Consider the following 72,089-nt stretch of genomic DNA (forward strand, 5'->3'; position numbering starts at 1 on the left):
AAACAGCCTGCGAAGGGTCAAGGATCTGGAGTTCAGCGCTTTTGACTGCCAAGATCAGGCCTGGTCTTCTCACTCATTCAGTTTAGCATATATCATTACAGATAATTTTACTGCTCCTATTTATGAAAATGGTTGGTTTTATCAAGTAGGAATTCTTCTTTGCAAAGCCAAAGAGAGCTGCATTGCATTAAGCAGGCCGTCACATTTCATGTTATGCCAGTGTAAAACTCGCCAGTAATTAAAGCTTGATTTCTGTAATGAATCTCTGCACGTATGACGTTTCAGTTTCACACTTTATAGCTCTCCTTTTAAAAAGAAAAAAAAATAGAGGTGAGAAGGGGAAAACAAACATGGCCAGAGGAATCATAAAATTCTCTTACGCTGGAGTTTTCTGCCAAGGCTGTTTACAGAAACAGAAGCAAAGGAAGGACAAGCAAATTGATAGTGAAGTGGTGCTTCTGCAGACTCTCCCTTTCAAAAATTGGCTCTTGTCAAGAAGTCTTAGCATGATTGTTGGTTTATGGCAAGGTTTTGGCAAGATTACAGTAAGAATACTGCATGTCCCTTCAGCTCTTAGGCCTGATACTACCAATAGATCCTGTGTGAAACCTCTTACCCCAGCCCACGCACAGTCCCCGAGATGCTTGATGAATTTCACATAACAAGGATCCAGGTAAAAATCCACAGATGTTAGAAGCCAGAACTGAAACTCAAACCAATAATCATTTTCAAAACCATCTTCAGCACTGGGCTGCAGCAGAACAGATATTCAGCCTACATTTACTTGTTCATATGCTCACTTGCTTACTTAATCGTCTCTCATAATTTGTAAATAAGTATTTTTTTTACTGAAAACCTTCTCCAATTAAAAAATTGATTTTGCAACAGAAAAGGATTTTTGCCAGTTTTTGCTGGGAATATTTTTTTCCAAGTTTAGGCAAAATATATTTACAAATCAGTATTTTGGCTCAAAACTTACCCAGATCTGAGGGTTTTAGGAGGATCCTTTTTAGAGAAAACTATCTGGATACATAGGATCATGGTTTCTTTCCTTTTCATATTATTTTAAAAGGTTTTCCACAGCAATCACTTCCAGATTTGCCAGAAAGGTAGTGCCTGAGAGTCTATTAGCCACATCCCTCAATGGGCCACAAAGATATTACTATTCCCAATTTTGAGTGTTGGAACTATTCTAGAAGATCTTTAAGGTCCCTTCCAACCCAAATCATTCTGTGATTCTATGACTCTAATGCTATAATTATGGCTTTTAAGATAGACATCTTAAACTAGAAACAGCAACATTTAGCTAAAAAAGCCCTCTACATGAACTGCAAAAATCTGGTCAGGGAGCAGAGTGAAACAACTAAATTACATCAAATGTCAGAAAGTCATTGGTCAGGCTCCAAGATGATTGGCTGCTTCAGTTAGAAAACAAAATACCTGAGCACTTGAGCTGTTACAAGATATTGCCAAAATAAACCACAATTATTTATTCAGATGATATTCCTTGGCTTTCCTTTCAGGAAAACTGCCAGAAAATAAATGAAGTATTCACTGAATCAACAACCCAGAAAAGACATTTAAAGAAAGGTCTGCAGTCAGCATATGCAACACACTTCATTTAACTAAGCAATATAGTTAGATAAAGACTTGTTTTTCTTTAGCTTACTGAGATTGCTTTTTACTGTTTAAAATTTAACAGGTTTATTTAGAATGAAAACAATTAAATAGTGCAGTGAATTATGCCACCAACAAGAAAAGGGACCCAAAATAATCTTTTTATTTCCATTTATGAGAAATATTTCCCCATCCAGTTTCTCTCTTTCTTATCAGTGCTACTTGGCCAGTTTACCCTTTAGTGATTTTGCCACATGATTTATTATACACAGGGGACAATTGAGTTGGTCATTACCGTTTAATTGTCTAGGTTTTTTTCTTAAACACGTAGCTACTTGTCTGGGTTATGGGTGCAATAAATATGAACAAAGGACAGTGGCTTGGGGTTCATCAGCCATCATCAATATAGAAACACACAAGGTGGCTCGAGGTATGAGTTCTGGGTGCTAACAACCTCTGCGTTACATGGGGAATGAATGGGTGAGAATGATTTGCCTTGGGCCACAGCCACCTCCTGGGAGATGGGCACCAAGTGGAAACCCCAGGTCTCTTGTTTGCTATCAGGATCCATCAGGTTTGTGAGAATTCAGACAAGAAGAATAGGGGAGACTCTGGGAAGGGTGGAACAGCGGCAGTGACATGGGGGAGCCAAGTGGGAGGGGTCACTTAAAGAAAGGCACACAGTATCTCAGGGTATAAGACCTGAGAGCCCATGGCATGTCTGCTTTTAACTGCCAGGTGTGTGTCGCCCTATGCTTGAAGTAAAACAGGTAATATGGCCCAGTTGGTGTAAGAGTGACTGCTGCAGTGATAAAATACTTTTTAGCTAAAATCATTTAACTGGTACATCTGACAGGACAACCTGCTTCTTAATGCCTAAAGCCTGACAGATGCAAACCATATGAAGACAAGTTATTATGAATTACAATGTACCCTTGTCTACATTTTATATGTTAGTTAAGGAGATTAGCTCATACCAACAAAAACAGTGACATAACTCTCCCCTCTACCTTTTTTTCTGAGGAGGTATTTACCTTTCAGGAGGTATTACACATCTGATACAACCCTTTGCATGATTTGCAGTAACTGTTTGGTGTCAAATGAAACTCACAGAACTGTCTAATTTAACTTGACTAACATTTGTATCTAAAGCATTCCAAATGAACTGTGAGCCAATTTCTCTGTAAAAGACCTTTTAACAATGAGAGAAAACATGAATAGGGAAGTTTTGAAGAACCCTAACTTGCTTTCTGTTGCTAAGGGATACACTTCCTTGGTATATCCCCATGTTCTCAGTAAGTTTGACTCACAAAGTCTGGCTTTCAGTAAATAATGAAAGCCCTATACTGCTGAAAACAATGCAAGAAGGGTTAAAAATAAAATTAAATCAAATAACATGCAAATGAAACATTTCTTCTTATATGTAGTTCCAGACACCCAGTAGGGTGCTTTACTGCTGAAGTGCTCTCTCTAGGCTACATAATGCACCTGGAAAATGGATATTGAGACAGACTGGATGTCATTCCATTTGGAAAGTGATATTTTTACAGCTCTGCTCCCGCTTCAATTGAGCTCAAACAGCTCCTTGATATTTGTGTCCTCCTTTTTCTTATTTTCTTGTTCTCTGCAACAAATGCCACTGCCAAATATCTTTCTCCCATGATATCTCCCTGTCCCTCTCACTCTCTATAACCTCTACTTGTTACGAGGAATGGTTTCAGAGACAGAGCTTAAGGCCAGAACATATTCTATAATCTCTTTCTCTCTCCCTTCCCACTCTTGGTTTCCAATCTATAGGGTTAATCTTGGGGTTTTTTGTGTCGGACCTTGTATATGCTTACCTATTTTGTGCCCATAGTTGCAAGATCCTCTCCCTCACTGCGTTACGCTCCCACCAGTGATACCACTGCAATGACTGCCTCTGCATTTCCTGTTGTATTTTGCTGAAACTATTAGCGTGAGCAAAATATGCATGAGTTCAGAGACCAACCTTAACCAACCAATTCAAAATACCTTCAATTATGTAGGCTACAGCCTCCAAAATGCACAAAATGTCTGCATTTTAAAACCAACACTGAACATACCTATATTATTATCTATATTATTACCTATACTATTATCTATTTATCTCTATAGATTAGTAATCAAGATACACAACTTGAAAATCCAAGACAATTACACAAGTAAACCAACCTGTTGAAGTAAATGAGAAAAGAAATCAAGTAGTATTTTCACCATTTTTTCACCTGAAAAGCAAGTTAAGGAAAATTTTTCCACTATTTTCAGAAGCTCGTATGCAAATCTAATAATCCTCTGCCTCACAGGTCAGTAAAAGGTCAGTGGTCTTTTCATGTACACACACTAACAATTATAACAAAGTTAAAAGAAAATCCCCATTGGGGCAGGATAATAAAAACCGGAAAACAAATGTGAGTAATAGGGGAAGAAGAAAAAATTTAAAGGAGCTAACTTTAAAATGCAACATTGTTTTGGTTATTACAACACAAGTGTTACACGAAGAAAAAAAAGTTTTAAAATAACTGGGGTAATTTTTAATGCAAACACAGGAATTTTCTTCCAAATCCCCTATCCCAACTAATTTCCCCTTTGTTTGCCATTACTTTTAGTACAAAACTTCCCACTAAAATAAATAATGGTTATGAAATCCTGTGTACTAAAACTTGTAGGTTTTGTTCAAGCAAAAATTCCCCCTGACTTAAGTGGAAATTGCATTTGAGCATGGCTTTGATCAAACTTATTTTATATTCTAGACTGCTGTTAGTGGAGAGACAGGAAACTATATCAAGCAGGTGAAAAATTGAGTTTAAAATGGTCCTTCCATAATCTGCTCTTCCTAATGCACTTCACACTTGGAGGAGTACCTATGCTAACCAGCATTTCATTCATCTGATATAAAATATCTCTGAAGTTAGAGGTCTTCATATGTCTCCTTCTTTGTTGTTATATGCATTTCAGTAGAAAGGAATATGGATTTAGAGAAGTTTTTATATTATGTGTGGTTAAGCCATGTTTGTTATCAAAGTTTTGAAATGCTAAACACACGAGTATTTAACATAAAAAGAGTGCCAGCAACTTTAGGAAAATTATTGTGAGGTGTTTGTCTTTACTTTGAATTCTGACTGAAACTACGGCAATATATCAGTACTGTTGGACTAGATACTGCTTCAGCCTTCAGAAATTACTAATAAGCTCTCCTTTTTTTGAAGTTCCCAGGTGTAATTTTGTCTTACGTTTCCTACCTAGACAAGTCAAGTTGATACTTTCCATGCTAAAACAAGTAAAGCAGGATTATGTGAAACAGAAACTCTTAACAGTTCTACATGAAAAAAAATTACCCCTGGATTAAAAGATGTTGACTGAGGTTAACGAACATTTTGTGTTTGGCTTAAATATGTTTACCAGTTGACCTAGAAGCATTTTCTATGGTTTCAAAAAGCTGAATGTATTGGTTCCTTATCTGTACACACCAGAGGCAGTCATCAAAAATGGAAGTAATCTCTTCCCTGTTTTGAGGTAAATGATTCCCACACTCAAAAGATGTGATTAGAGTAGCACATAAAGGCAGAGAAAATTTAAGAAATTCAGATCTTCTCAGTAAGATGTACTACTAAATTTGAAACCTCTGCTTTGTGCCAGAGAGATATGCTAAACTACATGCACACATCTAGAGAAAGACTGAGACACATAAACTACATAAGACTTTGCCCTTTTTGAGTTACTTCTATACATATGAAGATCTATCTGTACATCTTATAAGTCTAATAAATCTAATTTATGATTTTATAAATTTAATTTATTTATCTAATTTATAAATCTCTAAATCTAATTTATGAGTCTGATCTCATAAATCAGAAAGAGGATGAGTAATCACTGAATCAAGAATGATCAACCTGGTGATTCTATGATTCTATGATTCTATGATCATGAACAGTTCCTTCCAAAGAAAGTTTGAGTAACTAACAAAGGTGCTTCTGTTAGTCCTCACAGTCTGAGCAATTTCTTGTTCACTTCATTATACTTTGTACACCCACGCTTCGATGCTTGCTGTTCCTCACTACCTACTGCTTCTGTCACCTACCATGAAATTACATTAGTACTGTTCTTCTGAAATCCTGAAGCATACTGTCCCACACACACCAAACTTTGGTGGCTGACATCATAGCTTGAAGGTTCTGTTTGCAGCTCAGCAGGATGAAAGGCTCTACAGAGTTGCACAATGACATCTCATTACCATGACATCCAATTGGGAAAAGATGCACACAGGGAAAACGTTCACAAGAATGCTTGATGTAACTAGCAAATAACCCAAGAGGATAGTCTGTTTCTAAATACTTAAAATTAGGAGATTTACTACCATTCAGACAGCACTGCAGCTCAGTTGTCACGATAACAAGTAGCCGAAATAGGTGCAATACAGTTGCTGAATCAAATCACATTTGCCGTCTCCCGGCATTGTATTCAACATAATGTATCTGGATGCTTTCCATGAAAGAAAGATATCAACTTAAATGAGTAGTAGTGACACAGGATTATGCTCTCATCTCTTATTTAACATGAAAGGAACAGGGTGGAAAAGTCATGAATGCACTTCTTGAAATATAATACACAGCATATGAAGTTCTGCCACGATTCGAGGCAATTCAACCTTAATCAAACTTTAGAACTCTGTTCATTCATTTGCGAGTTTAAGACTTTATTAAAAAAAAAAAAAGGAGGAGAAATCTATGACTTGATATAATTAAGATCTATTCAGCAAGTTGCTATGGGAAACTTTTTTCAGCTAACCCAATAACTTAAAAGAGATTTGAGTTACTTTATAGTTCATTGGAAGTAGAAGATAAGTCTTATATTTAAGAATATGCACAAGTGGCCTTTTTAAAGACAGGCAAAATCTTTGAACTCATTAAAAATAAAAGACAACAAAAAACAACAACAAAAACTCCACCAAACTAATATGCCTTCTATGCTGGCTTTAAAGAAAAAAATCAAAACAGTACAGTTCCTCTGACATTTATCATGTACTTGCAGGGAAAAGTAATAAGAATGCTAAAGGAGAGAGAATACCAATCTATATGGAGTGAGAGGCTGATTCATTTCTTCTCTTTGCTAGTGTCATTTCGTTTTGATTGCTTGTTAGAAACACTCATCTCAGAGGAGGGATGTTTGCTGCCTGTGACTGGTTTTCATGCTGAGTCACTGAACCATCTAATTTGGAAATCTAAAAGAAGCGTGCTCACTTTGTAGCTTGGCCTACAGGAAGCAATGGATCTCAGCTTGAAAACATGTTTTCTCTAACAGGTACCGAAAGTGGTTCAGGGATGCAGAAAATTCCCTAAAATATTTTCCATGCAGTTTCAGAAAGAGTTTGGGAAACTTGTCTTTTTAACAACCACTCCTTCTGGCATGCCCACAAAACACCTTGCAGCAGCACACAACAGTGCTCTGAACTGTGTACATGCCTGTTAAGTGCTGTTTAGATAAGACTTGCTCCAGCCAACCACACTGTTTTAATGTAAATGTGGATGAACCTCACTGATGGAGCATCACCTACTCCTGACCCCTGCTGTTCCTAGCAGCTGAAATCTTCCCAGATTCAAAGTGGAAATTATGTCCCAAGGCAACAGAAATCTCTAGAGCATCCTCAGGTAGATGTGGATTCAATGATCCAGAAAAAAAAAGCAACCAGAGCTAGTGTGGTAAGACCAGTATAGGCTAAATCCCACTTCAGTTACCTTACCTAAAGTTCCCTGTTGGCTGGAGCTAAGTTTACAGGCACTTTCTAGGCTATTCACACCTAAATCAATTCTTCTTGGTGATCAAATCTGAAAGGAGGAAACATCACATTTTTTACCCCCTATCTGAACTGGCTGCTTGTTTTCACCAACTGTACTTCAGTCAGTTCCTTTCAATGTTAATCACAATAACACAGAACATGCTACAGGGCATATCTATGATGGTTTGGGGCCATGCAGATCTGATTATTTTCATTATTACCCTGCCTAAGCACTCATCTTTCTAGGATATTTCACCTCTTTGGTTTCTTTATACTCCAGCACTGTACTTCAGCAAGATGTAAGACCATTTTCTGTCACCTTCCCCTCCCCAGTCACCTACTTGATACTAAAACCACACCATATCAGTTGGTAAGGAAGAATATGGACCACTGTACAGCTGTCTCTGCAATACTGAAACTGCATCTAGTGGTTCCATTCACAAACACTTTTGGCATAATTTGGGCAAAGAGTAGTCACCAAATCCATTTGCATGGATATAAAGGATAAAAAATTTTTGTACAGTGTGGTTTCATATTAATACGATTAGCCTGAGATTTCAATCTTACCTATAATCTCAAGATCAATTTCGGCTGATGCTTTCAAACAGGACTCCAGAAGAGGTGACTTGCAAAAAACTGTTGATTAAATATAACATTCAGTGCTTGCTAAGTAGTTCAGCCCAACTATGCAAGAGTTAAAAAACAAAGTCCTAATCATACCCACAAAAAAAAAAGTATCCAAAGTCCATTGTTAGCAGGGAGAGGCAAGCACAAACAGCTGTTACCAAATGCTAAATAGGACATGCAAAAAGACTTCCATCACATAAACAGGGATAATTATAGGGTTACAGAAAATGCCCATAGAGTAGTAGACAAATTTGAAAAGTCATATTGCTAACAAGGACAGCTACTGAGAGAAGACTAGTTCTGGTGCAAGAACAGAAAGGTGGATAAGAACAGAAAAGACATGACAACTGACTGTTAAAAGAGCACAACAAACATGCAGTAGTATTGCAAGGATGATGGGATGGAGCTGAAGAAATTCTAGCCTGTGTTTAAAAATATGAGATCATCAGAACAGGTAAAAGCAATATGTCTGGCCCTGTTTTCCAAGGCCCATCACAGCAGCCATGAGGATTGACTTTCTGACACTCCAGTAATAAACCTAACACACCTACCAGGCTTATTAGGTAGTTTTTCCTCTTGCCTCTGTCCATCCCTTTTTCTTGCTTCTTTTTTATTATAAGAGACTTTATAACTCTCTAGCATTAATTGTTAGACCTGCAACAGGAAAAAGAAGAGTTCAGTCACGTACCAGAATGCAAACAAACAGGGCAAAAGCATAACTGTGAAGACATAAGAAGATGCTATGAAGGTCATTTTAAAAGAAAGAGTAAAGAAAAGAGAAATAGGAAGAATTGTTGGAGCTTTGAAGCAATAAGTGGGAAAGGAAATGCTGTATATTGGTATGTATTTTGATAGGCTTATTCTCTATATAGCTATGTAATGTTGTAACTCTTAATGCGGCAACACAGAAAAGGGAAGTATGGGATGTAATTGCTCAGGCAGAGTTATGAGGTATGCAGGCATACGTGAGCTCTTGCACGCAGACCAGAACAAACACGAACACTTATTGTTGATTTGATAAAGAAATACAGCACATTTTGTGGTGTGTGCCAGCCAGCTGCCAACTCGCTGCTAAATTGAATGTGCTTCCAGTCTCTACTGAGTGGTCTCCATGCCTCCCACAACTCAGAACTGCTCATTATTAGCTTTCCTAGAGAATAAAGGAGATCATCATGACTAGTGAACAGTAAATGATCTTGCTAATTCTTCCTAGTTCATCCCTAATGAGAACATCTAGGTGCCCGAATATGATTAAGGGTCACTTACCAACAAGCTGTTTGAGCCTCTGTCTTCTCCCCCTTGACAATCCGAACTCTCCCTTGATTATTAGGGGTGCTTTCTAATACACACAAAGAGCTCACAATTTTGGAAAAAGGCCAGAAATACTGCTCATGACATAGATGCCTATTGCAACTCCACTCCTTCACTGCAGAATTTTCCTTGGAAAAGGCCTTTGTTAAAAAAGGATCACTAATGCAGCTTGTATAAAGTGGCAGTGTTTATTTACAGCAGATGTACACAGACTAACATCAACTGTTTCATGCCAATATTAAGAGTGGAATATTGCTAGTTGTCTGTTCTTGGAAAACATGGGCCACATGTAAGCCAGTAATGGCAAAGTCCCAGCAGCATCCAACCTTCTACCTACAGGTCTGTGTTGTTCAGGAGGCTCCTAGGCCAATTCTGGGGAGGTCTGATAGCTCCAACTGTGTTTGTACTCTGAAAACCGTGGTTTGTCCTCACAGGCAGTGCTGGACTGAAACTTGGAACTGAGCGTCTGCCCTTGTTGAGAGAAAGTAGGAGGGAGAATCCCGAAGGGAATGTTTGCAAGTAAAGCCTCTGCATTTCCCAGTGCTGTGCAAGCACGTGTCTTCTCTATCTTCTGGCATCACATCATTTCAATTTCCTGCTGCACTCAGGCAAGAACACTTCTGTCAATCATTTTTCAATGAGCAGTCTCTTTAGCATTAGGGCTTAAGGTCTTTGAAACGGCAAAGAAGAAAAGGCAGATGGGTCAATATAGAAGGCATTATGAGAGGGCAGCAAGTTCAAAGTATTCCTGTTTAAAGTCAACCTGCTTCAAGGAGAAGCTTGGACCAGATAACTAACCCAAATTTTCTGTAATTCAATGAACCATGTTTTCAAATCAGTTTCTCTTGAGTCTACTCTCAGCCATTCATGTTTGTTGGAGTTAAAAGGAAGGAAAGGTATTAAACAGCAGAGTGAACCTATTAAATACGGTTGTCTTAGTCTCTCTTACTAAGTAAGAGAACATTTTAACTCATCAGCTAAGTCTCACTCTTTCTGTCTCATCAGAATAAAAGGTTTAGGGTAAATTAAAAGCATTTCTCCATGGGCAAAGATATAGTTAATAACTTATGTTCTAAAGTAATGTACAAAATCTTCTCGTGCTATTTCTCAAAAATTGTGCCAAGCCTTTTCACAGCCAAAATACAAAAGCCGTATAAGATCTCTGGCAACTAAGAGTAAAATATATGTACATTAAGCATGTTTAACTGTATAAGAAAATACAGAAGAGGAAGAATTAAAAACCCCTATAGTGGGACAAATTCAATTAACGAAAAACAGCCTAAAGCCCCCAGAAGACTGATATCATTTGGACACCAAACCTAAATGTATCTCATTCTGCAGGAAGTCCCCAGGACAATTAGCTCCTATTGTCATCTGTAGATAACCTTTAAGTTTTTTCAGGTATTCATAATAATTTAAACCCAATTGTATCAGTTGTGAGATTTTTTTTTTTTTAATTTTTTAATTTTAGCTAGTTTCTGGACAACATCCAGACAACTTGTCTCTCTGCCTTTTAAGTATGAGTTTCATCACATAACACAGTAAAAATAAATCATGATTTGCATTTCTCAATAGCCTTCAAATAACTACATGGAGTAAAGCCAAACCCAGCCTCTTCATTGAAACAAACAGCTTGCATTTTCACATACCAAGATTGTTTCTCCTTCATGTAAGGGATAATTTCTATAGCCCAATTTTCACATGGCCCATTGTACTACTTGCTACCAGCCACATTTTCTCCCTGGTAGCTCACGTAGTAAGTACTTTGAGTCAACATGTTCAACCACAACAGTAAACTTTGATAGGATTTCCTTCAATTACTGAAACGTTTAGGCACGTATTCAGCTCATGACTCAGGCTGCTTATCTGTCAAGTGAAACTCCCTCTGGGATGTGAAGAACCACCATCTCAATCACTTCCCCTTTTCCTCTGAAAAAAACAAACTAACATTCAGCACACTTCTAACCATAGGTCCTTCCCATTTTCCCATCCCTCTCCCATCCCTGGCCAGTGGTAAGCTCTGGAAAACCAAAGAATACAGGCACAATTGTACTTGGCTTCTATCCTGTGCTTATTATGCTGGCAGTGTGAAACAATTTGCTTCTGCCATCATACTTTCAAACACTGATAGTTCCAGAATATCAGCAAAATCACAGCATCGTTGTTCTTAGTAGGTTCCCTGCCTCCCATTCTGGCATGCTTTCATTCACCAAACTCCTCACCATGTCCTCACATTTACCTGACAGATTATTAGATGTTCAGCCCTTAAAAACATCTTAAAAAAAAAAAACAACAAAAAAAACTTCTTTCCCCCACCCCATTTCTCTTTTTTGACTGTATGCTTGATCTTGGAAAAAGTTGGGGAATCTCTCCAAATTACTGTGAAGTAAACAGAAAGGAAATAGGTGCTAGAGACACTTAGAAAGAGATGTCCATGGTTAAGCTACAGAATTTAAAAGGGAAAAGAAACAAAGAAGGGATGGATTTATGTCTGAAGAATTACATGCTCCTTTACTGCTGTTTTTCTTTTCTGACAAACAATCCAGATAAGGGACACTCAGACTTGTTAACAAGGTAAGTAAACATAAGACAGAGAGGTCATCTACACACAAGTGTTAAATCATGCTACCTCTTCTGGGATAGTTAAAATGATGCCCTAGTGTAGTTACTCCCATGCAGGCAGAAGAACAAAACAAGAGTGGTGTAGTGCATGTAAATTCACAGTCAGTTTTACAGGCTTAGATGAAAATCTCAATGCTTCATCTGAGATATTTACTCTGGGACCAAGACATGCAGCCCGTAACTTCGGTAAGAGATTTGGAAGGAGTAGGAATCCCGAACCATTGTGGTTCTGTGTCTGTATTATCTTCAACAACTGATTCTACCCATATTCTTTTTTTTTGTAAAGCTACCCACCAAATCTAAATCCAGAGGAATTCCCAATTTTGCTGTCATCTCTGTATTTGTTGAAACACATAATAAAAACTTCCTTGTAACAAGTTAGCATTGCTAGTCAACAGAGTAGCTTGGCTACTTTTTCTAAAATTGCTAGCTAAAGAAAAGAGGTAAATGAAAGAAGCTATCAGGAAGAAATCCTGGGCAGATAGCAGGGACAGGCAGGGACAGAGACAGCGATGAAGAGCAATTTACTGTGGATAAGGAAGGAGAGAAGCCTGAACTTCAGAGGAAGCTGAGGATAAACCTTGTGAGAGCAGTAAGAAAGGAAGTTCCTATACGTGCCTAGAATTGCACCTGCTAATCTACACAATGCAAACCCACAGGAAGTGACTCAGTGGTTATAGCCTGACACACAAAAGGAAGCATCCTATATTCCAGGAAAAGGTATGCATGGACATAATGTTTTTGTTCAAGTCTTGAACCGCAACTGCATTTTGTTGTGTTTCTTGTATGCAGTAGTTGCACAGTTTTCACTTACTAATTTTAACTCAAGCCCATCAAATTAGGAAGAACAATTTTTGAGGAGGATCACAGTACTTTATCTGCATTTGTAAGAAAGGTCTGGACCCATAGAGCTCTGAGCCCTAGCCCAATTTCTCTGTGTGTCTTCATCCATAATGTTGCACTAAACAAAAATGAAGAAAAACTCACCTATTTCATGTTCCAGGCCAGGTATGAAGTGGGAAGACTATACTGCTCACACTGAAAGTAGTTTGTATCAGATCATTTTTCTTATCCTTATTGATGCAACAAAACCACAACATAGTGCTGTCATACCAGACATAAAATTCCCAAGGACAAAGAAGCAGTTGGGCATCATAGCTACTGAATCCTACTAACTCACATAGCAATGCAAAGGGATTCCTGTGCCTAATTCTCTCAGTTGCTCTATCTACAATGGCTTGGAAGGAGAAGAGACAGGATGAATTAGCCTGGTTATCAAAGTTACTGCAAAGTTATACAAGCTGCCATTGTCATTTGCAGATAGGATATATCTAACTGGAATTTTCCTTCAGTCAATTGCTCTCCTACTATCTTTGAGCCCCTTAATGCACCACATGGAAGTCCTTGTCCTGTGGTCTGGCTGGACCAATGTCCCATGGACCTAAGGCATGAGAGGAGCAGCAATTTGCAGAAGGTCACCTTGAAGCTACCCTGTAGATTTTCTCTAAGTGTCACCTGGCAGATCCATAGCATGTGACCTTAAAGATTCTGTAGTAAAAGGCAGAAAGCTTTCAGCTCCCTTTTGACTAATGTGGCAGAAGCTTAAGGTCAAAATATAACAATCATGTCTTATCAAATTGTATTTTCTCTCTGGAAAGAGGAAGTACAGCCTCTGTGAAGCATCGCATACTGTACATAGACGATTAGAGGTTACTGTAAAGGCTCACTGAACTGTATTTTGAGCTAGTGTTAGCCCTGAGGATGATAACTAGTCACTGTTCTTGTGAGACATGCAAAATGTCAGGGGAATATAAAGAACTGTTGTGTTCAGGAAGCATGTGATGTGACTAATAGAGGATGACAAGGGGTGTGGTTATCATGAGATACCTCCCATCAATGCCTTCATGAGACATGAGAAAATAAGTAACTCTCTCCTCTCCCTGTCTGTCAGAGTCTTGTTTATTCACATAGAACTAAATGTCTAAAAGTTATCATATTTTTCTTATTAAAGGTCCTTCTGGAGCAGTTGCTCTGAGAGGAAGTTTATTACAGAGATTCTAAATTGCTGGTCCAGCTGAGTAATGCTGGACACAGAACTCAGTTAACTTCACAGCAAATGTTTTTTGAAAAAGCTAAGTAAGTTCTTGACCAGAACAATGTATTTCAAGCAAGACTAATTTTTTTTGGTGACTGAATATAAGTAGGATGGGTTACTCCCATCTGATTCTCTCAGGGGACCACCTAGGTCCCTGTGTCTCAGCCTGGGTGTGAAATCTCAAGGCAAGTAGAAAGAAGTGTGCAGCCAAGAAGCCAACTGGGGAGGCAGGGAGAAGAGCACTGGAGGGGTGTTAGAGAAAGGGCATGAAAGATGAAGTGATGGCCAGAAAAGATGGAGCAGTAGTAAAGGAGAAAGTAAGACAGAGGAAGAAAGTAGAATGAAAAAGACTTTTGGGGAGGAAGAAAGTAGAATGAAAAAGACTTTTGGGATGGAAGAAAGGGAGCCCAGAGCCTGGAATAGGAAGTTCTATGGTGAGAAAATTGAGGAGTGGTTTCAGTAAGAAGAAGAAAATCAGTGAAAGGAAATTAATGGAAATCAACAGGCTAGGTCTGACCAAAAAAAAAAGGAGGAGAGGAGGAAAGGAAAAAGACAATAAAGAGATGCAAGAAAAAGGGAACAGAAGTAGATAAAGCATTGCATCCATTACATTTTTTCTCCCAAGGAAAACAGCTATTTTAAAAAAGAAAAAGCATTGTGTACAAAATCCAAATGTTACCCTTCACCTCCAGCCCCCAACCCCATGACTGACCCTTCATTTCCACTAAATATTCACTGTTCAGATTCTGATCTAGACAGATTTATACCTGTAGGCATCTCAAACCACAAAGTACAGCTCAACTCTTCAGAACAATAAAGCAAGCAATTTCATTAATTCCCAACATTCCCAGCAGATTTTGCATAATGATTCTGAAAACCATTGCAACATCAGGAGACACTTACAATGTGTGACAAAACCAGGAAACAGTTGGTGGTAACAGGCAACCCCATCTGCATCTGTCTCCCCCTCACACCTCATGACAGAATAATTCTCACCAGTATCATCACCTCCCATATTTTCATACCCATGTTAAAAAATCTAGATGTATCTATATAACATACCCAACTGTTGCTAAAAACTCAGACACAACAGCCAAAGGGTTGAGCTTCAGACCCTCAGGCTTATGAACATGAGAAACCAGCTGTAAGATTAAAACATTATAAATTGTCCTCAGGTGAATAACTGTGACTTCAGAACTCTGATAAGTGTAACCTTCTTCAGGTTAAAGACTGCACTTATGAGGGAGATCGTGGGAAGTTCCAAATCGATGGAGGACCCTGGGAGACAGGCAGCCTCGCAATTAGAAAGACAGAGCCTGCCTCTGCTTTTGTTCTGCAGGAAGCATGGCCAGAAGCAAATCAGGCTTTTGGGATGTCTCTTATTATCTGCTGTAAGAACAGCTCATAACAACAGAGTACAAATTTTTAGCAGTGCCTGGGTGATAACATTAAGGTAAAAGGGCTAATTTTGTGTCAGAATATTGTGCTGATACCTATATCAGCAAGACTGCTTACACACTCAGTAACATTCCAGCACTTTCTTCCATGCAGCATTAGCAAAGCACTCCAGGAATGTTCAAATAGCTACAAAATGAGGCTAACTACTTCCCACCTGAATACTTTTTCAAAATAAAGACTAGTCTGTCTTCACCGGGGCAGAAGTTAGATGGGAACAATACTGGAAACATATCCATCACAGGAGATTAACCACTAGCGTGAGGGATGATGAGATTTCTCAGTGTACTTCAATCTGGGAACAGACCAAAGCTGGGGCAAAGAGTAGAGGTCAATACAAGGAAATCAGATGAACGAAAAGCCATGAACAAACACATGTTAAACACTTATGAGGTATTGACATTCCCAGTGAAAGCACAAAGAACTTAACTTGCCACAGCAAAGTGGAACAAAAATAATGGGTTCACTTGTTAAAAAAATCAAGTGAGAAATCTTCTTTCTCTATTTTTTTTTAAATACCTACAACAAGCCATTTCTATCAGATTTATTCTTGGGGTCTGTATTTTGAGCACTCAAAAATAAATCACAAAAACATTGGTTATTAAGGAGAATTAACTCAATGCCAGGGTAGGCTCAAACCGTAATGGTTTAGTGATAGAAACCCTGCTTACAGAACTGCCCTGCGCAATATTGGTTGATCTATCTAAATACAGCCTGACACTGTCTTATTATCTGGAAACTCTCCCTGGCTCAATAGGCTCATGGCACAGGGCCTAGTAACCTGGTTAGATTGTAATCCTTCAATAAAATATGGTAAGACAGAGCTATGCAGGTGTGCAGAGACCTATAGGCTTCAGGAAAAACTCTATGCAACAAAATTTTTTTGTGAGATCGGGCCTGAGTGATGATTTAGTGATTGTAATGTTGCTTGTTGTTGACAGTTTTTTAGACTCTTCTTTAACCAAGCAGTTGACTCATCAGGAAATGAAATGATATGGCAATGAAGGGACATAACATATAGGTAATACACAATACATATTTCTACATGTGTAATGACACAGAGCTCTTGCAAGCAGTACAATAGGTCAAATCTGGCTCCCCGTGGTGCCTACACTTCTGGATGGTGTTTCTTCTGTCTAATATTGTGTATTATTTGTCTTCAGATTTTGTCCAAGGTGAGTTCTCATCAAATTCTCCATATAATTGGATTCCTTGGTGTATAATAGTGTTACACTTACACTGCAATCTCTTCTTCTGAAGAGTTATCAATTGACTCCCTTGGACTTCAATAACGTTAGAGTTCTCCACTGCTCCATTCAAACTAGCCAGCCAGTTTAAAAACAACTCTGAGTACTCCCCTGCTGGAAAATCAGGCTAATTCTATTTAAAAAATCATCAAACTAAGCTGTTAATTCCTGAAGGGATTCCTCTCTGTAGATTTTAAGGCATTATTAGAGATATCTATTTCATTACACATGGGGTATTGTAGAGTTAGAGCCCTAGTAACCCGTATTATCTATATCCTCATCTAAATGATATGGTCTTCTTGAGAAATGTTTTGTAAAGGGGATCTAATTTTTGACAGGCCCAGGACGGCTACTACTGGCCAGGGACAAGGCATCACGTATTTTTAAGAAGCGCTGCCAAAACCTTTTTTCAGAAACATTAGGCATCAATGGAAATTAAAGTTATGTGCCTTCTCCACAGCTTAGAGTTGATAGAGAAGTGAAACAATAGTTTAGAGAGAGAGCAAGCAAGAGAGCATGCAAGCTGTGTTTTCAAACAGTAGACACGAATGATGAAAACATGGCTCCACTGAAGCTGACCAGAATTTCTGACCCTATGTGTCTCCAGTTCCTGGAAAGTCTTACCGACAAACAGCACAAACACATTCCTCCTGATAAGATTCTGTAACGTAGCAAATATTTATCTTTTGACCAACAGTTTCTGCTGTTTGTTTTATGATGTTATAGAACATTTGGCTCTGCATCTGAATTGGGGCAAGGTGAACAGACTCACTGCCTGAGCACTGAAGTGCTCTCATGGCATCACATGCCCTCCCAGTTCTCCTCTGCTTGAGTTGAGATCCCATTGAAGCTGCTGCTACAGCACATGGAGGGATTGGCAGCACTGCTGAGGATAAAAGTTGGAGATACTTTCACAATATCAACAGTTTGTTCATCAAGAATAACGCAGGGGAAAGGTGTTTTATTAAGGTACCTTTAGCAACAGCTTCATGTGTTACAGCATTCATTAAGGCTGTAATCTGAACTTCAGTACCACGGAGGGAAGCTCTGGAAGGTATCCACTATAAGGAGGATCGAAACAAATACTAAAAGCTGTTTGGGTTTTTTTCCCTCTCCATCAGAAAGAGCTTTTGACTAAATGAATGAACCGCAGATACATATTTTGATGTCAAAATGTCTTGAGAAATGGAGTGAGTACATTACAGCTCTTTCCTTAATATACTATGGCAAAGTCTGTCTGCACGCTGAATTGCAAGGCACAGCAGTTTTTTGCTATCAGGGTGAGGAGGTGCTCACACAATTTGAGACACTGCCAGCCCTATAGAGTCAGAAAAACAGTTCAGCAACACACAAAACAAATTACATAACTATTAATTCATTGTTTTTAGAAGATGTTCTTCCATGCATGCCTTCTCCTAACTTAGGCAGAGCTGCAAGAAACAGAAGCCTGAGGTAGTCTCCCGTTTTAACAGGCTAAATTCCTACCATGAAGTCAGAGCCATGATTCTCATTTAAGGTATGCAGTTCCATGCATACCTGAAAGCTTTGGCTTAGTTTGTGTTAAAAGATTACATTTCTCCAGGCTGAACTGCACAGAGAAAAATAGCTTAAATCGATAGTTGCATTGCTTTGATTGGGTCAATCAAACAAAGGGTTGATTGATTGACTCACCTTCCCTTTAGTCACGTAACAGTGAATGAAATAAGGAACATCCCTTAAAATAAGTGCAATCGAGTCTCTCTATTCCCCTCAGTCATAGTATTTCTCATTTCTGGGGCAGAAGAAACAAACTGTTTTATTTCCCAGTTTGAACTCTGAAAACTTGTAAAATCTATTCCCTTCACAGTAACTGTTACCGAGGCTTACCAGAATCTCAAAGATGCAGGCACCTCTCGGGTTCTAGATTTAGCCCTAGTGAAGAATAAATCATTCCCATCTGGAATGAAGTCAGCTGGAAGGTATTCCCCATAATCATATCTCTTGCTTCTTCAAGGACTTTTCTAGGGGTTACCATTTAGCCTTTCTGTCTGTGTGTCTTTGACAAAATCTTTGATGCAGTAATATATAGTCAGGCAAGAGAACACCATAATATTAACACGAAGAGCACACTGTCTTCACAGAAGAACACAACAAAACTCCCTCTTTATTCACTTCTCAAAAATTATGACCACTTCACTTTCACCCTAAAAATTCTCATTGTTCTTCCTAGGTTAGGCAAAGTTACAAGGTAATTCAGTCCATTGTAACACACCAGAGACTGTAAAGGAAATAGTTTAGCAGTCCACTATGCTTTCCTAGAACAGTTATCATTCCAAAGTATTTAAAAAACTCCTTTTCTACAACACTGGCAGATAAACATAGAGGAAATTAATATTAAAAATTACATTAAATGATAACAAAGAAATCCCAGATGATGCAAAACTAATATGAGACTACTACAAACATACGAATGAAATCTTCCCAAGCTTTGAAGTCTATCTTTCCTTTGAATCCTAAAACTTATATATGACCTTGTGTTATAGTAGAAGTAACAGAAAGGGAAGGAGTGATGCACACTTTGGACTCAGAAATCACCTAATTGTTTGGGTATTTCTACTATGTTTCCACTTTTTTTTTTTTCCATCCCCAGTTCCATTGCTGGAGAGCATTTGAGGTCAGTCACATTTCATGGTTGAATAAAGACCATATTTTGCCCAGGTTAATGTTTGGCATCAGAGTGAGTCCCATTCTAAGTTGCTTACCACAATGGCTGTGATAACATTGCTTTGGCCATACCTATGGGTTACCATCTGTTTTCCAGTGCACATAACAGTCTGCATATAGTTTAAGAGAAAGCATGAGGGTTCAATTTTAAAATTCAACACAGGAGCTTTGTTTTAGCAAAATATAATAAAAAGTTCAGTGTGGGTAATGAGCACAAGTAGGTCTGAGTCTATCTGCTTATCTGATTATGTACAAACAAATTTCTCTTTCAAATACTCTCCTGCCTGCACTGTAATCAAACTAGTCCACAAATAAATCAGTGTTGTCCTTGATTGTTATTGTCCTCTCTGTTGCCAGATACGTACCCTTCACAGGGACTTAAAGTGATATGGCCACTGATTTCTGTGGGGCTCAGATTTCAATCTTGATCTTCTCTAGTCTAAAGGAAAGAGCTGAGAGCATCTTCAGGGACCCAGGTATTCACAGAGAAATTCAAAACACTTAAAGACACGGTGGCAGCACACAGGGTTGTCAAAGTAGCAGAGAGCCTTCCATATTGATTAGTTCCATGTTTAATGTATACGATACTCTTCAGTGTTTGCAAATAACCTTTTTTATATGAAAACAGCAATGGCTTAGTCAAAGCCAGATCAAAGAGGCACGCATGATTCACATCCACTAAATAAACACTGATGCCTGATGGCAGTAATACAGCTATTTATATTCATTGCTTGATTTAACCAGTGGCATTCCTTTAATATGATAATAAGCACAGGCTGTTTGCTATGAAAAAAAGAGACTTGAGTGCTAAACTTGCTCTTAACGCCAAATGAAAGTGATATTGGTGGGCAAGTTGAGATGTGCTAATTAACTTTCACTACAGACACCACCAGAAGTTTAATTTTAGATTATGCTTTGGAATTTCATATGAACAAATAAGCAGGCAACTTCAGTGGGTGTTAAGCACTTGAAAACATTCGAGAGTCTGGTAGCCAGGTCCCATCAGTGACCTGTTTCACTGGAATCTCAGTACAGCAAATCTATCACTTGATGTCCTTTGTAGTACCTGGTGTGGCAAAACTGAGAACAGGGCACTCTCTTAAATACTGTTATCATCAGTGGCTACAGCCGAAACCCAGCATTAAACTGGTCTGCAACAACAAGTATCTCTCTGGAGCAATAAGTATCAGGAAGGCAGATGATAGACATCTCCCTCTGCTGACAGGGAACCTGAGCTGGTCTTGTGCCATAGACACTCTCGGATGACCTGCTCTCAGCAAAAACACCTTTCAGATCCTGCTGTTCCATAGCCATTGCTGGTTACTGTCATTTTGCAGATAATTCTCTGCCTGTGTTTGTCATCCATATTACTTGACGAAAAGTGAAAAGACTGTATCAGTATAAAAACACTACAACACACAAAATAATCTGGAAGAATATGCTGAATAACTGGCAGTGTATTCTTTCCCTGTTCTTATATTTTTCCCTTGGCAAAATGATCAGGTCACTGCTGCGAATAGGATATTTTTTTAGACAGACCTTTGATGTGTCCTTAGGCAACGTGAAAATGGTGGTGAAATCATTAAAACCACCTGAACAAGGAGATAGTACCAGAGGAATCATGCGATCTTTTTAATTTGACCACAAGACTGATAAATACAACAGGTTCTAGTAGCAACCACCAATGAAAAATGTCCTAGAATGCAAAATCTGATGGACAGGATGTCATGCAATTATTTCGAGAAACTCCAGAGCTCTATGGATCTCTCTCTTACTCATTGGGAATTAACGCAATGTAAACAGAATGGGCAGACTCTCTAGATCCACTAGCATCATCACAGGATTAAATGTGATACAATTTAAAAAGATAAACAAACAAAATCAAAAAACCACACACCAAAAACCCAACACAATTCCATGTAGAAAAGGCTTCAGACTTTATTTAAAGAGCATCACTTATCCTTGTTTTCTTTCATTGTTTTACTTTAATAAGAATACTTTCTCTCCTATGAATACCTAAAGATTTGTAAACACTGTTTCCATTTGGATTATAAAGGAATGTTGTAGATTTGTTTTCATTCAGTTCTTTTGATAAATTTCTTCCTGAAACTGTGACACGTCACAGCAGAAGCAAATTAGATTTGAAATCCGGAACCTTTTCCTGCACCTTCACGTACGTTTACCTTTCTCCATAATGTACTGTGAACTGATCTATTGGTAAAACTTATCTGATTTGGATAAAGAATGTTCTTTGATGGCCCCATGTGCCATAAAATAGCAGCAGAATTCTATTTCCTGTATTGTAGATAAGGCTGCTTCAGTTTTAGAGCTGCGCTTTGACTTATTTGCTGATTTGCTTGATAAACAGAACAGCTTTAAGCCTTGAAGGAAGATGAACACATGCTGTGTCAGAATAACACTAGAATAACAGGGCTGCTAGTACTTCAATGACAGCTGATATTTCCTTATTAAAAAGCTGCAAGAGAAGTGAATTCATTCTTTCTCCAATAATTAATAAAGAAAGTAGCTATTACTGTAACCAGCAATTTTGAAAGACATCTCAAGTCCTTATGTGTGCCCAACATACTCATAGAAAGCAACATTAACTGCAACTTGAAGGAAATACCAGCCTCTCTTAAGAGATTTTTGCTTGGATAACTATGTGCTTGAACTAAGATACTCCTTGTAATTCCTGCTTCCTCAGCAACACCTGATGACTCAGACTTCCCTCTTCAAAGGTGAATTTGAGACTGCCCTACAACCCCAAATGTACAGATCTATCGGTACATTTGCAGACCACAGACTGCTGCCTTGACTCATAACCATATAGTGTCTTGCAAAGATACCTTGAAAACACATCTGTTTCTATAGCTTCTGTCACCTGGTTGGCACCAGGGAGATTCTCCGTGGTTTCAGACAGCTGCATTTCTCATTCATTAGGAAACCATTATTAGTTTCTGGTAACTAATTTCCTCCAATCCCTTCTGTGGGTTTTAGGATCAATTACAGATTCTTTACAGACCTAATGTTGAGCTGGGCTGCCAACTAATTTTAGGGTGCTTAACATTTAAAGAGTTTGGAAAGTAGGCAGTCATATAAATGAATTCTACTTAGTTCTCCCAGTCTTTGATAAGATTTCATACTGGTGTTTCTCTATAAAGGCACGAAGACTGTTCTCACAGGCTTTATGAAGTTGTTCAAATTGAAAAATGCCCTTCAGTGTAACTTCGAAAATCATAGAATCATAGAATCACTAGGTTAGAAAAGACCCACTGGATCATCGAGTCCAACCATTCCTATCAAATACTAAACCATGCCCCTCAGCGCCTTGTCCACCCTCCTTTAAACACCTCGAGGGAAGGCGATTCAACCACCTCGCTCCAAAGCCTCAACATCCTTCTTGTGGTGAGGGGCCCAGAATTGAACACAGGATTCAAGGAGCGGTCTCACCAGTGCCGAGTACAGAGGGAGAATAACCTCCCTGGACCTGCTGGTCACGCTGTTTCTGATACAAGCCAAGATGCCATTGGCCTTCTTGGCCACCTGGGCACACTGCCGGCTCATGTTTAGTCGCTGTCAACCAACACCCCCAGGTCCCTCTCCTCCAGGCAGCTTTCTAGCCAGACTTCTCCTAGTCTGTAGCACTGCATAGGGTTGTTGTGCCCCAAGTGCAGGGCCCAGCACTATTTTCTCCAGGAATCTGCCTTTTATTTGTCTTTTGTAGGATTTCTGTGCTGTTTTCCAGCTTCTATCTAGCACTGCTTTAAAAGGGATGATTATTTTACTGAAAATAGTTACCCACCTTTTCCAACAAACTTCTGTAAAAGTGATCCTAATTTTGTTAATGTAAACTTTAGCTTCCCCCCTGATATGAGAAGACTCAGGCTGAGTGTTGGCTGAATTGTTTGCATTGCTTGGAATACAGCGTTTCTTTGAAGTGGCTGAAAACACAAAGTTCTTTGTGAGTATGAGGACTGCCTGGGAGTTTGCAGCAGGTTCTTTATAGCTATGAGCAAGTGTTGCATCACAACTGTCATTGGTGCAGGCTCTTTTCTGTTCTCACAAAAAATGCCTTGAGATCAACTACTTTAAACTACTATGACGAAGATAAAAAGTCAAAGCCTGATTTTACTAGCAACACTCAACCCTCAGGTAAGTGAGGAGACCAAGCAACATCTACAGTGGTTAGAACATCTAGAGCTAAGGAAAAGTGAACGTTGCAAACCTACTTCTTCTAGAAGACGAGATTAACATGTGGAAACTAAGAAAAAGGCAGTCCATTACACATTACAGGTGTTGGGCATGCTGAGAAAACACACTGCCCGCCTTCAGGAAGGCAGTGCTACACTCATCTCATGGATAATATTCAGTTTCTATTGCCTAACATCTCAAAAGGACTTTGAAAATATACAGATATGACTATTCACCATCTACAGCTTGGGAAAATTAGTAGTAAGGGAAGTGAGGCAATTGGCCTAAGGCGAGTCAATGACAGAGTTGTGAGAACTTCATTACCCTACTCTGATTTTAAACCACTAATCAGCATCGCCTCCAGTCCTAAGGGATAAGGGCAATTTGACAACAACAGCCTAGTACTCCCTCATACAGTCAAAGAATACAGTTCACAGGTGAGGGCCTTACCTCTGTTTAGGCACTCTTCCACCTACTAAAAATGTCCTACAAGCCCTAGTTTGTGCCAAGTCTGGTCTTATTGTTTTAGGCAGCACTGGAAAAAGTCCTAAGGCTCCTTGCTGAGGACCCTCCCTATCAACCCAGTTTGGTTCCCAACAGAAATAGTCTCCCACTCTCTAGCAGAAATGCCTGGGGAAAAGTCTGGGTGGAAAAACAGTGCAGGCTGCATTTCTGAATGTACTACCTAAGAGTGACCTCCTGTGTCTGTACCAAGTGCTCTCATCTCTTTATCAGTGTGAAGCCGAAATAAATAAATAAATAAATAAATAAATAAATAAATAAATAAATAAATAAATAAATAAATGGAGACTTCTGAGGAAATTAATACTTTTCTTAATGAATTCCCCACATGCACAAGCCTTACTGCCTTAAAATCTTATCTGTACTGCACAGCACATTCAACAGTAAACAGGCAAGTAATACATTCTAATAATGGCTCCAGCTACAAAATTCCTTTCTGCAGTTTTGTAGCATTGTGTGAGGCAGGAAAAGTCTATGGCATGCATCAATACTGAGGACCCACTCCACACCTGCATAGGACTGAGAAGTCAATTTTTTAACTTGGTTTCAGCTGTTTCTCTGCTGCTTTTTACCTCCCTCGGAGATAAAACACAGAAGAGGAATGGAAAGAATTCTTGCAGATGTCACAGGCAAAATAATAACTTTAAGAAAACCCACTGAAATGCCTTGTGTATGTGTGATCCCTCTGAATGGATAATCATCAACTCTGCTACTTTCTAGATCAAAACAGTTTTCTACCTGCAGGCCAGAAATGGGGATCATTTGGATTCTGCTGGCATCCACATGCAGCAGCCAAATGAATGCCCACCTGAAGAGACCCTCCCAGGGTAGGGTAGCACTCTGTTGTATACTGAGTCTCCTGCCAAGGCACTGTTACCACAACACCAAGTTCGCGTACAGCAAATTTTTTTGCTGTAAGAGACAAGACTTCTTAAGTCTGCTGGATTCAAAATCAAAGAAAAGCATTGGAAAGCTTTAATAACTGAGGGCATATGTTATTTATCAAAGAGAACTTGGGAGTGGTGCACATTCACAACAGCTATAAACAGCTGCTTCCTAGACAGACTTCTCTGCTTTAACAGTTTTTCCCAGCATGAACTTGAGCCAAAAACTTCGTGTTCTGCTCTTCAGTGAATTCACGTAAGAATGGGTGGTTTAGACATTCTTACCTGTTTCAGAGGTCATGCATGTGGTAAAACTGACCAGGCAGACAATTCTGTAGACCAGTAGAAACTAATAGCTCCCAACCCTCAGTTCTAGAGTTACATAGTTAGCTGGGGTCAGCACTTGATTGGATTCCCAGCTTACCAGCACAGACATCCAGCACTTTCACAATTCTTGCTTTGATTCAACCAAAGCAGAGCAAACCAGAAGGCTCTAAACCAAATGCTTCCTCCTTAATCCTCCATTTCTTGGTAAAACTTTCAGCATATTCTACCCACAATTTCCTCTAAGATCTCTGCTGCTTGTACCTCTATGCTTGGCACCTTCCATTCCAACCCTGCCTTGGAATGCACAGTGTTAAGAACTAGAAATAATAGGGTGTAGATAGCAGCCTACGTTCTCAGCCACGTGACTCATGGTATTGCATTTCTTTAGCTTAGTGGCAAAGCAGGGGAGGGAGGGCACAAAAGGCCTTTGTTATTGCTCTGTGCAGCCTGTGAGCCAAAACTGAACCTAGTTGGATTCCTCTGGTGTAGCCACGGTTGAATTGTGCTCCAGAGGCTCCAAGCTGAAGCTGCACTGGGGATAGTGAAGGCTTAGCTTTCCAACATAGGGTTGGTTAATGAAGCAGAGGAACCTGCAAAGCTTGTAAGAGTGGGACCCAAAGGAGTCATGATAGATAACTTTTTATTTTCTGATTTTCCTTTTTCAATTAAATTTGACATTTTTGAGAGTGAACTTGGTTACAGACTATTAATCTGTGGCTGAGAGCCAAGGAAGGAAAACACTTCAGTGAGAAGAACTGAACACTGAAAAGCCTTGTCTGTTGTACAGCATGCTAAGATGATTTTAGTGAGTTTTGAGAAGCTCAGACAGTAGCAGTTCATTCCTCTGTAACAGACATGTTCATACAGTGCTTTCAGAAAATAAAAATAGCAACATTTTCAAGCCCTTTTTCTTCCTTTCTTTTACATTCAAAAGGCATATCAGCTAGTGAAAGGTGAACACTAATTGATACTTGTCACCAGCTGGGCAAAACTGTGAACCTAAGGTGAAAGGCTTGTAACACTTGCAACAGACTGCGAACATCTAACTGGACCCTTGGAAAGAGCTTTATTTCCACTTTCAAGCACAGCAGGATAAGATGACAGATTCAAAGGATAAACATGAGAAGTGCTATGATTTTTAACTGATACCTGATTATCTACAGCAGCTAGAAGAAATCTGCATTTGAGAACTAGTTCATGCCTGATTCTTTGAGATATAAAACTATAAAATGAAAGCAAACAAAAAATTTTATTATGAAATGAAACTACCTCCTAGTTGTATCACGTACTTTTAAAGCTAAGGTTTTGACACCTAATCCTTAGGGTCCTTACTTACTTGCCACTCAGGAAAATACAATTCTGTTTCAGGAATGGAATAAAGCGAAACACTGAGCTGCAAGTTCTGGAAATATCCAAGATGTGGATTTGAACATTATATCTTAGATACATCCCTTTAAACAAATAAACAAAAGGAAAATAAAACCCCATGTGGTAGAGGTTAAACAGGTACCTGTATTCTCAGAAAGAACAAGTGTCAAATGAATATTTCCTCTGGAAGTTTTGAAAGCAGTTTTTCTATCAGATGACTCTTGTATGCAGGAAAAAGCCCTGGAAAAGATTTCCAGTCAAATAGGAAATGGAAAACGTCCAGCACCAGATGGAGGGGATCTTTGCAGAAAATTCTTTTATTGCATGTTAAGACTTTGATCACAACCAGGCAGTAAAGGAATAAAAACTGATATTAAAACAACTTATCAGTGTGAGAACCGTAGAGCAAAATGAGAGCAAAATTGACCTCACTGGTAAAGATTATAATCCCTCTTCAATGCCACTTCATTAATGACAGTAGTTGTTTCAGTTTTTGATCACAGGATCTTAACCCTTTAGCTTGAGACAAAATTGCTCATTCTTACAGGTAGTCATTCATGTGCCAAGGAGGAAAGGCTTAAAGGAGTCCTTTCATATCACTGAGCCAGTTTGTAGAAGGCTTCTGTTTAATTGCTGTTCACTGAATTATGGTTATATATGTTAAGATAATTATGAGTGTTTTATGTAACAAAACAAGAATTAGATTTTTTTTAAGCATTTAACCACTACTGACAGCTCTAAAATCAAAAGTCCACCAAGCTTGTTTCCTCTATGCCTATTTTCTGTCCCTGTCTGTCCTGAATTTTTGGCAAGCAAAAAGAAAGCTTGCAGTGAAAATCACTTTTGTTTCTCTGAATGAACACTTGAACCTTGGGCAACAAACAGAAGGAGCTGGAAGCTACTGTGCCACTAGAAAGCTATGATCTGGTTGTCATCACTGAAACTTAGTGGGATGAATCCCATAGACTGCAGTGTGTCTATTGATGGCTACAGGCTGTTCAGAAGGGACAGACTGGAAAGGAGGGGTGGAGGCACTGCCCTCTGTATCAGAAAATGAATAGAGTGTGAAGAGCTGTCTTTGAAGAGTAGCTGCGAACAGGCTGAAAGCTTGTGGGTCAGAATAAAAGACCAAGGCAGCAGAAGGAACCTTGTGGTTCGTCTTTTCTACTGGCCATCAGATCAAGGAAAGCCTACTGATGAAGTCGTCTTCTTCCAGTGACAGAAGGCTTCACACTCGCAAGCTCTCATCCTACTCGGGGACTTCAACCACCCTGATAGATGCTGGAAAAGTAGCATAGCAAGCTGTAGGCAATCCAGGAGTCTCCGAGAGTGCATCAAAGAATGCATTCAAGCATTGCTATTGAATAAAACCTCCTGAACTTTAACGCATTACAGAAAAGAAAGCACTTTCAGTGCAATGGGGCTGTTTGCTGTGAGAAGTATACTCAACTGAAGACCTGTTTCTTAAGCAGATGCATTTAACCATTCAGAAAAAAAATTACTAAAGAGTTTTAAAGAGCAGTCTTGTCTCCAAAGAGAATTATACCAGTGCAGGTCCAGGGGGACAGGCTGAAATCTACTTTGCTCACAATTTGGTTATTTTTATCCATGTTCTAGATCCAGTTTTACACCAAGTGAAGGGGAAGCAGGGTGAGCCTCCTGTCATTTATGGCAAATGAGGGCATGGAGATTCTCAAAAGAATCTAATGATTTTTTTGTGTCCAAGTAGACATCCTGGCAGCAACGCTTTCCAGAGAGCTTGCAGGACTTCACCTGTTCAGAAAGCACTGGTCCCACTGTCTTGAGGTACAGTTGTATATGTCAGCACACATGTGCACTGGGACAAAAAACTAGCAGAAAGCACAAAGAAAGTTAGGAAAAGAGGGGGAGTGTTCACTTATGGAAAGTTTTGTTCATGTAACTTTCCATGACATCATCTGAATCTTTGTGGCCATAGCAGGAAGAAAAGACTAATTCCCTCAGGACATACTGATGTTATCTTACCCATGAAACTACACTATCCTTTCCAAGGAACTCTGCATCCCAACACCCAATTCAGTACCAAGTCCAGAGAGCAAATCCACACTGGGCAGTAAACAATCAGGGTTAAACAGTAGAAAGAAAAAGAAGGCATGGACCATGTAGTTAAATACAAAGACACATGCAATAAGCAGAAAAGGAACAATTTCAATCCTATAGACAACCTGATTTCAGACTCTTCTAACTTTTGATTCTATATCCTTTCATGAATTTTTCTACTCAGACTGAGGAAGCTGAAGGAGAAAGGAAAGTGATGGCCACATTATAAGATTGTATAGGTGTAGCAATTTGAAGACTCAGAATGCTACAATAGTCACAAAAGACAAGCACACAAACACATACACACACAGAATTACTCTGAAGTCTGTAATTTCAGGTAAAAATTTGCTCAAATATTATAATCAGCTGCATGCAGTGAGAGTGGTTAAAACCTCAACAGCTGTAATGACTGATCATCAGCTATAGATTAGGTTGTTTTGAGGATGTGAAGAGAACACTGTATCTGCGTGCTTCAAAGCAAAGTGAACTGACTTAGATGACCACAACCCTCCCACAGATTGCTTCCCTGCATGCTTATCTGGACTGATACAAATGGTACCTCCATTTCATCTCTCTCCCTTGAGTAGCACCCATTTGCCAAGCTCCCCATCCCAGCCTGCTGCCATATAAAGTAGGCAACAGGAGCTGTGATCAGGACAGGCCTGGAAGGAAAAGGGCAGAAAGGAAGACAAACGGAGGGGAGAAGGGGCACAAAGTTGAGCTAAGACGGACCTGCACTGCTATGTTGTGACAGGGAGAGGAGAGAGACTCAGTTTTGAAGGCAGGAAGAGGTGTTTGGTAGTTTGGGCAGCACTTGCAGTGCCAGCTGTATTTCACGGGCTGGATTTCATGGAGGCATTGCATTGAGTCACTGAAAAAGATGCTACAATAAATGTGCTTAGATGGAAGGCTTTTTCATTAAAATCTATAGGACCCAACAAAGGCCTCTGCTTGCTCGCTTTTTTCTTTAATTGAAAAGTTTCTCACTTTGTTCTAATTCCCAACAGGTTTTCATTGCATTCATAGGCCCATTAGAGGCTCCCTCCTCTGGCTATGTTTAATACCTATAAATTCCCATCAAAATCGTTGCATGAGAGTAACAAAAAAAAGTCTGCTTTATATTATTAAGTAGGGACTTGAAATCCTACAGGAATTGTATTTTTTTATGACAAATTATTCACATTTTTTCTTTCTGTGTTAAATCAACTGGTACATTTTCTACACCTAATTGAATGTCACAGTTGTAACTCAAAGCAAAGCAGGATAAAGAGTATCAAGAAAAGAGGAAGCAAAAGAATTCTCATTCTCGTCACTTTTTTTCTTGAAAGATCAAAACCTATAATAAGATATGCCTGAATTTCATGAAATTTAGGATCTGTATAAGCTAGGGAAATCATTTTGTTTGAACTGTATAGCTCTTATGTTCAGTTTTAGAATAGCATTACTTCTAAGTCCCTTACAATGGTAAATACAGGCTTCTGTAATTGGAGCTTCTGTCTCACTGATATTTCCATGTAATTGTGTCCAAATCCTGATTATATTTCATTTAAATTGTTAATAGCTTTTACCACAGATCAGAGTCGTTCCATGCAATTTTCTGAACCTAGATGAGTCTTATTGCTGTATCACTGAGCTTAGGAAAATACACTAAATTCTGATGACTAAACTACAGAAATCACATTTATAGGACTGAATTGCCACAATTTTATTTTATATTTCTAATATACAGTATCTGTCCAAATGGCTTATTCAAATAAATGTGCCTAGAAATATCACACAAGCAGGCTCAGTATTTTTCATGGCCCTGAGGGCATTGACCAACCTGACTGGCTCTGCCCAGACCCCTGGGGCTCTCCCCACATCGCCCACAGCCCAGGATCCCATGTCAGCCCCAGGGCTGTCAGCCTCTGCCCCACTGACACCACAGCAGGGCTGGTCTCCAGCTCCCCAAAGCCCTGCCCTGCCCCAGACCCTGCAGAGCCTTGAATGTCAACCTTGACATTCATTTCACTGGTTATTGGATTGAGTGTTTATGTAAGATAAAATCTGTCCTTTTGCAGAAAGAAGGCCTTTATAAAAATTTATGCACCACACCAACATATATATCAAAACTGTAGTTCAACATATTTCTCAAGAAACGTTCCCTAATTATTCCCAAGCATATTGGGTAGGGATTGCGTCCTTTCTCTCCTGTGCCTTCACATGTCCTCTTGTATTGTGCCAAGTGCTCTTAGGCAACAGACATAATAAACAACAATAGCCTGAAAATTATATCACTGTTAATTATGAGGCTTGTATAGGGATGCAAATAAGATAATTGGAACTGACTGGGAAATCATCTTATCCTGGGAAAACACGATGATTTAATAAGTCTTCAAAGTCCTAAACTGGAGCAAGGTGGATCAAGGCCAATTAAAATCTTTTATATGCAAACTTGATCAGGTAGCCATAGGACTGTCCTGTCTTTCTTCCTCCTGTTCTCTCCATCCACACAATGACTAGTCCATTAAGCTTGCTTTAGCTAAGATTTAAGAAAACAACAAGCCCTTTATTTTTCTCCTTGTCTTAGCTAGTTTTTTATTAAAATACAGGACTTTGCTTCCTTGGAAGTTATTTGAATGTATGGTGAACTGGAAGATAAGTTCCAACAACTGGAAGATAAGTTCCAACAGTCCTGGAAGACTGGGGAAGTTCCATTGGACTGGAGGCTGGCTGATGTTGTGCCCATCTACAAGAAGGAGCACAAGGCAGATCCAGGGAACTACAGGCCTGTCATTCTGACCTCAGTGCCAGGGAAAGTCATGGAGCAGGTGATCTGGAGTGCTATCATGAAGCACATGCAAGAGAACCGGGTGATCAGGCCCTGTCAACAGGGGTTCACAAAAGGCAGGTCTTGCCAAACTAACCTGATCGCCTTCTATGACAAAGTGACTCAGCTGCTGGATGAGGGAAAGGCTGTGGATGTGGTCTTGCTGGACTTGAGTAAAGCCTTTGACACAGTTTCTCACAGCATTCCACTTAGGAAACTGTCAGCCTCTGGCCTGGACAGGCGCACACTCTCCTGGGTGAAAAACTGGTTGGATGGCCGGGCCCAGAGAGTGGTGGGAAATGGTGTGAAATCCAGCTGGATGCCAGTGACAAGTGGGGTTCCCCAGGGCTCAGTGCTGGGTCCAGCCCTGTTCAATGTCTTTATCAATGACCTGGATGAAGGCATCAAGTGTACCCTTAGCAAGTTTGCGGACAACATTAAGCTGGGTGGAAGTGTTGATCTGCTGGAGGGTAGGGAGGCTCTGCAAAGGGATCTGAACAGGCTGGACCGCTGGGCTGAGTCCAATGGGATGAGGTTTAACAAGGCCAAGTGCCGGGTCCTGCACTTGGGGCACAACAACCCCGTGCAGTGCTACAGACTAGGAGAAGTCTGTCTAGAAAGCTGCCTGGAGGAGAGGGACCTGGGGGTGTTGGTCGACAGCCGACTGAATATGAGCCAGCAGTGTGCCCAGGTGGCCAAGAAGGCCAATGGCATCTTGGCTTGTATCAGAAATGGCGTGACCAGCAGGTCCAGGGAGGTGATTCTCCCTCTGTACTCAGCACTGGTAAGACCGCTCCTTGAATCCTGTGTTCAATTCTGGGCCCCTCACCACAAGAAGGATGTTGAGGCTCTGGAGCGAGTCCAGAGAAGAGCAACAAAGCTGGTGAAGGGGCTGGAGAACAGGCCTTATGAGGAACGGCTGAGAGAGCTGGGGTTGTTTAGCCTGGAGAAGAGGAGGCTGAGGGGAGACCTCATTGCTCTCTATAACTACCTGAAAGGAGGTTGTAGAGAGGAGGGTTCTGGCCTCTTCTCCCAAGTGGCGGGGGACAGGACAAGAGGGAATGGCCTCAAGCTCCGCCAGGGGAGGTTTAGGCTGGACATTAGGAAAAAATTTTTCACAGAAAGGGTCATTGGGCACTGGAACAGGCTGCCCAGGGAGGTGGTTGTGTCCCCTTCCCTGGAGGTGTTTAAGGCACGGGTGGACAAGGTGCTGAGGGGCATGGTTTAGTGTTTGATAGGAATGGTTGGACTCGATGATCCAGTGGGTCTCTTCCAACCTGATTATTCTATGATTCTATGATAAATAGTAACAAATCTACTAAGGAAGTCAAGCTGATCGAGAAGAAAACCTTTTTGTTTTCCTTGTTGTTTAAAAGTTTGAGGATTTGGAGCTATATTTGATAATAGGCATAAAAATCCTGTTTATTATGCTTTCCTTCTCTCTATCCTCTCAACAAAATGCTGGAGAACTCTGTCAAAATACTTATGAGTAATGCAAAGAATCCTCAGAAAACTCAGGGAAGGGTAGGTAAACCCTCTACAGGTTAACACGTCCAACACAACATGCCGGCAGATAAAACTCAGTAATGTGACATGGCATCTTTTTAACCAGAAACAAAAAACAACTGCTTTGATGCCATGGTCTTTCTTGTGCCAGGAATTTTAAAAGGTAAAATCAAAGTTACAGAAGTCAAAACCTTACAGGAATAATTTTGTTAGCAGTTTTGTTAGAAGTCAAGAACAATTAGACTGGGCATAAACAATCTAAAAGTTAGCAATATAATGCTGAGGCACAAAAATAAAAAGAAAGTGGGGTCAGATATTGAAATTGTTGGAGTAGGATAGAGATTAAACATAACCACAGTTTAAACCAAACTCCAAGTGCTAGCATGTCAGTTATATCAAGCAAAATGGAAACACAGAGTGGGGGAAGAGAGGCTAAAAAGAACAAAAACAGGAACCAAAAGTATTGCGTTAGAGCAGAAAAAGACTGAAGACCTCCAAGTTTTCCAGTTTGCAGGAGACTGAATTACCTCCAAGCCCCAAAAAGAAATGGCTTCTGAAGTTGCAGGTCCACTCCATAGAATTCATTGCCAAATATTCCAGTAGGTCATACAGCCAGAAGACAGCAAAGGACGAAGATATATAACGTGATTAAATAGAGGTTCACTAGTCTGACTACAGTTGTACTCAGGTTTTTAGAACAAACTTTGATGGAAAGCACAGCTAAAGACATAGAAGAAAGCAGAAGAAAATGCTGCACAGGTTTACTAAACGAAAAACATGCAAGACCAAACAAGGAAGTAGTTATTAAGGCTGAGAAGAGGCAGCTGATTCAATGTACCTGGGCAATGGTACAATACTTAGTACAATGTGTAATGAGAAAGGAATTGTTAAGTTACAATTTAATATTATGTTAATCTTTAGTTTCTAAATTAGGGGAAGTACTAGCTAAGGGAGAGATTACAAGGAAATTAGAAGCCTGGAGATAAAGGATAATTAATAAGCAGTTTCTCAGGACTATGACTTAGAATAAGTTTGATTCATATTTTCTCTAATGAATCTAGTGCAAAAATGTGATAGCAATATTAACATTTTCTATTGTCTCAGAACATGAAGGCATCAATACAGAGGAAGATAATATTGTTATTGAAAAATAATTGAATTACCTTGAAAACTGGAGTGAGATGTACGAGATAAAAGCCATTTGTACCAAGGGCAAGGTCATGCATGCAGGTCAAGTGTTCTTGCTGTGAATATATCAATTAGGAATAACCAAAGAGGAAGAAAATCTGAGATGGATGGAAATTCCTAGATAGTGACGAACTACCAATAGAATTCAAATGTAAAAGAGTCAGAGTGTGCACCAGGCAAGATGTTTCGAGCAGGTGCAAAAACCTGTTCAAATTACTTACAAAGCACTGGTAAGATCTATCTGATCTGTACCATGTCTCAAGATCATGAAATCTACAAGGAGTAGGTGCTATTTACTACTCTCCCCATCCCCTTATCATTCAGTCTGTTGAAAGAAACTTAAGTTATATCTGTACAGCAGGATCTTAAAGCATGCTTCATGTATTCAGCTTGCGAGCCATTTGCCATCATGTCCTACTTTCATATTATGCCTTGCTTTCCCCATTTTTTCCTTATGTCCTGGTTTCCATGGGAAGGCAATGTAGATGTCTGGGATAGTCATGAAATACTGCAACTCGTTTTCTAGCTTGAACAGGGGAGGGAAACACAGAGGAGATATCCCATGAGTAGCATATATATTGCCTAAGAGATATGACTCTTTTTGTCTCACAGCTTGATAACTGAGGGAATAACTGTCTATAAAAACAGAGGCAATAAGCAGTGGGAAAAGAGAAAAGATAAAGGAAAAGGAGCCATCAAAAAAAGAAAATATTAGCACAAAAACAAGCTGCATAAGTTAGCACTAAATTTCAAAAGAACACATAAGAGAAGGCACCTGGCATGGAGGAACACCCCTCTAGCCTTGGAAGCAGTAAGGCCCTGATGTAGCCTTCAGGTAGGAATAAAAACTACAAAGGAAAGCAAGATTCAAGCAGAGCTTAATCAGCTGTTGGTGGAGTTTACGTGATCTGGTTGCCCAGCTGCAGCACATCCAGTAATCCAGGAGTTCTCCACTAGAGCTACATGCCTAATTATAAGGTTAGCATTTCCGTAATTTTATCACACTGTAAATTCCTCTTAAATAGACTTCCAGAAGTAGGTAGTCCACAGGCAGGATGTTTTCTACAGCTTTTGCTCTGCAGTATTGCAAAAAAAAAAATTCCTTGCAGAGCAAGTGAATTCCTTCTATTCTACTTCTAACACACACACACAAATTCCCCTGAAATAAAATTGAGACCATTCTCTTGATCCTAAAGAAAAATACATCTGCTGCACAGTGGGAAATTATAGAGTGAAGACAGAAACACTGAAAGCATTTGGAAAAGAGTCAAGGACTCTCTCATTTCAAATTGCCACCTCTGACTTTGTTTTAGTAAGTTTCCAAATATTATCCCTCATTTTACAGCATCTCCAAAGCAATCAAGGAATGCAATACAACTATAACAACAGTGGTCAGGAGTCCTTTCGGGTGCTATATTGAATCTTGACAGCTACAGATTTTGTAGTAAGAGACAGAAAGCCTGGCAAGATAAAATACGGAGTAGGAATGAGGATTTCTGACCCTGCTGCCAGAGAGTAGTAGGCTATTTTAATAATTCAATGAAGGCTACAATTTTGTGTGTGGTTCATATTTCACTTTCTTTGAAGAGGATCCCCAAAGAGGGTCAGGGGCTTTTTCCACTGTGAGAGATGAGCAAGGAAGACAGCACAACTGGATTTCAAAAACTGGTTTACTATTCATCTTTGAAGAAACAGTAAGTTTCTTTAAGCTTCAGCTCTACCAGCTTCCCAGGAAACTCAATTCCGTTTAAAAGGCTGCTATGGAAATTAGTGATCAGCTTCAAATGTGTTGGAATGGGGGGGTAATGAAAAAATAATAGGTATGCTGTATTAACTTCACATACCACACAACCCAGCATTATCAATAATGTGCTCCTTTACAGCAAGATTAAATTGAAAGTAGTGGTAAAACTATCCATTCACAAATGAATATTTGTCAAATATGTGCATTTAAGGAGATCGTAATATAGCCCATGACAATACGTCAAATGTTTTCTGAGATAACAGACTTTGTGTCCTGATATTTAGCTTGAAATCGTTCTGTGCTGTGGCAGTGGGGAGCATTTGGATGTCAGGAACTCTTCTGAAATTACCAAGGGAGGAAGGAAGAACAATGCTCTTTAGCTTTACAGCAACAGGCAAGCATGGTGTTGTTTCTCAGGGTAAGATTTCTGTGTGATAAGATGCTCCAGTTTTCATTCTCATGCAATTCCCTTCCTCCAATAAGTGAGTTACCTTGTCATAGAAAGAGACCAAGCTAGTCAAGCATTTTATAAACCCATGCTGACTGAGCCTTATCTCCTGGTTGTCCTGTACATGCCACATGATAGCACTCAAAATGACCTGCTCCATAAGCTTTCCTAGCACCGTGGTCAAACTGATAGGCCTGTAGTTCCCTGGATCCTCCTTCCAGCTCTTGTAGATAGGCATCACATTTGATAATCTCCAGTCAACTGGGACCTACATATTTAGCCAAAACTGCTGATAAATGATGGGAAGTGGCTTGGTGAGCACTTCTACCAGCTTTGTCAGCATCCTTGGGAATATCCCATCTGGCCCCACAGACCGTGTGTATCTATGTGGCATAGCAGGTTGCTAGCCATTTCTCCTTGGATTATGGGGGCTTCATTCTGCTCCTGATCCCCGTCTTCCAGCTCAGGGTGCTGTGTACCTGGAGAACAATATGTCTTCCTGGTAAAGACTGAGGTAAAGAAGATATTAAGTACCTCAACTTTTTCTTCATCCTTTGTCATCAGCACTAACTCCCCCCCTCACCAATAAAGGATGGAGATTCTCCTTAGCACCCCTTTCTTTTCTAATGTGTTTATAGAAATTTTTTTATTGTCCTTTACCACAGTAGTCAGACTAAGTACTATCTGGGCTCTTGCCCTTCTAATTTTCTCCATGTATAACGTCACAACATCCTGCTAGTCCTCCTGAGCTGCCTGCCCCTTCTTCCAAAGGTCAAACTCTTCCTTTTTTTTTCTGAGTTCCAGCCAAAGCTCTCTGTTCAGTCAGGGAAGTCTTCTTCCCTGCTAGTTTATCTTTCAGTGGATGGGGATTGCCTTGCTCCTATGCCTTTAAGATTTCCATTGTGAAAAACATCCGGCCTTCCTGGACTCCTTTGCCATTCATGGACTGCCTGCCATGGGACTCTGTCGACCCATTTCCTAAACGGGCCAATGTCTGCCCTCCAGAAATCCAAGGTGGCAGTTCTGCTGACCTCACTTCTCCAAGGATCAAAATCTCTTTGAAAATATATGTTGCTTTCCACTACCCTTTATCACTGCCTTTGCTAAAGGTCTCCTCCACTTTTGTCTACAGGGCTGAGAACAACTGCTTTCCACCCTGACGAACAATGGATATAGGCAGTGATTGGCAATCACCACAGGAGAGGTTTTCAGCAAAAAATGTGGGGCCTGAGAAAATAATGGCAAAGCTTTCGTCTTGTCTCTGTCTCCTCTTGTGGTCACAGTCACTAGCTCCAGCATTCACTTTTCCTCTTTACAGATCACCTCATCTTCTAGAAAAACATCTAGAGTAGTTAAGAAGAATTGCTGTTCCCAAATCTCTCAGCTTTCTCTAGGAGAGAGCTGTTCAACAGCAGTAAGAGGCAGCCTCTTTTATTTATTTTAACTCAAGGGAAAAATCAACAGGAATAAGCGAAGGACACATCCACATGAGTGACTTATCTGTACCAGTTACAGCAGCTCAAAGTAGTGCAAATCCCATTTGTAGACATGCTTTCTCTGCCAGACAGAAAAGAGCTGTATGAACTGCAATGGCCAACCATCTTTTTGCCTGGCACCTCAGCTCAGACAAGCGTATTGTACAATGCATTTATAGCTTACTAAACTCTAAGTCTGTAGAGAACAATTAGACTGTCTAATTTGACCTCTTGTCCCTTACACAGCTGAATGTTCCACACACATACCCTGTACTAAATCCCCAAACCTTAGTTAAACCTGGTCATTTTACTCCTCTTCAGCTTAGATCTTACTGGCTCCAAAAACCATGCACAACCTTCAATGAATTGATTAGGTAACATGTAGTCAATGATCTGACAGATAAATCATCCAACATGTAACAGAAAAGGAAAAAAATCCACAACCACACATAATCCAGCTCATGGAAAAAATCCCTAAATCCGACACTCAGCATGACCCTGAACATATGAACAAGATAAATCAGCCAGCCACGATGCCATGTGGCCACTATCTACTGCATTAGTGCTCACCACAGTCCAGGCAATCTCTAATAATTCAAATAAATAAAGAAACTTCACTCTAGAGTACATTCAAGCAAATTGCACATGAGGAGGAAGAGCAAGAGCAAGCTGTTCTCCTTTGCCTTTCCCCAGACTTGGGCAAAGCATAAGTGTAAAAGCCTGAATGATGAGATTTGATGATAGTTGTACTGTAAAACTGCAAGGGTTCAAGGACATTGAGAGAAGTGAGGATGGTTGTTCTACCTCATCTTCTTCTCAGAATGCCAGAAAAACAATTTCAGAGACTCTCAGGCCAGAGTGGACAACATTACCTATGCAGGTATTCAGCTTATATACACATAGAGAGGATGTAGGATGTCTGCAACAACCTAAACTAAAACCTGCATAGTCCATTTTAAAAACAGTAAAATCTGTTGACTTCAGGCTTCCTTTGGACAGCAATTCACCTGTTTTGTTACCTTCTGAGCCAAAGTAGTACATCTAATTTAAAGGCTGATTCTGTTTAACTTCAACTACCAGCCACCATATCTTGTTACTTGTGTCAGCAAGGTTCAAAAGACCCAGACATCTTTTCCTAGCAAAAATCTGTATACTCAATAATTGAGTTACAGTCTTTGATTATTTTAATAGTGTCTAGGTCAAGCCCTGTTTTTTTTTTTTTTATTCTTCTTATTAGTTCTTCCACTTCTTGTATTCCTCTGAAAGCTCTGTGACTGATAGGGAAGGGAAAATGTGAACAAAACTAAGCAAATTTTAAAAATTAATCCACACAATAAGCTTTTATTTATTTAGATTGGCTAGATTATTTATGAATTTCTATTACCTCTGTACTAGTCTGGAAGATTTTTCTGGTGCTGTAGTTCCTCAACTGAAGTATTTTTTTAAGTGTTTACTGATAAACTCATAATTGTTCAACCAGATTAAACTGAACATATTCCTTAATAAATGAATGACTATAACCTATTGACATGGCTTGAGAATTTACTTGTGAATTCTGCAAACCATGAGTTTTCAGGCTCATGTAGTTTGTAGCACTGCATAGATAACTTTAGAAGGATTATCAATGGCTGACCAGTTGCAAATTTTACTATAAGAATTCGAGAACAGACATTATCCATTCAGTCTGTCCTCCTCTGTTACTAAAGAAAGATCTTGTCTTCTGCTAGAAAGAAAATCATATTTCCCTTAGCACAAAATCTCCAAGTGTGTTAGACGACTACCGTATTTATTGAGTCTATTTACTGCTGTTGATGGATTGTATACTAACACAATAAACACTGTCTTGAGGGAATGAAAAATATTTCTGTTTTCATTAGGGCTCTAACTTTTCTTTTTCTGGAAACATTTTCCTTCTAGGGTCCTCAAGGTGAAAGCAGACAGCGTTTGGTGCCTTGCTATAAGAAAGTAAATATTTTCTATTTCTAATCATATTGACCTTGTGATCTATCACCACTGGAATTTATATTCCTGGGAAACTTTGAGAAGTTATAGTTTCCCTCTCCAGGAGTAGATATCTTTCTCAGCTCTACCTGATTCATAGCTAGTTTAAAGTGAATGGAGAATTTTCTTGAGATCATATTCCATATCAAGAATGAAAAAGGTTAAATTAATAAAACGTCTGGGATAATTGATATTATATCCCAGCAGTGTTATTAAACTGTCAAGCTTCTGATGAATTCACATAAGCAGACTTAAAACCAAGCTGAACATTCCCTGTTTAAGTTAGATGCCAGCTTTATTTCTTGTTTGGGAGCAGAAGAAACTACTAGTAGAAGCAGTGATACATTTCTACACTGTGTACGTAGATGTCTCACACCTGTCATGGAGGTGTGAGTCAGGTGAGAGAACAGTCCTCTGGGAACAGCTTAGTAGAAAAAACATTGCTCTCAAGAGGTTAGCATAACGAGAAGAAAATTAGCTAGTTAGAAAGTCTGGTAGAGCTGTGCTCCAGTATGTATTCAGCAAGTCTCAAGGCATTGGGGTCATCTGTTCAATCTTCCCACAGGCACTCTCCCCATCCAATTTCCCATGCCATTCTTATACCCTTTTCTGTCAGCCTCTGTACAGAAGGAGACAAAAGCAGTCAGATTTTAACCTCTCATTCACTAGGAAGTAGGTCTTACATTGTGTCCCGCAAAGCCGTTGAGGAAAGCTAATGAATGAGATATTGAAAAAATGAGGTGGTTTAAGTAAATGTCAGGTACTGGATGATCAAGATCCATAAACTCTCTGTGGAGACTAGAGCACAGTGAACCAGCTTATCAACCAGGGGCCCTAATGCCTGATAGTCATTAGTATCTATAACAATGGGTCGTCAGTGTCAATGCAAATTTCCTGTACAGAAGCCTCCAAGATTGCTGCAAGGCATTTCATTCATAGAACAAAGAAACAAAACAACAGTGGGAACTCATTACTTCAGAGGTTTTCTAAACTCTTTGGATTGTCTAAAATAAATATTCAAATGAAATCATAGATGCAGTTTGATCTGTACTGAAGTTGCAGACAAGTCCATCAAGGATCCCTCACAGGCACCAGGAAGGACAGCATTACCTCTACATCCAGACTCTTAGGAAACACACTTGTTCCTATTTCAGAGCTGAACCTTATATTTTCTGAAGCCTGGAACAGTTGGTGGCAGACAAATCCTTATTTTTGCCTGTAGGCATTCCTCAAAATATATCAATTATCCTATCCAATTGCATTTGGATGAATTATCCTCTGGTTACCAAGGCAACCAAATAAGTATAGAAGTGAAAAAAGAATCTTCTTTTTTTCACGAATACCTGGGCTGCCAGAGAAACCATAAAAAATGGATCACTCAAGCAATGCACATGCCATCACAAGGGGACGTGGTTCGTATCGGTTGTGGGATGTCTGCTTGTGGAGCCAGGAATGTGTCCTTCTGCCTCCACCTGCGCAGTGGTGTTTGCAGCACTGGAAAGCCCCAGGGGCTTTGGAGACACTTCCTAGACAGCACAAGAGGAAGCAGAAGGTAAGTACTCACTGGAAAAGCTGACCACGTCTGCAGTTAGAAAACAAAGCTTGTAATGTCTGTACTAAGAAATCTCTGGTTTTAACTGTGTTTCAGCCACAATTCCTGTATGGAGTATAAGATGGTTTATCCTGATCAACACTTGAAGACAAGTTATGTTCATTATCAGCTTAACTGCGTGCTTTGCTCACAGGCCATCAGAAGCAATATTATTTGTATAGGCAAGACTTTCAAGAGGAAAGACCAACATAAGGAGACTTAACAACAAAATACTTTTAATGCTGTTGGTATCAGCTTTTGCGTAGACCAATCTTACATGATAAGAGAAAGTAATGAAAAAAAAAATTTAGAAGCTTTTTGAAATAATCTTTCATTCCCAAAGTCAGGAAAAAACTAAAATTAAAATGGTGACCTGAATGTTGACCTGCAGACAATACATATATTGCGAACATCACTTGCCTATCTCTCCAGTAATACTTTCTTCATTGGATTTTAATGTTTATTCAGTAAGAAAGAAATTCAATGAATAATCAAACCTTTCCTGTGACAGTACACTACACAGCACTGAACACCAGATCTCTAGATCCATAAATGAGATCCATAAATGAAGGAATATTATTCAGGATCCCAAGTTACATCACAGCTTAGTAGTTTTAGACAAAAAGAAAAAAAATATAGTATACAATGTCTGGGCATTCCACAGTTCAAGGAGTTTTGTCTTCTGCAACAGCCACAGCTTAGAAACAAAGTCAGCAGGGAACAAAGGTAAGAAGCTTCTGCTTAATACAGGCAGAAGGGTAGGGGTCTAAACTCTTGCTTAGAAGGTCATTTAGAAAGCTCTTTGTGCCAAAGCATAGCATGATTGTTATTCCCTCTCATCTCCAGTCTCAGATATACTGTTAAGCTATGGCAGGTACCACAGTGACATCCCAACCACACAGCCACCATGTATCTAAGACAAAACTGGAAGAAGAAACTGTATTAAACTATATTTCCTACTTAAACATGAGTCTATGATGTATTAATAAAATCATGTAGTCCAGACTACAATTCAGTCCAGCCATGGGAGCTGGGAGCTTAGAAAGCCCTGCAAGACTCTCTGGATGGAGAAGGTAATTTCAGAACTACTTCAGCAAATGTTGTCATGTCTTAATAAATATGAAGTTCATGCAAAAATACGTATACATTCAAGTAGGCTCTGTGCACTGTATTCAGTAAATACACATAAAAATACTCATACTTACAAAACCAACCTAAATATCATAATACAAAAATAGATGCATCACAGCAGAAATACATCCTCTATAACTAGGAATTGAAAAGACTCTTGAAGACAGTTTATGGACCCCTCCCTTTATGTTACTGTCAGTTTCTTCTACTCCACTAATGCATTAAAAAAGCATTGTAGTAATATGAAGTGTCAAAAGAAACCAGAAATAATACCACATCTAAGAGAGATGTGCGCTGACTTTGTTGCTAGAGGCTTCTTAGATCACAGTTCATACATTTTGGAGATAAATGTGTTTCACTTGCAAGAATCTGTACCATTTTCATTTCAGTTTCTGCCTGTTCAACCACTTCCCAAAGCTATATTCCGTTAGGAAAAATATGTGCAGGTATTTGGGGTTATGCTCTGTATGTATGTGTAACAGGGGCAGGGGACAGGGAGAAAAGGGGAAAGGAGGCAAAAAAGTAAAATTTTTTTATAAGAATGGAGCAATAAACATCAAAAAAATGCTGTTTCCTCTTAATTACTGTAAATAATAGGACTGCAGTCATAATACCTGGATGTGAAAACATCCAGTCCCAGTAATTACACACGCCTGTAACAGGTTGCAGAAACCTCTGCAGGAAGTTACTTCGGTTATTTTGTTAGCACAGCCAAGCACAGCATCCCAATAAATACCGCCCAGTGTACCTGAAAGCCTCAGGTTTCACACAAACCATCTAAAACATTAAATGAAACAGAAGGACCCAAAACAAAAGCTCTGAACTTCCAACAACTTATGACCAGGTGTCCATAACTATTGGATTTTTTTCTAGATGGTCAAGGTATAGTCCCTTATAATTTAGCCATGTTCTGTTTGGCATAATAGATAGTATTTTCTGCCACTCTTCTCTCTAAATTGTCCTTGAGCTGCAGCTGAGTAGCGTGGTCTGCTTCCCCTCCTGATTAAGACTGTTTAGAATTGCCGTGTCCTGTTAATCAGCTGGCCTGTTTCCCCTCATAGCAAGCAAATTGTTCTCCTTCCAATACTAGTTATTTTTAGAAACAAGCACTTGTGGATTAAAAAAGAAATGTTGCATATCACAATACATCACCCTTTGCTCTCAAGGTTTCTATTTTTTTAACCCTTGTGGTGAATCTGACTCAGCTACCTTTCTGCTATGTTTATCTCTCCATTTCACTTCCCAACACTAATTTAGTCACATGAGGCCCATCTTAAAAACAGCTCAAACCCTGTGTGAGGAGGAACATTAGAAAATAAAGGTGGTCTGTCAACTGTATTAAAGTTAGGGGTATTTGGATGTACTGTTACCATTCAGCATATTATACCAAACAATTTTCATCTAGGACTAAATCAAAGAACAGTGTTTTAAATCTGAAGACTGTATAAGATCTAGTATTTAAGTTATAGGACATCAGACTCCTAACCTGTCATTTGCAGAAAACTTGAAGTCTGTGGACTGCTACTAAGGAATCTGCATGACAGGTAAGAAAAATGACCTTATTTTCTTTTAAGTTGAAATGTGCATTGTTACCAGAGAGCATTGAGGAATCCACAAGCTGGAAAAGACCAAAGGAACCATAACTGCAGATTACTCACTTGGGAATAATTGCCGTGTGGTAGAGACATATCTACAAAAGTGATTTTGTACCAGTATCAACCAGCACCTCCCTAAAGGTAGATCTACTGCAGTGATCTACTCTCAGACAGTTTTTTCAGTTCTTCTGTTAACAGTGGAGCAAAAGCAGCCTTGGAGGAAGTAAGACAGAAATGAAAAGGCAAAGTATTAACAAGAAAAATGAAGGCTAGTTGCTCCCAGCTATTTCGGCAGTAAGAGCAGGAGTCAACAATGGGCTGCACATATGTTAAGGTGAAGGTCTGATGCGCGTTTTGCATCCTGTATTAAGCATTTGAGACCAGGAATGGAGTTAGAGCAGAGTAATCTTAGGACTTTGTGAAGCATGTATCAAAATCATCCCAAAAGTAATTAGATAAATTGAATGAAATCTGACTTGACAAGCAGGGGTCATCCTATTCTATAAAGGCTCAAGATGGAGATCAAGGGGCCAAACAACTAGTGATTGAAGGGTACAGCTAATTAAAGTGCCTGCTACATTAATATTTATGTTAAAATTTCCAGTAGCTCTGGCCTTGACCTGGCAGTTGGGTACACAACATGTGTCCTTCAATTCAATCCTTTGCAACATTACTTCTCATATGTTTATGAAAGTACTTAAAACACTATGTTATACCTGCCTATTCCAGCCTCACACTAAAATGGCTGAGAAATGTCTCAGGCTGGAAAGAAGTTTTCAAACTTATTATTACCTGACAAGTCCCTCTGATTTAGTTAGTAAAAAAAATACAGTAGGAAACACTACCATTTATTAATGCTTTCTATCCAAAGCTGTCCAAAAAGCTTTTCCATTTCTATGATACTTTATCTTCATTCTAAGGGTATGGAAACTGAAGAACAGCTGTGAAGGCTCAGCGTGAGATTCATTCACTAATAGTTTGAGAATCAGTAGAGTCTGGGGTACCTACACACCAGTGCACTAGAGGCATGGACCACTCCGGTTGAAAAAAAACAGAGCTGCAGTTATTTCATATTTATGTGCAGATAATTACTTTGTAAATTCATCAAGTAAGTGTATGAGAGAGGGAGAGCAGGGAGGAATTGCCATGTATTAAGCCTCAAAAAGAAATAGCACAAAAAATCCCCATTTTTGTTTTTTAAATTAATCCTACATTCAGTTCAAAACAGAGAATACTAGAGGCATTTGAAATACTGAGAAGCACAGCACAATCCAGATTCAGTTTAAATTATGCGTATAGAGGGATTAATAGTTTCTCAATCTGGATTATTGAAATTTGGCAGCGAAATCATCCTTTTAATTACATTATCACACTTCTGGTTTAGATAACAAGAGGGTACCTGGTATTTTATGTACAGCCTGTATAACTACATGTGACCACTGGCTTTCTGGCACATTGCCTCTGTGTTTGAGAGTTATGAAGCTTGGGTAGCCATGCCAGCACAAACCATTGCTTGTACCTGCTGCAATTCAGTTGTTGCAGCAACAGTTGTAGCAATTTAGCAAGTAGAACACCCGTTTCACTCTCTCTTTTATTACCATTAAATTTGTACAAATACTGGTCAGGAAGCCAGCATATCTGAATAAAAACTAAAGTATTATCTAGCTGAACTCATTGACATTTACAGAAATGGCTAAATAAGTTTGTTTCCCCCTTCCTTTGTGTTGCTCCCTGCACAAAAGCCATTTGTTCTGAGCCTCTTTTAGCAACTTACTAGTAGAAAAACAGATAAAATGGCAGTGCTGACTAGATAGACAGGTCATGGAAAACAACACTAACACCCCTACTACAGAATCATAGAATAGCATGGGTTGCAAGGGACCTTAAAGATCATCTAGTTCCAACTCCCATGCCACGGACAGGGACATCCCAGTAGATCTGGCTGCCCAAGGCCCCATCCAGCCTGGCCTTGAACACCTCCAGGCATGGGGCAGCCACAACTTCCCTGGGAAACCTGTGCCAGTGCCTCACCACTCTCATTGTGAAGAAATTCTTCCTTATGCCTAGTCTAAATCCACCCCTCTCCAATTTATAGCTGTTCCCCCTAGTCCTATCACTACAATCCTTTGTAAACAGACCCTCCCAGCCTTCTTGTAGCCCCTTCAGGTACTGAAAGGTTGCTGTAAGATCTCCTCAGAGCATTCTCTTCTCCAGGCTGAACAACCTCAACTCTCTCAGCCTGTCCTCGTATGGAAGGTGCTCCAGCTCTCTGCTCATCTTTCCAGCCCTCCCCTGGAACCATTCCAACAGCTCCATATCCTTCTTATGCTGAGGATTCCAGAACTGGTCACAATATTCCAGATAAGGTCTCACAAGAGAGGAACAGAGGGGTAGAATCATTTCCCTTGATCTCCTGGCCATGCTTCTTTTGATGCAGCCCAGGATATCTATGTGAGCACACATTGCTGGCTCACATCGAGCTTCTCATCAACCAGCACTCTGAAGTCCTTCTCTGCAGGGCTGCTCTAAATAACGTCATCCCCCATCCTGTACTGAAATCAGGGATTGCCCCAACCCATGTGTAGGACCTTGCACTTGACGCTGTTGAACCTCATGAGGTTCTTACAGGCCCACTTCTCCAGCCTGTTCAGGTTGCTATGGATGACATCCCATTCTTCCGGTGTGGCAATTGCTCCACTCAGCTTGGTGTCATCTGCAAAGTTGCTGAGGGTGTCCTCAATGTCACTGTCAACATCATTGTGGAAGATATTAAACAGCACTGGTCCCAGTACGGACCCTGAGGGACACCACTTGCCACGGATCTCTATGTGGACTTTGAGCCATTGACCATTACTCTTTGAATACAACCATCCAACCAGTTTCTTATCCACCAAACCATCCACCTATCAAATCCATATCTCTCCAATTTAGAGAGAAGGATATTGTGGGGGACCACGTCAAAGGCTTTACAGAAATCTAGATAGATCACATCCATCAGTTTACCCGTGTCCACTGCTGCAGTTATCTCATCACAGAAAGCCAGTAAGTTGGTCATATAGGATTTGCCCCTAGTGAAGCCATGCTGGCTGCCTCCCATCATATCCATGCCCTCCATGTGATTTAGCTTAGCTTCTAGGAGGATCTGTTCCATGATGTTCCCAGGCACAGAGGTGAGGCTGACAGGTCGGTAGTTCCCAGGGTCATCTTTTCTACCCTTTTAAAAAATAGGCAAAATGTTACCCTTCTTCCAGTCACCAGGGACTCCTGATTGCCATGACTTTTCAAATATCATGGAGAGTGGCTTGGCAACCATATCAGCCAATTCCTTCAGGACTCCAGGATTCATCTCATCACATTCCATAGACTTATAACTGTTCAGGTTCCTCAGGTGGTCACAAACCAGACCTTCCCCTACAGTGGGGGTATGTTCTCTTTAACCTTCATTATCTGGTTGACGTACCTGTAGAAGCTCTTCTTGTTAGTCTTTACTTCCTTTGCCAAGTTGAGCCCCAACTGCACCTTGGCCTTCCTGACCCTACACAACTGTGCAGCATCCCTGTACACTTCCCAGGTTCCCTGTCCCTGCTTGCACTGCCTGTGCAGTTCCATCTTGTTCTTCAGTTTAACCAGTGGGTCTCGACTCAGCCACGCTGGTCTCTTCCCTTTCCTGCCTGATTTCCTACATCTGGCGACTCAGCACTCTTGTGCGTTATGGAAAGCATCCTTAAGTATTTGCCAGTTCTGTTCCACTCCCTTGTCTCCAAGGATCAAGTCCCAGAGGGTCCTTCTGAGTAACTCCTTGAAGAGCCGCAAGTCTGCTTTCCTGAAATGTAGGGTCCTGTCTATACTCCTCACCTGTACTATATCGCTCTGGACCTCGAACTCCACCAGTGCATGAACACTGCAGCCCAGGTTGCCTCTGATCCTAAAGTCACTGATAAGTTCACCTGTATTAGTGACCATCAGGTCCAGTATTGCATCTCCTCAGGTGGCAGTCTCTATCAGCTGGACTAAGAAGTTATCCTCAATGCACTCCAGGAGTCTCCTGGGTTGCCTACAGCTTGCCGTGCTACTTTTCCAGCATATGTCAAGGTGGTTGAAGTCCCCGAGTAGGATGAGAGCTTGCGAGCATGAAGCCTCCTGTAGCTGGAGGAAGAAGGCTTCATTGGTGCCACTTATCTCCCACATGTCTCGGTTTTCAACTTGCCTTTGTTTCTGAAGATCTGCCTCATGAATTTGTGACAGTTTTGAGCACCTCAAGCATATATTTCTTCCAAGACCAAAGACACAGCAATTGTGCCCACCTCTTACCCGGGGTGCTCTTCCCATTTTGTACTTCTATCTTCCTGCAAGGCATAATCTTTCTATGGACACACACAGGACAGGAAGGAGTGCCATAGCATAAGGATAACATTGCTTACAGATATAAGCTGCACTTACAATGCAAACTTTAGAAATCTTTTCCAGATCTCCTCAGGTGACACCTCAGCATGAACAGCATTCTAGGCAAAAAAAAAAACCAGGCTCAACAGATATGGTATGGTTAGAAATCTAAGGCCATGGAAGCCAAACAAGTCTAGTTAAGCAGAGACTATGAAGGCATTCAAGTCAGTTCAGAAACAGTGGAGGACGATCTGAGAGCCGATTAATAGACTTTAAGTAAGTGGATATTGAATAATATTCTGTGTGAATATTACCACTTCATCTGCCTCCCAGCTGCAATACAAGCTAAATTTCTGACTTTCTAGAACTACTTTGGATGTTTCCCTCAAGATAGAATTCAAAAGCTATTGCATACAATGCACAGGTAAGGAAGTATTTTTGCTTCTCAGTACACTTTAAAGCCCTCTGCTTTTTATTAAATATGCTTACAACTTTGTGAGTAGTATTTGGAATACTACGGGCAAATTTTGAACCGAAATTCGTTAAAAGGAATTCCTCATATTGACTCTTGTTAGCACTATACACTCACACAAACTTTTAATATTTTTGTGTGCTAAAACAGAGATACATTATTGGTACAAGCTCATTTATGAGAGACGTCTCCCTGTTTTTAGTCATGATCCAATATGTAAACTAGGTCATTGTTGCGCTTGGCACACAAGGAAAATGGCATCTCAGCCATTTCAACTGATTTGCAAACTTCTCCAGCAAAAGACTTCCAATACGACAGTTCTTGGGACAGGAACTGGCAGTTGCAACTGACTATGGAGGCAGACCTGCGGTCTGTACCTACATGTGGTGCCAGTACTGGGACACAGCAACCACATCTCAGTTCTGCATAAATTAGTAGCAAAGTCAGATCTGATTTTCAGCCCATTCCCAGTTGTGTCAAGGGGGCTGACTTTAGTCTTCCAGGATGTTTCTTCATAAATAAATTAATAACCCTAGCAACCTCCAGAACAGATCCATACATCCAATAGGCAATAAGATAGCCTCTATTCTGTCTGAGCTCTCCCCTCCACATGAGCACAGAGGCAGTTACACAGCTATATTCTTACGATATCCTCACTCCTCTTATGATATCCTCACTATCCACACTGCTCTTCAGCAATTTGGGCCAATGAACCCATTTATTAGAAAATAAAGAGCAGGACATCACATATAAAATCAAATACAGCAGTTGATTTTAGATGAGAACAAATGAATTATCACAACGATTCCCCTCAAGTGTGAACCGTGTGCACTAAGTATTTATCTTCCAAGAAAAAAGCAGAATTGCAAAATAAACAACCACTCCCATTGCTCTGAAGGAGTAGAAATGCTTTGGTAAAAAACTTCTCCCCCACATCTAATTAATTTCCTTGCCATATATTAAAGTATCTAGACCTGACTGACTGATGAGCATCAGACGCTTGTCTTCCCAGTTCCTACATGCCTGCTTTCATTCTGAGCTCCTGCAGATGAGCACAGAAGAGTATGTGAGATTCCTTCAGGAATTCAGTGTGCTTTCAAGATTCTGCAGAAAATGCAAAACGTGCTGCCACAGATATTGATATCAAGCCACTGGCCTAACACCACTCAAGTAAAACATCTCTTCTTGTGAAAAGCCCAAGAAAAAACATAGAGGACCTTAAAGCAAGCAGTTCATTCCTTGGTTGAAAACTAGTCTTCACAAGTGCTGAGAGATAGATCTCTATCTTCTCCAGCTTAGAGATTTCCTTGTCTTCTTTTTCTTTGGTTTAGGCATTCTAAAGTGACAGGTTGAAAACTTAAAGGCCAATATTGATTCTTTAACCAGTGATATAAATCATGTAGGTATCTACAGATATCTAAAAGAACCAAGTCCTCACCACATGCTCCACATTTGGCAAGTATTAATAATGCTTTCCACAGACTGCTTTTTAGAAAAACATCCCTTGGTTATATAAAGGAGACTAAAGATTTAAATCCGTTGAAGAGAACAAATAGGATTCTTTAAAGGTTAAAGAATCCAATCATCTGCTCAAGTACTTGAAGCTAAATAGTCCTGGCTATCAAACAACCTAATTAAAGCCTGTCTGGAAGAAAGTCAATAGGTTGAATATCAAGGGAAAACACACCACTAAGGAACACACATCCTGTGGAAATTGGGAACAGAATACGCATAGGTTAAGCATTTTAAGGTATTAAGTGCTTGCATTTAGACACTGCCTGTAGAAGCACATGGCACAGTGTTGCAGATATGGAGACCTACATTCTGCAGGGGGAAGGTGGGGCTGTAACAAAGGGCAAGGCATCTGCCTTTATGTGTAAACAAGTCAGTCTTATGTCCAAAAAAGAGATTTGACAAAATGTCCAAAAAAATTCATTTAATATTTCCCAATTTCCTTACACAAATAAAAATTTGTACTTCCCTGTATCCTGTCCTTATTGTCTTTCCTGATGCATTGCAGAGGTGAGTTGTTTGCATAACCAGGGAGGGTGACAATGAGAGGTGATTGGGGCAAGAGCCTTTCCAGTGGACATTTCTGCAGCTCCGCTGATCATCTAATTGTAAAAGAGGAAAGGAAAACTAGCGTTTTCAACGTGCTGTGTCTTGAAATAGAAAGACTCTGGTTCAAATATTTGTCAGGGGTTCTGCCTTACTGTGATGATTCTTGCCTACTAAAATATAATAAATACATCCAAGTTTTGAATGGCTGAATGCAAATAGTAAACAACCAATGCAGGAAAGCTCCACCTGCAGTCATATGTAAAAGCATTGTAACAGAATTGAAGATTATGTGAGAATTTGTCCCTATTTCTCTCCCCTGCTGAATGCAAGAAGATATGTCAAACCACAACCATCTTACTATAATAATTAGTTCGCTTGCACATACGTCACTTCTCAAGTAATTTTTCCTCTTTAGACATTCATTTCTCTAAAAATGGCTATTAAATTCACTGGCAAAACTAACAAAGTCTTGGATCGTATCATCAGTATCAGATGTAGTCCAATTCACAAAATCTCTTGGAACAAATCAAATACTCTTTTTGCTCCCCATCTGACTTGGGCTAATCTCAAAGGTTCATGTTTTCCTTCTGAAGTTATCCTAACAGTATTGAGTTCACTCTTACACAAATTAACAAGACATTTAGGATCTCCAGTGGAATCACAAATTATGCAGTACTGTAGCAGGTAAAATTTTTGACAAGTGAACACTGAACATTTGTGAACTAGCTACATTAGCAACCTCCTGGAAGGAGGGAATTGAACCTCCACCCTCGCATGGCTGTGGCCTCCCAGCTGAAGCCGTGTTTGGACTTCAGGGCCAGGCTGATCAAAGGGAACTCCTCTCCCCTCCTCCATGCAGAACTTGCTCTCTGCGTGTTTGACGTGCCTCCAGTAGCATCTCACAGTGATTTACAGCCATGCTGCAGGACTGAAGAGTCAGTCAAACCTGCACAGCAGCTCAACAAATTGCTTGAAGCTGAATAAACTGGTGCATTGATGCCAAAAAGAGAACAAAATCTCTTCAGAGGCAAAACCACAGTGCTTATAAACAAGAATGCAAACGTGCACTGAAGATCCTACACCCTAATCAGAGCAAAGTGTTCAGTGTGGAAATAAGAATTAATGTGTTGGAAGTGGACATGTTTTTTCTTTTTTTGTCTCACATAGAGACAATATTCTTTCAATATTATTTTTTAAATTGGTAGTTTACAATGAACAACCAGTTGTTTATTCAGAAAGCCAAAAAAACCTGAAAGTTCACTGAAAACACCAGTAAAGCTTGCATCAACATCTGCCTGAGCAAGAGCTCAGCTAATCTTTAGTCTCAGCTAAAGATTTTATATTCTTCCCTTCTCTACTACCTTTCTCCTACAGCTTCTGGTCCAGGCTCAGCGCCTCTGCCCCCCTTCTTTCCTTTGATGCCAGCTGCTTGCAGACAGCCCCAATGCCCCTCACACAGCAGCTAAATGCTTTCATCTCAGAGTGTTCCTCACACATGCCCTGGTGTGAGAAGCACAGGAGCAGCCTGTGGCTCCTGCTCATGGAGAGATGAGAAGAGGAACAAGGCACAGCTGGGAAAGAAAAGGCTGTTCCTGGCTCTGGGAGAGGAAATTGGGAGAGAAAGCACCACTCTGCACAGCACTGCTGACCACCCTCAGTGCTGCTGTGCTCTGGAGAGGCAGCAGTCACTTTTCCCAAAAACTGAATCCCTGGTAAAGGAGACACAGCTTCAAACAGACCTTCAGGTGACCGCATTTCACAAACACCTCTGCTCCCTACGAACAGACCACGTGCACCCCCAATCATGCTGCCATGCAGAGATACTAGCCTAGCTGCCAGAAACACTGCAGCCACATTAACATGAGCTTGGATCCAGCTAATTAGCCCTGACTGATAACTGGAATAATTAGCCTTACCTCAAAGGACGAGTACTTCAGCCAAGCACTGCTCTGTCAGGGCATAGCTATCCTGCTCTGGTCCCAGGGCTAGCACTGGTCTAGCTCTGTGGGGTAGCTGCAGATGTCCTTCGTAATGGCATAAAGAAGAACAAATTAAAAAAAAAAAAAAGCACAATAAGATGCCCTGCCCTCGTTTACTAACCTTAGCAGAAAAACAGTGAAAAATCTGTAAAAATACTGGCTTTTTTCAAACATATGGTTAACTTCTTACTTATAATCTGGGGGGGGGGATGGGATTTAAAAGTAAAAATAATTTTGGAAATCAAAAATCTCATTAAAATGTTACTCTAGGGAAGCTCTCCTGTTTGTTGCACTTAAGGCATACCAGTTGACATTTCTTCCTGGCATGTTAAAGCAGCATTGCAGCTGTTTCAAAGACCTACAGCAGCTCAAAAAGCCAAAGCCTGACACTCCACAGAAGTGCCCAGTGACAGACTTGAGGCAAAGGTCGCAAGCTGCAACAAGAGAAATGCCAACTGGGTACAAGGGTGGAAAAAACATCAATAAGAGCAGTAACACATTGGAAAATACTGCCTGGAGAGGCTGTGGAATCTCCCTCTGCAGAGACATTCAGGCTTAATGAGTGCAGGCTGAGCAGCCTGAACTACCCATGATGTTACCCCTGCTTTGGGCAGCATGTCAGACTTAAATGACCTCCACAGGTTCCCTCCAGCTTACTCTGTGGCTAGAATATGGCCCTCTAACAATTTCAATGCTGCCAGCTACACTTTATTCTTCAAATCATTCTGGGCAGCCTTTGCTTTATATTAGCTAAAGCACCTTATCACTTCTGTACAGCAAGTGTCTCCTGGTGGCTGAAATGTAGAAGGCTGATGTTTTCTCAAAATGGATTATGTAAGCTATAAGACTGAAATGACATGAACAATCGCCAGTACCTTCATGAAATTTCAAACAAGTTTTCTGGCAACATTTAAACGGATTTCCAATTTCATAGAAAATTTCTGAAATAGTGGTTTACATGTCATAACAATAAATTCCAAGATGTAAATGCTTTCCCAGTTTAAACACCTCTAATTTTAATTCCCATAATGTAACTAAAAACTATAAAAAAGCATGTAAAGGACTGATGAGGTGCAATATACCTATAAGAAATGACTAGTTCAAAAAATAGCTTTCAAATTATTACAATGTTTTCGTTTTGACCGTTGTCATATAATCATACATTGTTGTAGCGTAGTTCAGAGAAATAAAAAAGGTTAGCACTTAACTACTGAAAAAAATCCTTATCTGTTTACTGTCTAAATATGTTTCAGATATTAGAAATTTCTCCTTGCTTTAAGCATCTTGCAGACATACTCTTCCTCACTCCTGGAAAATACCCACTTGGTATTTGCTGTGTTTGCCCATGCTCAGATTGACTCACTGTCTCCCCCAGGCCTGTAGGTTGTATTGCAGAGGCAGGCAGATGCTCAGCTGAGGCAAACCAGGTTCATACCCCTGGATTCCCTTACATATACCAGTTGACAGTCCCACTATATCTCAAAGTTTTGACATTGCCATCACCGGGACCTTGACCTCCTATTTGTAGCTCATCGCTGAGGTTTGGTTTTGGTCTTATTTCCATGAAAGTGTTTTATAGTTCTCTCCGTAATTGATATTACATACAGTTGGCAGCCCTAAAACACTTTCTGGCACACAGAAAAGATCAGGAGTTTTGAGTGTAGCCTTCCTCATCTACTGATTCTATGAAGTAACCTGTATAAAGACAATATTAATGCAAAAATTTGCCACAGGGAAAAAAGTACATGCTATTTAGGACTTCTTTAGGAAGAAGAGGTTTGAGTATAGGCAAAGATATCTCCAGAGATTTTATACCTTTCTAGCAGACCCTCACATCCATGTTCACATTGAACTGCATCCTGCATTACCATTTCACCCAGAAGATTTCAGAGCAGCAGAAGGATGAACATTTTCAGGCTTCTGAAATAGCCAAAAACCCACTCTGCCAACTCAACAAGCAGTCAGGGACTTGATGTTGTAGCATTTTTTTCCAGGAAGAATAATTTTAAAAGCAGTCCTTCCTACGTGATTTCCATAAGAGTAGAAATGGAAGAGACATCCATCCTCAGGGTGGCCGCGATCTGTCTCACTAAAACAGGACAGGGGTCACAGCTTGGTCTTTGATTATTTGCAGAGAGTACTTGTAGGAGACTACACGCTCTAGAGGCTGTTTTTAGAAGTGATCATAGTTGGATACGGATACATATAAAACTCTAGTACCTTTTTGGGGGGGAAGAAATGGAAAATGCAGTAGGCCACTTCTAAAGTGTTCTGAAATTACTTCTTTTCTTTTTTTTAAATCAAAGCCACATTCTTGCATCTTAACACAAGGGCAGCATGTTATATAATTAAACATTTCAAGAATATCTAGACTTTCATCTCCAGAATCAAAGGGGATGAGCTTTTCTTCACTACAAATCTATTGGTTACATTAAGGCTCATTAAAGACTCGAAACAAAAAAAAAGGCGTTACACTCAAAATTCCCAAGATGCTTGTTTACTAGACCTTTACAGACACTTGTTACTAGAATCAACCTGCAGCTTCCCAGTGAAAGGGAGTTTCATTACAAAATGCTGAATCATTGTAAGAGCAACTGAAGTCATGCTGGAACCCTGAAAGGCTGCAGCCCATCATCCATCAGGCTGCTTCAGTGCCCAGCACCACCCTGAGCACACAGACCCTCCCCAGCATTTTTCACTCTTGCTCCAGCTTTCTCTGGCCACACCATAGGGTTAGAAAGCCCCAGGAGCCTCACATGAGTTTGTATCTGAAGAACCCCAATATAAAGTGTCTTTGGTTGACTAGTTATCTCAGACCCACTTTATGGTTTGAGAATGTCAATGCTGATAATCAAGGGGCTGAACAACAGGAATGCCTACTCATCTCTGTTCTAAAATGGGGAAAAATCCATATAAGCAATGAAAATCCATATAAGCAATGTGCAAATTTTGTGCCTCTCTTTGTACAAAGATACTTTTGCAGTCCTAGAACAGATAGAAAGAACACAGAACAAGGCTGAGGCACGACATTGCCTTTGTATTCAAATTTTTTCATCATTCTCTTTCCAAAACACACACTGTCTCCTAGTGCTGATAGCACCAATTTAAAAATGTTTAGTAGGCAAGGTGATGTTGGGCTGATGGTTAGACTTGATGATTTAAGAGGTCTTTTCCAATCTTAATGATTCCATGATCTCCTCCTCCTAATCATGTTTTTGATCTGCACATGTGGCTACCCAAGATTAAAAGGCAATGCAAAAGGCCTCTGAAAAAAAGTATTAAAAGTAGTTTGCCATTCTCTTATTCTGAGCAGTGATGTACTTGATGAGGAGGCAAGAGACACAAGAGGCTGCTTTTTGCCATCACTGCGGTTTGCAGACGGGGCCTGACTGAAATATGAAACTCCCAGGAGAGGACTAATCTGCACCTCACTGAACAAACACTGCCTCACCACATGGGCTCATTGTCCAACAGACAATTAGGGAACAGACATTTCTTCAATGTACCACTGAAAGTGGACAGACTTATTTTATAATGCCTGCATCAGTAACACACTAGACACTGTGGAATTATCACAAATTGTCGAAAGTACTTTTTGTTCAAGGAAATTGGGAACCGGGAGAAACATCATACTGACAACTAGAAGCAGAGGGCCGTAATTCTGATTTACGGTTAATATCACCAGCTAATTGGTGTTAGAAGATGATCTTTGTGAGAAGACAAATGTGCTGTTCCTTACTTGGCTGTGACAGCATAGGAGATGTGTTCAGAAGAATACCCTGGGCTGTATCATATCTGCTGGGGGCAAAAAAATTTATATGTGAATTTTTGAGCAGAATTCTGCATGAACTTACATCAAGAAGCCCCGCTGAAGTCAACAGATCACACCACTCCTTGACAGAAGACCATGGATTTTCCACAGATGGCATCAGTAGGTTTTGCTTATGCCTGCACATTTTATAGCTCCTGTAGTGCTGACCTCCCCAGTCAGTCCCACATAGTGACACTCAGCACAGATTACTACACCACAGGCAGATGTCAGGAAAGAAACAGGGTAGGGGTATGTGGGAGAATTACTGAGTATCCTTTGAAAATAGACTGCAATTATATTTAGGTGTTGCATGTTGGTATCATGTTTTTGTTTGAAATTTAGCCTTAGAGGTAATGAAATCTGCTACAGAGTGGTTGCTTCATACTCCCTTCCTTGACCCTTTAGGCCTTTCTTTGGGCCATTGGAAGCCACTTCCCTGGAGCTGCCTTGCAAGCACCTGCTTTGCCAACAACCTCACCCTTGGAAAATAAAGGGCAGACAAGATCTGTGTAAGATAAAGCTACAGATACTTAATTATAACTAACGTTCACAGCTGAATTTACAAAGCTTGATAGCATTACAGTTCTGAGGATGGATGCATCCCTTTTTATAACTGGTTCAAAACCCTTAACTGAGCTTTAAGCATAAGAAAGGAGAGACACTTATTGTACTTACTCATAAGCACAGGAGCTGGCAAAATGCCATTGTACTTTTTAAAAAGTCAGTAACTCTTAAAAAAGGACACAGTCAACATAACACCCCAGAGAGTACAGAGGGGACTATTTGTGAATGAATGCCAAGTTAGCACACTCGTCTTGAAAAACTCCCCCTGTCCTGTTAAAGGCAGCTTCATTCCATGGTGAACGTGCCATCTTCTTGTACAAGAACACAAAGAAAAAGCACAGCACAGCAAAGCAAAGCAAGAATGCACGTTACTTCTAGTCCTTGAGAACAAGTGTTAAAAGGGGAGGATTGTGCCAGAAATCCCTCTTACTGTCACGTAAAGGCTTCTTGAACAAAGACTGTTTGTCTCCACTAAACTTTTTTCCTATACCTTGTACTTGGCACGTCAAATGTTGTTGGAAAGAAAAAACAACAAAGCAAAATCACATTCAAACTTTGGTTTCTTCCTGCTTCCTTTTCATCTTTAAGATGTTGAAAACTCAGGTACTATCTTTGCATACACACTATTCATCTTTAATAAACGATCTCTTCAATGTATTAATAGTTAGCAGTGCATATAAATTAGCATTTATAAAAATCAATTACATTGTCTCGTAATACAGAGGAGAAACCAAGACCTTCATCACTGGATCATTTGTATTTATCTGTTAATTATAAACCATAATTGTCTCTTCTTATCAGATTAATTTGCATAAATTGCATAAGTTTAATGTTTAACAGGTTTTAATACCAGAATACAATTATTCTTTAAACATTCTTTCTTGAAATATTCATTATTAATTATAGCATTAAAATTAGAAGTTCTGATAATTGACCTTGGCTTCTCCTTGGCTCATCATCTGTCCATTGAGGTCATTTATTCATGATTATGCATGCTTTGTGGCTTCTTATTACTGATGTGCTCAGCTTTAATTGTACTTTATAGCCTGCCAGATTTTTTCTGAAATTTGACTTAAAGCAGAATATTATGCAGGTTTCCACAATAATGGGCTTTTTATAGTATATTCATCCTTCTAGCATACCTACACATAATGACACAGTGGGTACAGTGGGTGACAGGACTCAGATTCTTTCTATATCTGGAGTATACAGACTGTTAAGTGCAACTGTTTCTATCCTGGCAGAAAAGCCTTGTTTTCATCATATGGCTTATGAAGTAAGAGAAACATATAAGATCCCAGGTAGCCTTGGAAAAAAGAAATTAATGAGGTATTATGTTTGGCTGGTCACCTAATAGCCTCTTGTTCCTCATAACTGACCAGACGTCTTTAAATGCTATTTTCACTAGCTTTTTCTTTAGAAGTTGTGGTTTATTGAACCCAGGAGGTAATGAAATAAGTGAAGAGATGGCTGAGACCAAACACTGACAGATGCATACTGCTGAACGTGGCTGACTCGAATGTAAAGATTGAAAACTCATGCAGTGAAGAGGTGAAAACAAGTGGATATTCTCCTCTGTAGGATCATTCACTAAGCCTCACATACAGGGATTTACTGGATTATTCTTCCAGTTAAAAGTATTCTTATTATTTGGTTAAGAAAATATTTTAGATCTCATCACATGCTTCCAAGGAGAGATATTAATATTTCAGGAACGTGCACTTCAGGCACAACAACCCAGTGCAGTGCTACAGACTAGGGGAAGAGTGGCTGGAAAGCTGCCTGGAGGAGAAGGACCTCGGGGTTTTGGTTGACAGCCGACAGAACATGAGCCAGCAGTGTGCCCAGGTGGCCAAGAAGGCCAATGGCATCTTGGCTTGGATCAGAAATGGTGTGGCCAGCAGGCCAGGGAGGTTATTCTCCCTCTTTACTCGGCACTGGTGAGACCGCACCTTGCATACGGTGTTCAGTTCTGGGCTCCTCACCACAAGAAGGATGTTGAGGCTTTGGAGCAACTCCAGCAAAGAGCAACGAATCTGGTGAAGGGGCTAGAGAACAACTTTTATGAGGAGCAGCTGAGAGAGCTGGGGTTGCTTAGCCTGGAGAAAAGGAAGCTGAGGGGAGACCTCATTGCTCTCTATAACTACCTGAAAGGAGGTTGTAGTGAAGAGGGAGTTGGCCTGTTCTCCCAAGTGACAGGGGACAGGACAAGGGGCAATGGCCTCAAGCTCTGCCAGGGGAGGTTCAGGCTGGACATCAGGAAAAAGTTTTTCACAGAAAGGGTTATTCGGCTCTGGAACAGGCTGCCCAGAGAGGTGGTTGAGTCACCATGCCCAGAGGTGTTTAAAACATGGGTGAATGAGGTGCTGAGGGGTATGGTTTAGTAGTTGATAGGAATAGTTGGACCTAGTGATTCTGGGATTAAACTAGGTTTTCTTATATTGTTTACAGCTGCTATAAGTGCTTCAGGTCAACAGCTCCTAAGTTCAGTTCATATTCCCCTTAATGAGTGAGCCCAGTAAGGAAACACTGAATTGAGAATCCAGTTGAAATCATCAATATCTACTTTCATTTGCCTGTGCTCCTGAAGCAGATCCAGAGGTACTGCACTCTTGACTGAGTAACATCACTGTCACGTTCCCAACCCACTGCTGGCACCAGAGTTTCCTTAGAAATTCAATTTCCAAATTGAAATAAAATCTGAGATTCTGTGCAAATAGTTTTTCTGCCCCAAGGGCTTTCTTCTGCTGGGATTTCCCACACAAGAGTGTATACATGAGTCAATGGGGGGAAGAGACAAGGAAAAAAAAAATATCAATGATGGGTGCTATTGTCTCTACACCTAATTTGGTATATCTCCATCAAAATATGTCTGCTCAAGAGCAAACAGCTTACAACTTCTATATACATATCAAATGAAGAGAACTGGTCAGATTAGGTTACACAAAAACATATGTAATAGTAATAGCAGGAAATTGCCAATGCTTCCTCAGAGTCTTACAGATACCTCTAACTCAAGGAATGGATTGATCAATTGTTAGTCAGGTCCATCATCGTTGTAATAACTTGAAACTGCTTTTTGATCAATTAAAAAAAAAAAAGGAGGCCAATATCTGCCACCAACTTGGAAAGCATTGCCATTTCTTTCAGCATGCAGATCTAGCTACATCCATTTCATCTCAAAGCCAGAGTGCTAGAAAATTATTCGCTTGAACAACATCTTGGTGCCTGATTTACTAGATGGACATCTTCTATGCAAACACATTAACCACCTTGGTTTACATTTAAAAACAAGGATGGCAGTATCTTAGGCATCTCATTCTTTCATTTCCTCATCTTGGGAGAAAAGCCTGAAGCAAGAAGCAATACCCTCTGTCAGCTAAGGTGATTTGCAGAAACATTGAAGATGCCCAGTGCAGGCAAAATTCTGCAGGAGCAAATCTTCTGCATATGGTGATCAGAAACACTGCAGGGAACAAGTGCCTTGCACGTGTGCTGGACTCTTTCCAGCAGGGAATTCCAGTTGGGCTCTTGCCATAGTTAGGAGCTCCTGTTCCCCTCCTGCTCATGTCCCCTGGCCCCACCTCTCCCCAGGAGCATGGTAGCAGCACTTCCCTATACCAGAGAAACAGGAACAAACAACAATATTCAGATACCTGCATTTTAATTATCCACTGCATCATGAAGCAAGAGTTAAAACCCATAACAGTAGGTCTGCCCACATTAATAGATACAATCTACTCCCTTTATTGTCCAATGTGAACATTAAGATGTCACAGAAATCTGCAGACTGTCAGAGGTTATTTTAAAGGCAGTTTTCTGTTACCCACACTCTCCATTTGTTTTCATTCTGAGGAAACTGATCTAACCACAACACGATTGTATTACAGGTGGATCTAGTATTGCTGTCCAGCAGTGCCAAGTGCATGGCAGCATGACGTTATAACACCCACAAACTACAGAATTGTGGTTAGCTCACTGTCTGCCTGTCTATGGCAGATCTAATCCTATCCTGAATCACACACTGCAAGATGATAACCACCCTCTTAAGCTGCAGGCAGCATAAGTGGTTTAAGGTAAACAACTGTGGTATTTCTGGGCTTTTCTGTACAAAGTTCACCTATCAGAAAATATTTATATGGTTATTTTTTTGTGATTCTGAGTACTGGCCAGCTATGAATGAGGCAGTTGACAAAATTAAGGTGTGTTTACAGGATAATTCAAGTGCTAAATTCTGTCCATGTTTCCCAGGATTTCATGAGTCCTCTGTCAAAGTTGTCACATATAAGGTTCTTCTCAGACAACACATTTTCCCTTCTATCTACAGATAAACTCATCCAGCAGGCTTTTCAGCTGCTGGGCTCAATGCCTGTGACTTCATTAAAAAAAAAAAAAAAAAAAATCAAAGAGAGAATCTGCAACATTGGAATGTTTGGCTCTTTTCGTGATTCAGCTCATTCAAATCTAGGTTGTCCAAACTGCCTCCTGTGCATACACCATCAGCCTCCAGCCTCTCCCCCTCTGGAAAATATGTCCAAGTCTGTTGTCCAAGTCCCTCTGCTGCCATTGTGCCTTATATGCCAATAAGTTGCAAGTGTACCTCAGTTCTACTGAGCTATTTGTCTCTGTCCATCTGTTTCCACTTCTTCACCTATCTTTTCTGACATCTCTACATGGATGGTCCAGGGACACTTGAAATCTAAAGGATGCTTCAGATCAAACTGCAAACATTTTTTTCTTCCCTCTCTTCTTTTCCAGCTTGTAGTGACCCCTTTCTGCATATCTTTTCAGGCGAGGCTACTAGAGCTCTTGCCAAGATGTTAAACCATATTGTTGTTCTAACTTTCCACTCACTTGTCAATGTTGCTGGAAACACCAGCTGACAAATTAATTTCCCATCATAATTGTATGAATTAGATCAACCCCAACCTCATTTCTTTCAGTCCTTCTATTGATTCTTTTCCTTAATGCACCTTCAGCTGTGAGCATGTCCTATTCCTACTCAAAACAGCCAGAAAGGTGGAAGGCTACTTTACATGTAGTTATCACAGAAGAAAACATGCTTATGTAATCACGCAATTTTATCTCTCCCCAAACCTGTGCATTGACATCATTAGTTAGAACTGTTATCTCTTGGAAACAAGAACTGCACCCACCACTATGTATACCAGTCAAGATCCAGCCCTGATGGGTATTCCCAAGAATAACCATTGATACAATGATGATCACTCTGTTCATGAAGGATGATTGCTCCCTATTTCTTCATGTTACCATTCATAAATAATCCATTTAAGAATACAAATCTGTAAGATCTGCTGTGAAGCAATCTGGTAAATTTTTTTTCAGCTGTTAGTCTTAATGAAAAGGCCAGACTTTCATCATTAGTATTAAAATACTAAAACTTTTCATAAGTATTTTGAAGAGGTAGAGTGGGTTAATTCTCTGGACAAACTAGACTCAGATTAATTTGGCTGTAGACTAGAATGAGGCCTTACTGCACTGCCAAAGCTATAACACTAGTTCTCAAATTCTTTTGCAGTCAACTGGATTACATGCATGAGAGTATAGCACAGGACAAACAGGCTTAAACCTGAAAACATGTTTTACTAGTCTCAGTTCTAAGAGTTCTTCCCTGTTTGCCTCTAGAACATACTGACAAACACTAAATCCTTTTTTGTGACTGTGTAGAGCCCCATCTTTTACATTTATGGAGTTTGTTTAGTGCCTGTAATTTAAAATCAGAGGAGCCCATAAGAAGGTAGATTTTGTGATCGGAGTCTGTTACAGACCACCCAGCCAAGGAGAAGCAGCTGATGAGCTCTTCTATAAACAGCTGGGGTTAATCTCTAGATCAATGCCTCTTGTTCTTGTGGGAGACTTCAATCTTCCTGATATCTGCTGGAAGTACAATAGAGCAGAAAGGAAGCAGTCTAGGAGGTTCCTGGAGTGCGTGGAAGACAACTTCCTTGCACAGCTGGTGAATGAACCAACAAGCGAGGGTGCCCTCCTGGACCTGCTGTTGGTGAACAGAGAAGGCCTTGTGGGGGATGTGGCAGTAGGAGAACACATAGGACTAAGCGATCATGAGATGATAGGGTTTTCTGTTCTAGGTGAAGTGAAGAGGGTGGTTAGCAGGGCAGTAGCACTAAATTTCCAGAGGGCAGACTTTGAACTCTTCAGAAGGCTGGTTGGCAAAGTCTCATGGGAGACAGAACTTAAGGGCAAGGGAGCCCATGAGGGCTGGGAGCTCTTCAAAAAAGAAATCCTAGCAGCTCAGGAGAAAGCCATCCCCATGTTCCAGAAAAAAAAGCTGGCAGGTGGAAAAAAAAGCTGGCAGGGGGAAAAAAAAGCTTGGCTGAACAGAGAGATCTTGAGTGATATCGAGAAGAAGAGAAATGTTTATGGGCTCTGGAAGAGGGGACAGGCCTCTTGGGTGGATTACAGGAGGGAAGTGAGATTGTGTAGAGAAAAAATCAGAAGGGCTAAGGCTCAATTAGAAATCAGATTGGCAAAGTCTGTGAAAGATAACAAAAAATCCTTCTATAAATATATAAATAATAAAAGGAGGACTAGGGAGACCATACAGTCCCTATTGGACGCAGAAAGAACAGTGACAGGGGATGAGGAAAAGGCTGAGGTACTTAACGCCTTCTTTGCCTCAGTCTTTAATTGCAAAGAAAGTCGTTCCATCTGTGTACAAACCCAGGAGCTAGAGGAGCAAAATGAGGCTCCCATGATCCAAGAGGAGGTAGGTGGTCAGAGCCTTGCTTGCCCAACTAGACACCCACAAGTCTATGGAGCGGGACGGGATTCACCCAAGGGTATTGAAGGAGCTGGCGGATGTGCTGGCCAAACCCCTTTCCACCATCTTCCAACAGTCCTGGAAGACTGGGGAAGTCCCACTGGACTGGAGGCTGGCTGATGTTGTGCCCATCTACAAGAAGGGTCGCAGGGAGGACCCAGGAAACTACAGGCCTGTCAGTCTGACCTCAGTGCCAGGGAAAGTCATGGAGCAGGTGATCTGGAGTGCTATCATGAAGCACATGCAGGAGAACCGGGTGATCAGGCCCAGTCAACATGGGTTCACAAAAGGCAGGTCTTGCCAAACTAACCTGATCGCCTTCTATGACAAAGTGACTCGGCTGCTGGATGAGGGAAAGGCTGTGGATGTATCTTCCTGGACTTCAGTAAAGCCTTTGACACAGTTTCTCACAGCATTCTGCTTCGGAAACTGTCAGCCTCTGGCCTGGACAGGCGCACACTCTCCTGGGTGGAAAACTGGTTGGATGGCCGGGCCCAGAGAGTGGTGGGAAATGGTGTGAAATCCAGCTGGAGGCCAGTGACAAGTGGGGTTCCCCAGGGCTCAGTGCTGGGTCCAGCCCTCTTCAGTGTCTTTATCAATGACCTGGATGAACGCATTGAGTGCACCCTTAGCAAGTTTGAGAATGACACTAAGCTGGGTGGAAGTGTTGATCTGCTGGAGGGCAGGGAGGCTCTGCAAAGGGATCTGAACAGGCTGGACCACTGGGCTGAGTCCAATGGCATGAGGTTTAACAAGGCCAAATGCCGGGTCCTGCACTTGGGGCACAACAACCCTATGCAGTGCTACAGACTAGGAGAAGACTGTCTAGAAAGCTGCCTGGAGGAGAGGGACCTGGGGGTGTTGGTTGACAGCGACTGAACGTGAGCCAGCAGTGTGCCCAGGTGGCCAAGAAGGCCAATGGCATCTTGGCTTGGATCAGAAACGGCGTGACCAGCACGTCCAGGGAGGTTATTCTCCCTCTGTACTCGGCACTGGTGAGACCGCTCCTTGAATCCTGTGTTCAGTTCTGGGCCCCTCACCACAAGAGGATGTTGAGGCTCTGGAGCGAGTCCAGAGAAGAGCAACGAAGCTGGCAAAGGGGCTGGAGAACAGGCCTTATGAGGAACGGCTGAGAGAGCTGGGGTTGTTTAGCCTGGAGAAGAGGAGGCTGAGGGGAGACCTCATTGCTCTCTACAACTACCTGAAAGGAGGTTGTAGAGAGGAGGGTGCTGGCCTCTTCTCCCAAGTGACAGGGGACAGGACAAGAGGGAATGGCCTCAAGCTCTGCCAGGGGAGGTTTAGGCTGGACATCAGGAAAAAATTTTCCACAGAAAGGGTCATTGGGCACTGGAACAGGGAGGTGGTTGATTCACCTTCCCTGGAGGTGTTTAAGGCACAGGTAGACGTGCTAAGGAGCATGGTTTAGTGTTTGATAGGAATGGTTGGACTCGATGATCTGGTGGGTCTCTTCCAACCTGGTTATTCTATGATTCTATGGAAAAATCTTGTGCTAACTTCTAAGAAAACTGAGGTCAAGTTTGTTTTCTTAGTCTTACCTCTATACAAGGGAATACTCTGATCCTTTACTTTTCCTGGAATACAAGCATGTTTCATGCTCCCTTTGTGTATAATAAAAGTAGTTACCCTCTGGCCAACTCAGATTGTTGTTTCTGAAATTGCTTTTCTTTCTGGTTTTATTGGGCAATGTAATTATCTGAATTGCAAGAGCTCTATCTGAACAAAACTGGGGATACCAAAGGCATCAACTCACAGATTTCCTAGATAGTCAGGAATTGGGACAAAGCTTGCTGTATTTTAGTTTGCATAACAAGCAATAAAAGCACAGTCTCTGAAAGAACCAGTTTGTGCTGTTGAGACACATGCTTTTTAAAATCTAGTAACCCAGTCATTATGAAGAACTTCAATATTTAATGTGCGGATTAAGTGTGCATTTAAAAGCTTGTGCAGCCATGCAACTCAAGCTGCAAAACAGTTTGCTTTAACACAAGGTCCCTGTCATGTCAGAAGGATGAAGCAGGGAAAACAGCATTCCTTGGTGACCTTATAATCCTTACAGCTGAGAGTACTATCAAGTCCTTGCTACATCACAAGGTATATTTAGATTCGTCTCCTAAAATACGCAAAGACGACCATCAGCAAGAGAACTATGGACAACAAACTTACCAACAAGTCACAATGACAACACTGTCCCCTGCAGTGTGTAAAACAGAAAGCCATTCTGTACCCTGCTCCAGAAAAGCAGGCAAAGAAAATCAGAGGCAGAGGAAAATCCTAGGTCTTGTTTAAAAGCAGGTAATAATTACATAAACAAAACTGGGGCAGTGAAGTCACACTCTGCCGCTTCTCATTTAACTATGCAGAAGAGACTAACATGAGATTTGTTTTGCAAGAAGGGTCATCATACGATATTCTGATGCATGGAACACTTCTGATACTTTTGAGCTTCTCTGGTTCCCCCTCAGCTGCCCCTGCGGAGAGGCCCTCTACTTGGCAGCAAGTAAAAGACACCTTGTTCCTACTCTTAGTGGTTACATGTCTGACTAAAACTTTAATCGTCACACTCCAGAATACATCTAACAACCCATGTTGGTTCTCTACACTCATACTCTTAGTTGAAGATTTGCATAAAACTTCTGAATGGAAAAGACAGGGTTAAAGGCTGCTGCTTGTGGCTTCTTTTCTTAAAGCGCTTAGAAATAATTGGCCTAACAAAAGTGAAACAAAATAAACACTCTTCTCCAGAGTGCAGTTTTGCTAGAAGGATTAAAAGGGATCTGAAGGTGGTTATCATGACCCTCTTTCATCAAAAATAACAGATTACAAGCTTGACAGACACCATGAAATTTAGCATCAAACCAGTGGCTACGTAGAGCTTACACTGATTCAAAGCATCCCAGAGCATTCGTGTTTTTACACCTTGTTTATAAACATTTGGACATTTTGTCCTTCATAATGTGTGCACATTTAGGGCGAGATTAAAAGTGTTAAGTCTCCTAACTACCAAAATTTTACTGATTTCAGTGGACCCTTAGACACAAGGGTGGAAATACTGTGCAAGCCTGAGCCTTAGCCAGTCACTTCTCCATGGCACCTACAATTCCATTTGTGATCAAATGGAATATAAGGAAATGCTATATATAATGCAGGATAAGAAGACTAGAAATGGAAATAAGGTTTGTGGGGTTTGTTTGGGCTTTTTTATTTGTTTAAAAAAATAATATTCTAGGGTCTCATAATGAAGAGCCAAGGATGTGGCTAGGAGAAAGAGACATTAGATTACATGGTGGAACTGTTTAAAGTCAAGACAGAAGCTAGGTTAACCACAGGCAACCTTTCAAACAACTATCAGCAATATGGTCTTAAAACCAAGGGCCAATAATTTTGGATTTAATACCCAAGAAAACAAAAGAGACTATGAAAGAATTTTTGCACATACAATTTAAGTGTGGGATTTAACCGAAGACATTGAAGCTTCTGTCAAAATAAGTGACACCCTAGAAGCTGTGGTTTCCATTAGCTGCAGGAAAAACCTTTCAGCCGTATTGAATGGCAATAGCTATTATACATGCTTGGATGAGGCAGCTTCATTTGTCATTTGTCAAGATGGTTTCCTCTTTACAAACACCCTTCTATCCAAGTGCTCACAAAGGTACTTTTAAATACTCTTTTATATTTTCAGAGGTCCACGCTAGATTTGCATTTTCATCCAAGATGGTAATTTTAAACTGATGAACCTTTAGCTATAAAGATCTAAAGGTCATTTAGGGAGCACTGCTTTCCAAAGAGCTGATTCTCACCATATACTCAACTTCTATGCAGTTGATTTACTTCTGCACATAACCAATCCTTTCCTTTCCTGTCAGAAAACATTTTTATTTTACTCCAGTCATTCTCACACCTCACTGGCTGCTTGGGCTAAAAATTATTTTCTTAGATGTATTCATTCTTTCCTTTCTCTGGTGTCACTACTTCAGTCATAAAAGGATTCTAGTATCTAGGTAATTTAGCACATTCCCAGGGATTCCTCCAGCCCACCACCATCTAGTAAAAACACTAAGGAGGGTAGTAGTAGAAGCATCACAGACTTTCAGAATTTATCACACCCTTTCCTGATTCACTAGCAATGTTTTTGTCATTCCTGCTAGTCTTGAGAATCACAGAGAATTTATTGCCTTAAGTGCTGTGTTGAAGCTTCAAAGATCTGAAAAGCAACTTCACGTTTCAGAAAATTTTCTGAGGCTTGAATGATCTAAGTGCAGGTTTTTCATTAATTGTGTTACTGATATATAATACTAGCTCCATTGAAGTGTATAGTAATCAAATTCAACACATAGAAGAGTCAGTTTTGTGGGTCCAGATCTATTTCTAGTAGGACTTTTAACTAAACATTTTGACATAGTGATTAATATATATATATCTTAAACAAAAAAAAACCCACACATGGCGATGTTAAATAATCAGAATAGTGTTGCAGCATTTTCTTATAATCTAAGGCGTATGAGCAAGTCTGTCTCTTTCCACACACACTTCCACACACAACCTGAGCTGTCTTTAGTGGCAGACAGGTATGTGCATTGCTCTTCTCTGCCCCAACAGGATGAAAAAGAAGTCCCAGGCTTCTCTACTTCTAAATCTCTTATCAGCTTCAATCCCTAGCTTGTGTTTGATCTCTATTCGGCAGACTAAATCTTGCCAAGCACAGTGTTGCTCACACCACTCCCATGTTCTCGTTCATTAACACTTTCAACAACAAAAAAAAGGGTTTGTTTCTGCTGTGTTTTGGAAATAGAATGAGACCCCGTGCTCTCAAAGGAAAGAGGAGTTCTCACACTTTCCATTCAGGTGCCTCCTGGCCCCTGGAGCCTCTGCTCATGCATATATGGCAATCACCTTGCTTGGTTTTGGAGACCTGTTCTGTCCCTGCTGCAAATTGTGCTGCTTCTAGTGACATCCAGCAAAGGGAGCTTTGTCAGGGAAGTGAGAATGCTCCCAGTCACAGAGCAGCAGGGGTAAAGGTTGTTCTACCTCAACTGATTAAACAACCTTAAAACTTGGGAAAATTAGGGTGGATGGGAAGAGAATCAGGTTGATCTACTACACTCCTGACTGAAGCATATCAAGTTCCAGCCATTAGAAGACCTCTATCCATTCTTCTCCTTTGACTTTCACAGCACACATCATTTTCAGATGCAAGATCTCTCCTTTTTTCATTTCAAGAGTCTAAATTTGAACCCCAAATCTCAGAATTTTCAGGAAAGCATCCATATCATATCATAGTGCAAAAGCCTTCAATTTGCCTAACTTACTATTTTCTATACACAGAACAGCCTATGCCAATTAAAATTAAATTAAGCTTCTCAGAATACCCTGCTAGTTGCTTTCCAGGTCCAAACAGCTTGCCCCCCCTCACACGGTATCAAGTCACTCCATACATACAAAGTATACAATTTTGATATGTTGGCTGAAGGCAGAAGAATGTTTTTTTGCTCGCTCTAGTTTAAAAATATAGACGATGGAGTGAGTTTAGTGGGCTTCACTTTTATCACTTCATATTTGTATCTCTGCAGTGTGATAGAACAAACACTCCTTTTCCTAGTGCTGCATGAGGGCTTGGGCTGAGGAGCAATTTCTTTTGAGCTCATTTATCCCATTCTTCCTCGTTTTGCTTAGAGGAGTTCTTAGTAGTATGTAGCTATTTGGAGGTCAAATCAATTACCGTAGTCTAGTGTGCCATTTCTGGACTGGAAGCAAGAGCACTTTCATTTTAGCAAGGCTTGAATAGAGTTGTTAAGGGTGTCTGACATTTTTTGACCTTTGCTCTTCTATTTCACAGTTTGAATAGGTCTGATTTAATTAGACAAAAACAGCATAAGAAAGGATGCAAGTGCAAAGGCTTAGAAGAATACATATATATGAAAAATTACCAGTTCAATAACTTCAAACCACAGCCAAACAAACCATGATTCACACTGCGGAGGATGGACAGAGTCAACAGTAGAACTTTACCTGGTTAGAAGTCATGATGAGATCATGCCAGCACCATAATTTTTAAGGGAATAGACAACCTCCTCCCCAACCACCACCACTGTATTTCTCAAATTAACATTAAGGAAAGTCTAAATGTGGATCCAGTATATTATTATTGGGTTTTAACATAGTCAAGCTTTGGAAGTATCCACACAGAAGCACAACAGTTTTCAGACCATCTCTTTTCTCTGTGTTGGGGATTTTCCCTCTGAAGGAGGGAGTCTTTCCTCTAAGGGGTGAAAGGGCAGATAAATTCAAACCATCAGAAGTTTCCAGACTAGCAGAAAGCCTTGGGGTCCCACATGTAATCTATCTCCAGTTTCACTAGGAGTCTAAAAAACAAGTACTGACATCAAGTCAATATGCATTTTCTGAAGCTAATGATTTGTATAACCCAGCTAAGAGCCAGCTGGGGGCAAGTGACGCAAAAAAAAAAAAAAAAAAATGTCCTTTTCTCATTGGGGTCATTGTTCATTTCTGGAGTCTTACATAGGTTGTTTACTCCTAGATGTCACTTTTAGCTCCTGCTTAGAACTGGTACAGTGTCACGACCCTAGATTTTATTTTCACCTGGCCTTCTTCCACAAATTACTACTACTTCCATTGTCTCATCTTCTAAAAATAAAACTGATGATGACATTAAAAAATTCCTGATCTATGCCTATGGAAACGTATATCACACACAGAACCAATAGAGAGCCCCTGAAATTTCATAATCAAAGCTTTTATAGGAAAATTATACTGTATCCTAGATCTAGATTATGTCAACAAAGTTAAATGTGACACTGCAGTTTATTAACTGACCAGTAGCCTACATCTCGCTATCAAATGGCTTATTTATCTGCATTACTGACAAAAAGCCCTTCTACCAGAACAATGTTCATTTTGTAATATTAAGGTCAACCTCTTGGGAAGGAAAAATATGTCACAGAGGACAGAGTTTTAGTATAATTTTCAATATACTTCTAGAAATCATTACATTATTTTGGGTTGTAGACTGAGGAATTCCTTTTGGTAGTTTCTGGCCTGCAGATTTCTTTCTATTTGTTTTGCAGACCTGTTTGGCAATGTCCATCGTAACTTGGGACAAAAGAAAATAAGCAAAGAAACGGTAATATAAAAATAAAACAACAAGATGCATATTGTGAAATGTAGATTTCAGTTAGATGAAGAAGTGAGCCTTTTAGAATGGGATAATGCACTGACATTAGACACTAAGTAAAATAATTTGTCTAAGATTCTTCCTCATAGATACCTAGGACAAAATTCAAGCTGCAGACTTTCAGTAACAGTGGCAATGAGACATTTACTGCAGAGCTGAAGAAAATAAAAGATAGATAAATAGAGGAGTTTGGCACAAATCGTGTATTTGAAAACCCAATGATAAGCTGTTGGCCAACAGCAAAAAATGGGGAGTTTATCTTGAGCAAGTGCTCTGGAATGAGTGAGTTAGACTAAAAGAAAGATTCAGGCACCTTTTCCATGGCTTTATGCTAAGAACGAAAAATTCCCGCAACACTTTTTATGAGGTCATATATAGACTTGATTTATTCCACGGGGGTGACAATTCAGTCCGTATATTTCAAAAGAAGTAAAACACTCAAAGATACTTGCACAGATGTCTGCCAGGAACAAAACC

The sequence above is a fragment of the Phaenicophaeus curvirostris genome, chromosome 5 (genome assembly GCF_032191515.1).
Source record: "Phaenicophaeus curvirostris isolate KB17595 chromosome 5, BPBGC_Pcur_1.0, whole genome shotgun sequence".
Lineage (NCBI taxonomy): Eukaryota > Metazoa > Chordata > Aves > Cuculiformes > Cuculidae > Phaenicophaeus > Phaenicophaeus curvirostris.